The sequence below is a fragment of the Lathyrus oleraceus genome, chromosome 3 (assembly GCF_024323335.1).
Source record: "Lathyrus oleraceus cultivar Zhongwan6 chromosome 3, CAAS_Psat_ZW6_1.0, whole genome shotgun sequence".
Taxonomy (NCBI): domain Eukaryota; kingdom Viridiplantae; phylum Streptophyta; class Magnoliopsida; order Fabales; family Fabaceae; genus Lathyrus; species Lathyrus oleraceus.
In genome coordinates this window covers 305,016,611-305,088,699 of record NC_066581.1, presented here as the reverse complement: position 1 = coordinate 305,088,699, position 72,089 = coordinate 305,016,611, and the positions used below count along the sequence as shown (strand labels likewise).

The following is a 72,089-nucleotide window of genomic DNA, read 5'->3' as shown; positions in this document are numbered from 1 at the left end:
CAGCACATTTCACAAAATATAACAGTGTTAACCGGTTAACGCCCTGGGTTAACCGGTTAACGCAGACAAAACAGCAGTACCTGCGCTAACACACGGCAGAATGCAGAGTTTTCCGCATTTTCCGCCGTCGGAGGACTTCCGGACCTCCGATTCAACTTCCGTAACAGGCTACGCGTTCGGGAAAACGCGACTCACACAACTACGGATTCAATTTCAGCTTAATTCGACTTATTCATCATAGTACTAAACGACGGTAAACCCCAACTTCCCCAATCTTCCTAATTCCCCAAAATCCATCAACAATCCTACATAAATCAGGAAATGCTCGCATATTATCATTTAATAAGGTTCAGACCCCTTACCTGAGATAATCCGGCAAATCTTTGAGCTTCAATCCTTTCCGTTCTTCAACCTCTGCTCTTGCTCTTCCCTTTTGCCTCTTTTCCACTTTCACGATGCTTCTGCTCTTTCACGTAACACTTTTCTGTTCCCAACAATGAGACTCTTTCTCTTACTTCCCACTTATATATTTTCCAAAATAATAATAATAATAATCCAATAATATTTCCAATTAATTAATTAAATTAATAAATATTATATTAATTCAAATAAAATAATTAGCCTTATTTTATCGGGGTGTTACAACTCTCCCCCACTTTAGAAGTTTTCGTCCTCGAAAACATACCTCAAGCAAATAGATCCGGGTACGACTCCTTCATCTGATCTTCACGCTCCCAAGTCAAGCTCTCACCAGCTGGACCTCCCCAAACAACTTTCACTAGAGCAATCTTCTTACCTCTCAGGGTCTTCTCTTCTCGGTCATCTATCCGAATTGGCAACACCTCAACGGTCAAATTATCCCTCACCTGGATATCATCCACCTGAACAACATGCGAAGGATCCGCAATATATTTTCTCAACTGAGATACATGAAACACATCATGCAGATTAGAAAGCGACGGCGGTAAAGCTATCCGATACGCCACTTCCCCAACTCTCTTCAAAATCTGATACGGACCCACAAACCTCGGAGTAAGCTTTTTAGACTTTAAAGCTCTACCCACACCTGTCGTCGGAGTAACTCTCAAGAACACATGATCTCCCTCTTGGAACTCAAGTGCCTTTCTCCTATTATCATGATAACTCTTCTGACGACTCTGAGAAATCCTCATTTTCTCCTGAATCATCTTAACCTTTTCAGTCGTCTGCTGCACAATCTCAGGTCCGAGTACAACACTCTCACCTGACTCATACCAACACAATGGAGTTCTACACCTCCTACCATACAATGCTTCATATGGAGCCATACCGATACTAGCATGAAAACTATTATTATAAGTAAACTCCACCAACGGCAAATAACTATCCCAAGAACCACTCTGCTCCAACACACAAGCTCTCAACAAATCCTCTAAGGATTGGATAGTTCTTTCAGTCTGACCATCAGTCTGAGGATGATAAGCTGAACTCAACCTCAACTTAGTCCCCAACGCTTTCTGCAAACTTTCCCAAAATCTAGAAGTAAATCTGGGATCTCTATCAGACACAATACTGGATGGAATACCATGCAGCCTCACTATCTCCTCAATATACAACTCTGCCAACTTCTCTAAAGAGTGATTAATCTTCATCGGCAAGAAATGCGCCGACTTAGTCAATCGATCCACAATCACCCAAATAGAATCATTACCTTTCACCGTCTTCGGCAATCCCGTCACAAAATCCATGGAAATGCTATCCCACTTCCATTCAGGAATCTTCAAAGGTTGCATCATACCTGCCGGTTTCTGATGTTCAATCTTTGACTTCTGACAAGTCAAACAGGCATACACAAACTTAGCAACATCTCTTTTCATACCAGCCCACCAAAACAACTTCTTCAAATCCTGATACATTTTAGTTGCACCTGGATGGATACTCAATCCACTCCTATGGCCCTCTTCAAGAATACTCTTTCTCAATTCAGACACCTCAGGAACACAAACTCTACCTCTAAATCGCAGGATGCCATTCTCATCAATCTCAAAATTACCACCATTACCCTGGTTAACCATAGTAATATGATCAACTAGAGCGACATCAACTTGCTGACCATTCCGAATATCTTCCAGAATTCCACTATTCAACTTCATCATACCCAACTTTACACTATCAGCGGAAACTTCACAACCCAAACTCATATCACGGAACTGTTCAATTAACTCAAGTTCCCGAACCATCATCATAGACATATGTAGAGACTTTCTACTCAGCGCATCTGCAACTACATTAGCCTTACCGGGATGATAACTCAATTCAAAGTCAAAATCCTTCAGTAATTCTAACCACCTTCTCTGCCTCATATTTAACTCTTTCTGATCAAACAGATACTTCAGACTCTTGTGATCACTGAACACTTCGAATCTGGAACCATACAGATAATGCCTCCACATTTTCAACACAAATACAACAGCTGCAAGTTCTAGATCATGCGTAGGATAATTCCTCTCATGAACTCTCAACTGTCTAGAAGCATAAGCTACAACTTTACCATTCTGCATCAAAACACCACCAAGACCCATCAAAGAAGCATCACAATAAACAACGAAGGACTTACCAGGATTAGGCAAGATCAACACTGGAGCACTGGTCAACCGCCTCTTCAACTCAACAAAACTGGCTTCACAAGCTGCATCCCACACATACACTTGACCCTTCTTAGTCAACTGCGTCAACGGCAATGCCAACTTAGAGAAGCCCTCAATAAATCTGCGATAATAACCAGCTAACCCCAGAAAACTGCGTATCTCAGTAGCAGACCTCGGAGTCTCCCACTGTAATACAGCATCAACTTTAGCAGGATCAACAGAAATCCCACCACTCGAAATCACATGGCCAAGGAAACTCACTTCCTTCAACCAGAACTCACATTTAGATAACTTTGCATATAATTTCTTTTCCCTTAACACCTGCAAAACAATTCTCAGATGTCCCGCATGCTCTTCTCCCGTCTTAGAATATATCAATATGTCATCTATGAACACCACAACAAAATTATCAAGGTACGGATGAAATATACGATTCATATATTCCATAAACACACCTGGAGCATTAGACACACCGAACGGCATCACAGTGTATTCATAATGACCATACCTCGTACGGAAAGCAGTCTTCGCAATATCATCTGACTTCACTCGGATCTGATGATAACCCGATCGCAAATCGATCTTACTGAAAACATGAGCTCCAATCAACTGGTCCATCAAATCATCAATCCTCGGCAATGGATACCGATTCTTGATAGTCACCTTATTCAACTGCCGATAATCGACACACAACCTCATCGTACCTTCTTTCTTCTTCACTAACAATACTGGTGCACCCCAAGGAGAAACACTTGGACGCACAAACTTCTTCTCAAGCAATTCTTCAAGTTGTTTCTTCAATTCAACTAATTCAGTTGCCGACATTCTATAAGGAAACATCGACACTGGACTCGTACCTGGCACTAAGTCAATGGCAAATTCGACTTCACGTTCTGGAGGTAAATCACTTACATCCCCCGGAAACACATCCTGAAATTCACAAACAACGGGCAAATCTACACTCACCACTTTCTTATCCGCTTGCAGAGACGCAAATAAAGCGAATATCTGAGCTTCATCTTTCACAAAATCCCCCACCTGCCTAGCAGATAGAAATCTTGCCTCATCATTCTCACCAACTTCAGAAAACCGCACCGTCTTCCTGTAGCAGTTGATAAACACGCCATAGAATTCTAGCCAATTCATTCCCAGAATAATATCAACTTGGTGCAAGGGTAAGCACACCAAATCAACCACGAACTCTCTTTCAAAGATCGTCAAATGACAACCTCGACAGACAACAGAAGTCTTCACAGAACCATTAGCAGGAGTATCTATCACCATACTTCCGCCTAGGGACGACATAATCATACCAATCCTAGTTGCACACTCATATGAAATAAACGAATGAGTAGCACCAGTGTCAACAATAGCAAGCAATTCAACATTATTAATCAAGCAAGTACCTTTAATCAGATTATCTTCTTTAGGAGCTTCAACCCCACTCAGAGCAAACACCCTACCAGTAGTATGAGCTGCAGTAGCCGCCTTCTTCGGTTTCGAGCACTGCGAACTGATATGGCCTTTCTCGCCACAATTAAAACATGTCGGACCAGCATCCTTACATTCCGTAACTCTGTGACCAGTCTGACCGCATCGGAAACATCTCAGCACTTTCTTGGTACAGCTATCAGCACGGTGGCCTGGCTCGCCACACTTGAAACATTTACCAGCTATGGAAGATCCTCCCCCACTTGGCTTCTTCTCATCTACCACTTTCTGCTTACCTTTACCATTCGGAGATGCATAAGGACTACCACGGTCCTTATTCTTCTTCTCACTAAGACTCTTGTAATGAGCAGTCCTAGCCTTGCTATCTTCCTCAAATATCCTGCACTTATTAACCAATGTAGGAAACCTACGAATCTCCTGGTAACCAATGCCTTGTTTGATCTCGGGACGCAACCCGTTCTCAAACTTGACACACTTGGATCCCTCGGCATCAGCATTATTATAGTGAGGACAATACTGCACCAGCTCCTCAAACTTCGAAGCGTAGTCAGCAACAGACAGGTTACCCTGCTTCAGTTCTAGAAATTCCATCTCCTTCTTACATCGCACATCAGCAGGAAAATATTTCTCCAGAAAGGCCGTCTTGAACCTTTCCCAAGTCATCTCAGCGCCTGGTACTTCAATTCTCTGGCGAGTGTTATCCCACCAGTTTTCAGCCTCTTCAGATAACATATGCGTACCAAACTGCACCTTCTGTGCTTCAGTACACGTCATCACCCGGAAAATCTTCTCAATCTCCTTCAGCCAAATCTGAGCACCATCTGGATCATAGCGCCCTTTGAATGTAGGAGGGTTATTCTTCAGAAACCTTCCCAAATTCTTAAACTCGTCGACCGGCGGATTCTGCTGCGCCTGCATAGCCTGCGCCATAGCAGCCAAAGCCTCAGCAATCGCACGGTCATTTTCTCCGGCCATACTCTGCACAACACAACCACAACCGTTAAACATTGACAGTGTCGTTTACACTAATCTCCAACAGGGAAACCTTATAATATGACTCGACTGGACTGACCATGCTCTGATACCACTATTGTAACACCCTTCTACCCAAACGACATATTTAATTAATTTATCAGAGTACAACATGTAGAAGAGTTTACATTTCTTACAACATAACAATTATCGCATCACCACATAAAACATATTATTAATTTTATTAAAACTTCGCAGCGGACAACAACATAATTATTAATTTCCATCATATAATAATTCATAAAAATGTATCAACATCATCTCAACAAAACATCTCAACATTTTAATCCTCATAAACAACGTAAATAAAATGTAATTATCTATCGAATCCCATAACCCCGGTGTCACATGACCAGAGCATTCGACTCGACTCCGTAGAATAACTCTACACTTATTCTTCAAACCTCAACAGTAGCTACTCCGCTTTATCTGCACATTGCTCATCATAGATGAACATAAACACATGCAGAAGGGGTGAGAATTACATTATTAAATAATAATATAACGACAGAAATATAAACATAATTATATATTTCACATATGCCAACACAGCTTATAATCATCATCATAATCAACAACTCATGAACATCAACAAAACAACACATCAAATGCAATGCACACACCCATGCATGACTCAACACGACTCGGTATACCCATTTGGTGACCAACTACAGGATCACCACTCCCAGATTCATCACCATAGAATCCGAGTTCCCCGTAAGGAACCAAGGCTCTCAACAAGCCCGGAGTCAACAACATCATTGGAACTCAGTCCGTTCATCACTAGGCATCGGCCTTTCATGAATGCATGCACACCAAACATGCCTCATAATCAACATAGCAACAACAACATCATATAGTCATGGTATTGTCATCATTAATAGCACGACATACAACTCAACAAAATTACTCATCATAATTAACTACAATAGGCCACTCACAATTGGGTTCACAACGTAAAATCTAACAATTTTTACACACTGCAACAGTGTTAACCGGTTAACGCTATAGGTTAACCGGTTAACGCAGGAAAAATACCTCTTCTGGCAAAACGCAACAGCGTTAACCGGTTAACACCCTGGGTTAACCGGTTAACGCAGGCAAAACAGCACATTTCACAAAATATAACAGTGTTAACCGGTTAACGCCCTGGGTTAACCGGTTAACGCAGACAAAACAGCAGTACCTGCGCTAACACACGGCAGAATGCAGAGTTTTCCGCATTTTCCGCCGTCGGAGGACTTCCGGACCTCCGATTCAACTTCCGTAACAGGCTACGCGTTCGGGAAAACGCGACTCACACAACTACGGATTCAATTTCAGCTTAATTCGACTTATTCATCATAGTACTAAACGACGGTAAACCCCAACTTCCCCAATCTTCCTAATTCCCCAAAATCCATCAACAATCCTACATAAATCAGGAAATGCTCGCATATTATCATTTAATAAGGTTCAGACCCCTTACCTGAGATAATCCGGCAAATCTTTGAGCTTCAATCCTTTCCGTTCTTCAACCTCTGCTCTTGCTCTTCCCTTTTGCCTCTTTTCCACTTTCACGATGCTTCTGCTCTTTCACGTAACACTTTTCTGTTCCCAACAATGAGACTCTTTCTCTTACTTCCCACTTATATATTTTCCAAAATAATAATAATAATAATCCAATAATATTTCCAATTAATTAATTAAATTAATAAATATTATATTAATTCAAATAAAATAATTAGCCTTATTTTATCGGGGTGTTACATCAGCCATGTTAGTTATTTCGGCTTCGAGAGCCGCTTTTCTTTTGTTCTCATCCATGTAGGCCGAAATCTTTTTGAAAAAAGAAGACTCAGGCATAATCCAGGTCTTCATCCCAGCCTGTTGGCCGTACTTCAAATGATTCTCCTTCTTCTGGGTCCCCCATAATTTCCCTATCCCAGTGAAAGCCATTGGGATGTAGAGTCAAGAAATACAAAGCACTTTTATTTGGGGAGTAGATGTCTTCAGCTGGGTGGCATGGTCCTATATGAGCCAAGTTCCTGTCGAAGTTCTTCTTATCTACATGGTTCACTTCCACCATGAAGTAACTTTGGCCAGCTTCAACATTTTCTACTACACCATCTTCTCTCCAGATGGATACCCTCTGATGCATGGTCGAAGGAACTGCCCATATTCCATGGATTCATTCCCTTCCTAGCAGCAAGTTGTAATTCGCCTTCGCAGGTATCACCATGAACATTGTTGGTCTTGTGATTGATCCAACAGTCAGATCTACTTGTATGACACCCAGAGTCTGTGCTATCTTACCCTCATAGTTCGACAACACCATATTGTGAGGTTTAACATCAGTATCGAACATACTTATCTTTTTTAACATGAACTGAGGCATCAGATTGACTGCTGCTCCTCCGTCCACCAGAACTTTGTTCACCCCCACATGTTCAACTTTAGCTCTAATGTATAGGGGCTTGAGATGGTTCTGCATCCCTTGGTGAGGCCTTTCAAAAAGAGCATTCTGCTCTTTGACAGCACCGTTGTTGAGAACATAGTAACACACAGGTTTATGCTTCGCCATCTCCATAGCATCTGCTTCCTCATTGTCTTCAATCTCCGTCTCCTGATTATATTCGTATGGCAGAACTGATACCACATTGCAATTTATATTAACAAATGACACTCCGTCGGACTCAAAGTCGTCAGTGAGCATTTCTTCCTCCCTTATTTGCTCCTCCTGAACTTTCTGATTTGTGTTTTTGTTTTCAGATGAAAATAACTTCCTTCCTACAGGGGGTTTGGTCGAATCTGTAACATTTAAGGGGACCTTGCTGTTGTTGGATTCTCCAATCTCCCTCAAAGTCATCTCTCTTTCAGCCTTCCTCAACCTCTGATGTCTTCTCCACTAGGACCTTGATATAGGATTCTTTCCTTTGTAGTTCTCCAATCTGATAGTCTCTCTCTTAGATGTCTGGAACTGTTTTCGATAAGCTCAAGAGGTTCTTCCTCCATCCTCAAAACTTTTCCACTTTCCCTTCTTCGACCCCACCTGAGTCCATTTGTCCTCAGGGACTTCTGCCGAAAGCTTAAACGTAACTCTTTTCGTCCTTGGGTGAGGGTTGTCTTGCCTCCTAGGAACTCCCCTCTTGTCGAATATGTACATATTCGGGTTACCTCCGTGTTCATCCCAACCTTGGTTAGATGGAAAACCTGCAAGCAAAATCTAATAAATAAAATGAAATAAAAAGAGTCTGAAACATTAAAATTGAGAAAAGCTAGAAAATGAAGTTTAAATAAAGCTCGTTTATAAGCCCAATGTGTGGGAAAAAATAATCAATTACAAACAATATATGACTCAATCAATTCATCAAACACTTAGCGGGCAGAATAAAATCAATAGAAGTAATTAATGTGTAATGCGTTTGGTATAACTTTTGAAGAAGATATGAGACTAATTATAGAGAAATAGTGTCTATGGTAAAATGAAATGTATTGGATAAGAATGTAACAAACCTCTTTCGAGTTCATTGGAGCCAGTGAAGAGTGAAAAAGTGTTATCGTCTTGTTCATCATGTTGAGGGAGAGAAGAGTTCCATGGAAGCGATTCGAGGCGGTCGAGCTCAGGATCCTGAGTTTTTAGGTTACGGTTATTCCTTTTGGCTTTTCTCGTCGAAGAAGTTGCTGCTTCTGCCATGGCAAATAGGAATAGTTGAAAATACACCGAACAAACAAAAATGTATGTGATGCGGAGAGGGCTGGTCCGGCGGCATGTTAACTATAAGGCATAATAAATTTTATTTCTTTAAATTAATTTAATACTCCGTTTAGTTGTTTAAAAAAATATTACAAAAAGTAATCACTTATGTTATTTTATATTTAGTCATTTATATGATACTTTAATTCCTTTAAAGAGTATATTATTTTTTAATTTTTAATTATGTAGCGTCATTTAAATTTGTATCAAAGATATTGTTGTCACATCGATCATCAAAATTCAATATATTTTTTTAGAAATTGATAGAAAAGACTACATAAGGTATGAAAATATAATTGAAAGACTAATTTATAACGTTTTTTAATTAATGAACATGAAAATGAAGTTAAAAAATTAATTTGTAAAGTTTTTTAATTAATGGACTAAAGCAGAACATTAAATTAAGTTAAGAGACTCAGTGATTAATTATAAGTATCTATAACTATAGATAAAAGGGATATAGATTATGGGAGCCAAAAAAATTTAGGTCCCGGTGTATTAGTGGTTCTTGAAGGTTTATTGTTACTACCTTTAGACATTTTTAATTTATCAGAACTAGCGTTCAAATTGGCCCTCTGTACCCGTTTGTCTGCTTTTTTTAGTTCATTGTCGGGTCAAAATATAAACAGATATTTTTATGTAAACTTTGCTCTCTATCTATCTATCTATCTATCTATCTATCTATATATATATATATTATATATATAATATATATATATATATTATATAATATATATATTATATATATATATATATATATATATATATTATATATATATATATATATATATGTTTGTGTAATAGTGAGAAGAAGAAATCTGGGTAAATACTATCATTGTCGTACATAGATGAGAGAATCATTATATTAATAATAACCCGCATTAAAGAAAAAGTAACCATATTGTATTACCATTCTCTTTTAAAAACAAAATTATTCATGTTTATTTGTGTAACTGCGGCAATTGTTTATGCAGTTACTATTAAGTAAGAAGTGTGTGTAACTTATCAAATGGTTAAAGGGTAAAATTTGAAGAAAAAATAAGCAACCCAAAATCTCGAAAATCATTTATTGATTTCACCTAGTAAATATGGATTAATACATTACTATAAAACTGGAAGAAAAAAAATAAACAAATGCATTTAGTAGAAGAAGAAAAATATATAAATAGCATGACACAATAATACTATTTAGCTTTGGCTTTAGTTAAAAGTTGCCCTTTTTCCCATTACAAAATTGTAGTTGCGCTTCATTAAAAAATGTAGCTGTCAAAAGTTATAAAAACTTTTGCCGCCGTGTCGATATCGATGTCGCTATTTACCGTTTTTGGTTGTTATTTTATGCAGAAATAACCGTAATCAGTGTTGCGATAGATATATTCACCGAAATTGCAATAAGTGTTGCAATCTTTTTTATTTTTTCCTTGTCTTTTTCTACTCCATTTTCCTGTTGTTTTTTTGTTTGATGGAGGTTCTGTTTGGTCTTTGCTTATTACTGTCCTGGGTTAGCAACCTTTTTGCTACTTTAATTCTATTTGCTTATCCTAAAAAAAGATAGAATTTTATGGTTCTCGCCGAACATTCTAATGTCACCACCATGGAAACCATTTGGAATCACCCCAAATTTCCTTTTCCATGTAGTTGTCTATTTTGATTAACTAATAAAAAATTAAGATTAGCCGACAATACAAATATATACACAAATAAAAAAAAAGTAACAAAATAAATAAGAAAATGAAAGAGAGAAAATAGGTCAGCCCAAAAACTGAATGAAAGAGAGAAGTTAGAGATGACATGCATAGATATTGTTAGCCATTAAATGTTTTATGATATTTAAAATTTTGAATGAAAGTTAAGGGTAATTAAGGAAAGAAAATAGGTCAGTCCAAAAACCTATATCCCTTTTATCTATAGTTATAGATAAAATGGCTTTAAGTGGTCTAATCTATTACAATGTGAGCATTTGTAAATGAGTCGATTCATTTACTTCCTATTTATCTTCTTACTATGTGTTCTATCGGATTTAAAATCTAATACACTTTAGTTTAAGGAAGGCCTTTGATTTAATAAGATAAAGTCCAAGTTTTCTTTCCCCTTAATAAATTTACTTAGGGTTTCATGTAAATTTCTCACTTCCTTGTTCAACGAGACATTAGTGTCACATGTCCCAGCTCATTTTCTAATATTAGCAATTTCTAACTTAAGTGTTGTACTTGTCAAAAAGTACAAGAGTGTGTGGTATCCCTACAGAGGTATAAGATACTCATAAACATTTGTAGTTAAAGGTGGTTATAGCATACTCACGATGGTGAGCGACCCTATTTGGTGATGTTTATAGTGGTTAGAAAGGGTCGGCTCATGTGAGTTAATAGGCCATGTATTATGTGTGTGTAATCCTGGTATTATGATTGTATATTCTCTCGTTATGGAGGAGGTATTTATATAGGCCACTTGGGCCTAGGGTTCAATAAACCCTAAGAGATTGTAATTTATCCTTCTTAATTAGGGGAAATTATTGATTGCCTACTTTCTAGGGGGTCAGGGTATGACTTTGTCCATGTGGTTAATGCTTGGATAACAGTATTGTACACATATTTCTTGAAGGCGGGTCTCCTTTACCACAAAAAGGTCTTGCCTAGGCGATGCTCCGTGGGGAGGGAACCTGTGAGTTTCACTTATTAGGAGCTCTCACAAATATATCATTACACGGTCTTTTAAGCATGGGGACTTATAAAGTGTGAAGTGTTTACAAAGGGGTGAGTACCTCAATTGAAGGTGTCTTTATTAATGGAGGTGACTCTTTCAGCAAAGGGGTGAGTCCCTTAGATGAAAGTGTTCCTTTTTTTAATGGAGGTGAGTCCTTCAGCAATGGGGGTGACTCCCTCAACTAAAGGCGTCATTTTTAATGGAGGTTAGTTATTCGGAAAAAAGGGTGAGTACCTCAGTTGAATGCATCCTTCTTAATGGATGTGAGTCCCTCAGCAAAGAGAGTGAGTTCTATAGCTAAAGGCATCCTTTTTAATGGAGGAGAGTCCCTCAGGAAAGGGGTGAGTGTTGCAATAGAAAGATATTAATATTCCTCACGTCTGTTGTACTCAACAGGAACCTTTTAGTTAAATTTGCGATTAAATGTTAGCGTGATGTTATTTGTTTTATACAAATTATTGAGAGAGAAAAGAAAGAAAGAATTTTTAGGGTTTTTTATTAATATGTCTGACAAGATTTCAATGTGCAATGGAGAACTCAATGCTATGTAGTTCTTTGTAGCAAAGAATTATTTGTTGGTTGCTTTTAAGAAGTGATCCTTTAGACATATTGAGTGGTTAAACTTTTGCTTGTTGCTCGCTCTTGGAGGCTGAAACCTTTGTTTGTTTCACGTCGATATAGATAAAGCATACTCGTTTCTGAAAACGGTTTTCGAAGTCGCGCAATGGTGGAAAACAAATTTTATTTGTTGGTTTGTTTTATTGAACAGGTGTTTAGATCACACTCTAACGGTTAAACTTTGGTTTGCATGATCGTGGAGGAAACTTAAGCACTAGTTTGTGTACCTGTTAGGACGGACTAGACAATGTCATATCTGAAAAGGTTTTCAGTCACACGAAGGCGAGGAAATGAGTTTGATGTGTTATGTGTCTTTTAGGCGAAAGACGAGTGCTTGGTGAGAACGAGACGTGGGCCTTGGAACCAATTACTCGGGGTTTCACTAGAATTCTAGACTCCATTGATCCTTTTTCATTCAATATACTTATGAAATTTGTTTGATGGACAACGAACATTTAAGAAGAACGAGACGTGTTTCTCGGAATCAACTGTTCAAAGGTTCTACTGGAATGCTATACTCCAATGATCTCTCCTTTGTCCAAGTTTTATTAAGTGTTTTAGAAACGAAAGAAAGAATAAATGTTTAGCCCAAGACATGTGCCTCAAGACCGACCATTCCAGGATTCAGGGAATGCGAGACCCTAAGGATCCTTTCCTTTCGTGTTTGTTAAGAAAATATTTTAATGTTACACTTATTTAAGCACTAGTTTGTGTACGTGTTAGGACATACTAGATAATGTCCTATCTGAAAAGGTTTTCGGTCGCACGAAGGCGAGGAAATGAGTTTGATGTGTTAGGTGTCTTTTAGGCGAATGACGAGTGCTTGGTGAGAATGAGACATGAGCCTTGGAACCAATTACTTGGGGTTTCACTAGAATTCTAGACTCCAATGATCCTTTTTCATTCAATATACTTATGAAATTTGTTTGATGGACAACGAACATTTAATAAGAACGATACGTGTTTCTCATAATCAACTGTTCAAAGGTTCTACTGGAATGCTATACTCCAACGGTCCCTCCTTTGTCCAAGTTTTATTAAGTGTTTTAGAAACGAAAGAAAGAATAAATGGCTATCCCAAGACATGTGCCTCAAGACTGACCATTCGAGGATTCAGGGAATGCGAGACCCTAAGGATCCTCTCCTTTCGTGTTTGTTAAGAAAATATTTTAATGTTACACTTATTCAAGAAAATATTTGAAAGACTAATAATCATTTAAAATCTGGTGTGCTCCGAATGCTCAATTATTAAGAGGTCTAAAGAGATGTGCATCTTCCGGTCCTTCGTATATCAATTTTTATTATGAAAAAGGTTTTTGCGCATCAACGACTTGATTTTAGATCAAGTGTTTCAAATTGATTGTGAAAAATAGTTTGATGTTAAGAGAGAGAGATACTTGACATTGAATTAAGCACTCGCGTTGGCGATCATGGTTTGATTTGGGAAAATTGTTCGACGTTGGATCGAGCATTATTCTTGTTCTTTTTGAAAGTGGTTGATTTTACATAATAAGAACAAAATAAAGAAAAGAGGTACAATTATTACACATCACAGGAATGTTGGTACATTTTGCCGGATGGGGATATAATAGAACGATTAAAATACAAGCCCATTAAACAAGTAAACAAGTAGGAGCTCATTGTAAGAAGGCCCAAGAGAAAGCCAATGGACCAAAAATAAACTGAAATCTAGAGTACCAAATTCATCTCTAAGCTAACTTAAAATGGATTCATATAGGAATCACTCTATAAAAAACCAAGCAAAAATTATATTACAAAGTCAAATTTACAACGCAATTAGAAATCTAGCAAATCGATAAAGTATATACAATATTTAGAATGGAAAAATAAACCGAGACTTAAAGTATTGAATTTAGCTATAATATAACTTAAGGTAGATTCATGTAGGAACCACTCTATAAGAAACCAATCAACCGAATATATGCGTCCAAACAATTTTCAAAATCTAAATTGGATTTACACTTCGAAATCGCAACGCAAGTGATCAGTCACCATTTATGCTAGACATTCCACTATTTAACCGTAAATAAGTCAGGTAAACTGTGTAAACTGAAGCATTTTTAGTTGGATATAAGCTCAATTCTATAATATTAAGTGTGTTGTTACTTATGAGTTTCTTGAGGATATTTTACACTTTTTGGTATGTTAGCAGGTAAAAAACTAGTTTGGAAGCTCAGGGAATCAAACGTCAGATGCGAAATTGAGCCCGAGCAAGAAAACGGAAGAAAAAATCATTTTTTGGAGAACCTGCTGTCCATACGCGTATGGCCTTACATGATACGCGTATGGACCTGCCCAGTACGCGTATCATACGCATATGACCAGAGGGATGGAAAATCAAGCAAAATAACAAGCCTCTGGTGATACGCGTATGGGACTGGGCAGTACGCGTACCAGCTTGGGCAATACGCGTACCAGCCTGGGCAATACGCGTATCAGAGGCTGTCTTACGTGCAGTACGCGTATGGGACAGCTCAGTACGCGTATGGAGCACAAAATCAGGAAAAGTCCAACTGAATAGCTATTAAGAGGGCAGAACACGATTTCCCGGGGGTTGGACGATTTGGAGAGAAAAAAGACGCGTTTTGAGAGCTGGAGACTCTACGATTATCAAAGGATTCATATGTTCAAGAGTTTTCCGACGATTGAAGATTGATTCCTCACGAAATTCTGTAATGACAACAATGTTAATCTTTGTTTTTATTTCGATTATGAGTAGCTAAACCCCCCATTGCTAGGGGGGTGACCCTGATTCTGAATGTGACAGATTTGATGTTTATGAATGCATTGATTATTTCTTCTTTTCCATTGATTTGTTCTTATTATTGTTCTTTATGCTTTATTCGTCGGACCAACGAATGATGATTAATATGAATAGTTTAAGCGGGACAGCGATTATTCATTGATCTGGATAAGAACTTTAGATAGTAAAAATAACCTAGGACTAGGGATTTTCTATCTGACCGGAAATTCTTGATATTCGAAATGCTTGGGTATGAACTTGATTATTTATGGACATAGTAATTAGGTTACATAATCAAAGGTCTTTTCACTAAGGACTTAGGAATAGATACCCTTGAGGACCGGAATTAATTGGACAGGAATATTGTCTAAGCCTTCATAAATTATATCTGTTACAGGAAGTTTCATTCACCGAACCCTAGCAATCTTCTCTCATTTGTATCTCGTTCAACCTTTTTACTTATTTTATTTCTTTGCAATTGGTAATATAATTACTCACAACACAAAAACCAAAGGCTTTTGTCTAATTGAAACAATCTATAAACTCTGTATCGTCAAGCAGTCCTTGAGATCGACAAACGGGGAATTTCCCTTTTATTACTACAGTGAGAAAAATAGTACACTTGATATTTTCCCATCAGCAAGCAAAAGCAACCAATAACACCAAACACACATATATGTATTTACATCATTCTAAGGTATTTACATCTAAATTAATTTTCTATAACAATAACAATATAATAATTATAAAATTAATTTAAAAAAATAAATTAAAAAAAATAGTAAACATATTAAATATAAAAAAAGGAAAATACCTCAAGTCTCTTGTCTCTCTATTTCACGCTTCATTTGTCCATTCCTCTCACCCTCTAAACAGCGGAAAACGGTGATGGTGGGGGAGTACGGCGTCGGATGGCCGAATTAAGTATAGCTACGGGACTGAGAAAGACGATAAGGATGAAAAACCATTGAGAACATGGAGTGCTTAACTAAGTTACTCGGTACTCATCTCCCTCTCTTGCAGAAATTTTGTGAAACTGTCATTGTTATAGTTTTTTCCTTAAACCTGAGAGCTCTAGTTTATTTTTCTTTTAGCCGCCAATTGACACTAATAAGTTGTTTTATGGAAAAATTGAAAGTAGCAGCGTTGCTTGGTGGTGATAGAAGCTTATCGAAGAAGAAGAAGATGATGAAGTTAAGTGAAAATGTGATTGGAAATTATGTCGTGGATGTTGGGTGAGGGAGCAAGAGTGAGTGGTTTGTATGGTTGTTGGGTGGCGGAGAGGATGTGTTGAGAGGTCAAAATAATGGTGGTTTAATGGTTGTGAGTGAGGCTTAGGTGTGGGGAAGAAAAAGTGTTTGATTCACCGTCGACGGAGGGATGATGTAGTTATGGATCATATGGTGTTATAGTAAGTTGATCGACAGTTTGGTGGAGGATATGAGCGATGCTCACAGTGGTTTATTGGTGAAGTTTGTGATCTGAATGCAAGTTTTTGAAGGTAGTGGAAAATGGTGAGGTTGCTTGCACGATGGTTGTTGTGTAGTTTCAGAGAGAGAAGAGGTCAAAGGAAAAGGTATAGAGTTTTTAGTGGTTTATTATTGTTGTAAGATGAAGGAGGAAGTGTTTGGTGTATGTGTAAAACAAAATGGCGAAGGTTGTTGCGGTGATGTTGAATCTCTGGATGGTTGAGAGTGAAGAAAAGTGAGAGAGACTGTACTAAAAAATGTGAGTGTTTTCCTTGTGAGTTGGTTATTTGAAATTGAGAGAAAAATGAAAACAACCTTTTGAGTTTTCCTTTCACGTTATTGGATCCCCTTTTCAAATCAAAAGATTACCCTCTTTTTCCTCAATGGTGCACCGCGTGTACATGTATTAGTGGTCCCGCTTCATTTTCATTATTATCCCTTTATTCAAAATGGAGAGAGTTGATTGGATGATTGGTACCAGTTTTGTTTGTTTTTTCCCCAATATTCCTCCATATACTAGTTTTCACCATGTGGAGTTGATTGTGTGGATCTCTCCCTCAATTTCACATCATAAAATACATATATGAGGATTATTAGGTTTTCTATCTTTTCACACTGCCAACAATGTCTTCGTTGTTTATTTTAGAGACAATAATCAATATAACTAATTAAAACTAAATAAAAATAAACACCTAAAAATAATCATAATAAAATCGACATAAAAACACATTTAATCCTATTTAATTATTTCGAACATATTGACACAAAAACAAAACTAAAAAGACTCAAAATGAATTAAAAAACTAGCACAAAATGCTCAGAAAATTAAACTGAATGAACCAAAATGATCAGCGCAAAATAAACTTCTAAAAAACAGACAGATTTTGATCAATTTTTGAAGTAAAAATGTCTGGTTGGAAAGGCACATGCTGATCAAAATGCCACGGCAAAAGGAGTCAAAAAATTAAAACGAGCACGTCAGGTTAAACTACTCGAATCGTAGATCAATAAAAATGAGGCATGTAAGCTCGATCTCGAAATTTTCCGTTCGCTAATCTTACGTACATTTGCGAATTGATTCAACCAGTCTGTCTGTAGATCCGAAAATTTATTTTGATTAACATTTTAAGCATTATGCAAGATGAAATGCATGTTATGATATGCAGATGATGTGGATGTCTTGTTAATGCATTGAGAAAATTGGGGTATGACAGTTTTCCCTATTTAAACATCGTTAATTGGAGGATATAAAGAACTCTTGTTTTCAAATTATCATGGTAAGATAGTTTAAATACCAAACAGACCCAAATTTTTTCCTCTTATGTAATGAGATGATATGTTTATGGTTATGAATGAGGCGTCTGAGATTAAGAAATACTCTTGATTTCTTAATCCTCAGATGTTATGCAACTTTATTGGGGATAGATTTATTATAAAGTATCATGTTTGATTGTTCTTTAAACGTTATTCATTGAAGTTAGACTATTATGGGGAAGAAATGATCATATTCAACGGCTTTTGGTTGAAGACATCATATTTAGCTACTCTTGGTTGAGAACCTCGTATTCAGTTGCTCTTGGTCAAAAATATCGCATCCAACTACTCTTGGTTAAAGGTCGTGTATCCAACTGCTCTAAGCTGAAAGTAAATCTCTCAAGGGATATAAATGATTATTCGGGGAATAACCGTGTAGGGGACTCGTTGGAGATTAATTGAGAATTCTTTGTGAGACTTGTCTATTGGGGAACTCTTATCGCCAAGACTCACTAGGGAATTGTTAATCCTGAAATACCCTTGTGAAGAAAAGATTATCACACGGACTTAATGAGGATAACATTGTTAGGGATATAATGCTAGGAATCCTGCTAAGTTTAAGCTTGCCCGAGGAGCTCATGAAGCATTCACTTGAGAATTTTCCAAATGAAAACTTTGTGGGAAACATTTCCTGGGGAAACCATGATAGGATTTAATTTTGAAAGGCTCTTGCAACTTACCCTAAGTCTTCTCTGAGAATAGCTCTTGAATCTTGATTCTGTTGAGGATTAAATCAGACTTTCTTGAGAGATGGTTGAATTCAGGTTAAGGCTTATGCATGATATGTTGTTGGTGGGTTGATCGACCAGTGATGCATATTCATTGTGAAAAATCTTCTAAAGAAGTTATGCTGGAAAATACTATTTATCGAGGTTTGCTGGAAAATCTACTGCCGAGGTTTACCATGGAATCTACTACTGAGATTCTGTTGAGAAAACATGCCTTCTGCGAGGTCTATTGGAAAATCTACAACCGAGATTAACCAGGGAATCTACTGTCGAGATTCACTTTGAGAGAAATACCTAATGTCGAGGTCTTCTGGGAAATCTAATTACCAAGATTAGCCATGGAATTTACTACTGAGATTCTGCTGAAAAGATACATACTGTTGAGGTCTACTAGAAAATATTATGTTGAGACTTACCATGGAATCTATTATCAAGATTCGCTGAGGGTCATATACCTTATGCTAATGTCCACTGAAAAATCTTCTGCCGAGATTAACCATGGAATTTACTTTCGAGATTCTGTTTGAGAGAAATACCTACTGTCGAGGTCTACTTGGAAACTTACTGTCGAGATTAGCCAAGGAATCTGCTGCCGAGATATTACTGAAAAGATATACTTACTATCGATATCTTCTGGGAAATCTACTGTCAATATTAATTAGGGAATCTACTATAGAGATTCACTTTGATAGAAATACCTATTGCGGAGGTTTGCTGAGAAATCTACTTTCGAGATTTACCAGGGATCTGTTGTCGATGTTTATTAGGAAGTCTTCTGTCGAGATTAACCAGGGAATCCATTATCAAGATTCACTTTGGGTAATATAACTTATACTAAGGTCTACTGGGAAATCTACTCCGAGATTAACCAGGGAATCAGTTGCCGAGATTTACTTTGAGAGAAATACCTACTGCCGAGGTCTATTGTAAAATCTACTATCGAGATTAAACATGGAATCTACTATTGAGATTCACTTTGAGAAATACCTTATGTCGAGGTCTAATGGAAAATCTACCGCCAAGATTAACCAGGGAATCTACGGTTGAGATTCACTCTGAGAGAAATACCTTATATTGAGGTTTACTGGAAAATCTACTACCAATATTAACTAGAGAATTTACTGTTGAGATTCACTTTATTGAGCATAAAGTAGTTGGTTGTAGTGATAATGATTGTCTTCATAAGCAGATGAAACATGGTTCATGTTATGCTTTATGATTGAATATGCTTTGTTGTGCATTTTGTTTGATGCATGAAATGTTATAGTTACTTAACGTAATGTTCCACACTTATGGGTATACTACACATGCAATAACGCATGAAATGTAACTATTTATGAATGCATGTATGTGTGCCAATAAGAAATGGACTTAGAGAGGTTTCAAGCGAGGTTATACACTTATTTTTAATGTCCGTTCTATAAGGATTCATGCTATGAGAATATACCATATGAATGCGATGATATGCATGGCCTGATGCTAGAGATAAGCGACATGATCAATGCATGGGGATCATTTATGAAATGATTTGAGGGAAAAGGTTATTTAATGTGAGGTAACTTCCAACATGATTTCCCAACACTCGTTTCAAACATGACGATTGTTGCTGCATTGCATGACTTTTGCTTGAGCAACTTGAAAGTTTGGAAAGGACTTGCCCTTTTACCCCAATCTGTTGGATCTTTGAAGAAATTTGCCTCAATACGAGCTTGGAAGTAGCTTTCCATAACCTAATATTGATATGGTTTTCTCTATAATTCTAAACTTTGAAGTGGTCTGCCCCTGATTAACCAATTCTTGGAATGGTTTTGATGACTGACCTCTTAAGGGTTGGATTCCTTGTACTCATTGGGTGGTTTGCCCCAGTCCGAGTCTTGAAGAGTTTTGTCCTTAACTAAACGGCTCTTTAAGGGATTTTCTGAGCCTTGAAGTGATTTCCCGAGATTGAATGAATCTTGAAATGATTCGCCCCAGGCTGACTGATCTTTTGAGAGATTTGGTCCCGACCACAATGTCTTTTAACTACTTGCCACTGGTCAATTGGGTCCTTAGATGCCTTGCCCCAGCTTGGTTCCTCTACGAAAGATCGAAGTCCTCGTTAATTATTCATTGTTGGAACTTCCTTGATGTTAAACGCTGAATCGCGGATAAAATTGTTTATTCAAATATGGTAATTTAAATGCAATGTTTACGCAAGTTTTGAAATCAACGTCATTATTGAAATGATGTGATGTATAGTGAATGAATCAATGGTTTTTTCATAGTGTGAAAGGTAATATGATCAATACAAATAATTAGCAAAGATCTAAGAGTTAGGTTAATGCAACCTTGTTGTGTATACTTTCAAAAGAAACCTTGCTTCAATTAGGTCTTTTGGATGTTGTAACATGGTGTTGTTCACAGTGTTTGAACAAAAGGATATGAGACTCAAAATTTTAATTTTAACCCACTCATTCTCCTTGATGATCTTCAATCCTACTTTCATTTAATTTGACCCACGCATTCAAGCTCCAAAAATATATTGAAGGTGGAGAAGTTATGGTGCGGGAACCAATGATGCTTTTTTTAAGGTGTGAGTCACCTTTTTTTTTTGTAGTCATACAAGTTTGTTCTTGTTCTTTCTTTTGTTTAAGGATTTTTTGGCGATCCTTCTTCTCGATTTTCTTCTTATCCTTAATTTTTGCATGGACTGTTTCTTTTGGGTTGTCAGTCTTTTGGGTTGTCAGTCTTTTGACTTAGCAGACTTTCTTTTTTTATATATTTTTTCTTTTCATTTTTTTGTATTTTTGGGAACAACTTGTATGACATTTTTTTCATTTAATTTTTGTTGGAAGGGTTGTGACTGCCATGTTTTGATGGTTCAATAGAAATAGTCAATGTAAGATTTTGAATGTTCACTACTTCTTTGACACTGTGTGATGTGCGTGAATAGAGGATGTGGTTGATCCTCAGATGGGATGCTTTTTCCTTGGAATTTGAATGCATAGTCAGATTAACCGAACAACTACCCTGCCTCAGGTTCAGATTAAGGGTTTTTTCATTCAGAAAGAAACAATAACTTTTAGGCTCAAATGGGTTGACGGAGGATTATCTTCCTTATGTTTTCGGTGTTTAGGAAGTGAAAATATGTCTTACATCATCAGCAAAGTTTTATTCAAAAGAATACTTCAATAATGTCAGGTTTTTCATTTTCGTCATTCTCCATCCAATCTTTTGTTAAAACAACAGTTTGATAAAGAAAATGAACGGGAGAAATACTTTTTTATATAAATGGAAAAATGACTGAATACGACATGATTGATTCATAAAATGAATGATCACTTCATTAATATTACCATTGAAAGAAAATAGCAATGCTTAAAAGCAAACAAACTTTCAACATGCAAAGTGTAACGCCCCGATTTCGTTTAAATTATTTTTCGTAATTTAATTATGTGATATTTGTGGTTGTATGGTGTTGATTGGTGTTTTGTTGTATTGTGTATCCTTGGTGTGGGGTAGTTGCCTTATAATTATATAAATTAAAATATTGGGGGGGGGGGGGGAGCAAAAGTGTAGAAATAGTGGTGTGGTGAGTAAAACTAATTAACTATTTTAGTTATTATTTAATTTAATTAGTAATTGAGTGGAATATTATTATTAATATATTACTATTACTATTATTATTGTTATTAAGAAATTAGTGCTAATATAATAAGTCAATATAATAATAATAATTATAATAGAAATAGAAAAAGGGATTTGGGATAGAAACAGAGAAACATAACATTTGGGAGAAAGGATAAGAAACAGAGAAAGAGAGAAGAAGAGGTTAGGGATCAAAGGGAGATTCACCATTGTTGAAGGTTAAATAAGCTATTGCTAGGAACTCTAAGGTAAGGGTGGAGTTCTGATTATCTAAATATTAACATGATGATGGTGGGTAGATTATGCCATGTAGGTTTTGTGTTTTCCTTCTTTATGTTCATGATCATTGTGATATTTGTCAATTGTTGAATTGTGTGTTTAATGATGTTAGGACTGATGTAGAATGATGAATTGTTGTTGTTAGAATCATGAAATTTGATTGGAATGTATGTTGTTAATGTTGTCTGATTTAGGTTATTTCAAGTCAGAGTCGGAACTGAGTTATGATTGTTTTTGGGATAAATAAGTTGGGATTCTGAACGTTGGAAAAGTGTTTTTTCGTGTTAAAATATAGTACAAATGTTTTGTAAGAAAAATGAGGTTTTGGGATGGGTTTTAAGTCATTTTTATTTTGAAAAAGTTGAAGAAAAGTGCTTCTATGATAGTGTAATCGGTTATCAGAATTGGAGTAACCGGTTACACTGTTTAAAAACAAAGTTTCTGGGTAAATTTTGAGGGGTGTAACCAATTACTGGTTTTTGAGTAACCGGTTATCCTGTGTAACAAAGGCCACGTAGGGGCTGGAATCAGAGGGTGTAACCGGTTACCAACTTTTGGATAACCGGTTAACGTGTGTGTGTGTTGATAGTGGGTTGCGCTACTGGATGTAGTGTAACCGATTACTGGTTTGGGGGTAACCGGTTACACTGGAAGTAATTTCTGAAAAACTTTAAGAAATTCATAACTTTTATTTCGAGTGTTCAATTCGAGTGTCGTTCGAAGCGTCGAAAAGCTGAGAGTGTGTATTGTCATTTAAATTTGGTTTAAGTACTTGAAATTGAATATTTTTCTAAGTTATGGTGTTGATATGCATTGTATTGTTTATGCGGTGGCGTGACATAACCTTAAATTCATTTTTGTTAGTTATTATGTTGTATGTGGATGTTGTTGAGTTGTATAACATGTATTTGATGCATGATGGCCATTATTGGCGGTGTACGTTGACTATGGAGGTGGGTCTTTGTACATGATATTGTTGTTGCATGTATTGTATGTTGTATGCATTCATATTGTTGGATAGATGGTTGATTGTTGGTGAGCCTCAAATCCCATTGGATGGATTGGGCCAATAGTTGATTTCAGAAGTGATGGAGTCAGAGAGACATTATCGGAGGTGATGGTAATGAATTGATGACTTTGATCCTATGAGGTGAGGATCGAAGTGGTGAACCTGAGTGTTCACGTATTGGTACCACATGCATTGAGTTGAGTTGTCAAGTCTCATTGCATTGTACATTGGTTGCATTTGATATTGTATGGATGATTGATCATGTTGATATGGTATTGGATGGTTGTTATGTTTCTATTATGTCGTGAATGGATGTTGTGTGGATTTATGTGGAATTGTGTTGTGGAATGGGTGATGTCCATGTGATAATTTGATGTTTACTTATTATAATGCTTTCCTTTTATATAATTATGATATCCCACCCCTTTTGTTTGAATGTTGCCTCCATGTGGATAACATGCAGATAATCCACAGTAGAAGCTCAGATGTGAGTGGAAGATGAAGTCTTTCATTTTATTTTATTCTGGCGTCTGCTCCGATGTGTAACACTGGGGAATTGGGAACGTCGTGTCTTTCTTTATGTTTTCATATTTATTATATGACATGTTATTGTTTTTCCCTTGCGATTTAATAAAAGTTAACATTTAGACATGTGGTTATTACTACTATTTTCATAAATGTAAAGTGTTATATGTCTTTATAATTGAGCAGATTGATTGTATGTTGTAGTGTAGCATCCTAAATTGCACGTTGAATTATTTTATTCTGATAAATGTTATAAATTTACGCGGGGGAAATTTAGGGTGTTACATAGTGGTATTAGAGCATGTCGATTTGTCCAAACAATTTTTTAGTCGATATGGTGTGATAGTTAAATATTGTCGATGTTGTCTCTTTAACCATTGTTGGTGGTGATGGTGTGAAACGGTAAATGGATGGAAGAAACGATGTGGCTATTGTTGCTGCTTTGCAGGCTGTGTAGAATCAGCCTAATGCTGGTGGGGATGATAAGTTCCGACATTTGAGGAAATTGTAGAGGAACAATACGCATACTTTCAAGGGTAGGTACGATCCTGATGGAGCGTAGACTTGGCTCAGGGAGATTGAGAGGACTTTCAGAGTGATGGATTGCTCTTAAGCACATAAGGTTCGGTTCGGTATGCATATGTTAGTTGAGGAAGCTGATGACTGGTGTATGAACACTCGTTGGGTGTTAGATGTTGCAATTGAAGTTGTAACTTGGGTTGTGTTCCGCAGGGAATTTCTGAGAAAGTACTTTCCTGAGGATGTTCGTGGGAAGAAGGAGATTGAGTTTCTGGAGCTGAAGCAGGGTAACTTGTCAGTTACTGAGTATGCTACCAGATTTGTGGAACTTGTTAAGTTCTACCATCATTATAGTGAGGCAACTGCTGAGTTCTCGAAGTGTATCAAATTCGAGAATGATCTGCGTATTGAAATTAAGTAGGAGATTGGATACCAACTGATCATGAGGTTTCAAGAGTTGGTGAACAACTGTATAATATATGAGGATGATAGTAAGGCTCGGTTGGCTCACTACAAGGGGCTAAGCGAGAGAAGAGGGAAACAGAATCTGAACCATGGGAAGCCGTATAGTGCTCCAGCTGATAAAGATAAATAGAGAGCTACTGATGGTAAGAGGCCAAGTGGGGGAGGTGCTCCTACTCCTCTTAAGTTCTATAGGTTCGGTGAGTTAGGTCATCGTGTCAATGAATTCAATAGTGATGTGAAAAAGTGTTACAAGTGTGGGAAGTCATGACATATGGTTGTTGATTGCAAAGAGAATGTGGTGACTTGCTACAACCGTGGTGAACCAGGACATATCAACACCCATTGTGCAAAGCCTAAGAAAGCTTCAACTGGAGGAAAGATGTTCGCTCTGATGGGGACTCAGACTTCCAGTGATGACAGGTTGATCAGATGTATATGTTATATTAATAATACACCTTTGATTGGTATTATTGATAATGGTGCTACTCATTCTTTTATTATTTGTGAAAAGGATAGGACTTATTGTGTCTTCTATGAGTGGAGAAATGATTGTCAAAACTTATGCTAAAGGTTCAGTGACTACTACTTCAGTTTGTTTGAATTGTTCTCTGTTAATATTTGATAAAGTTTTTAGCATTGATCTTATTTGCTTGTCATTGGAGAATCTCGATGTATCTTGGGGATGAACTGGTTGGAGTCCAATCATGTTTATATCAATTTTTATAACAAGGTAGTGTGGTTTCTTACTCCTGGTGAGGAGGAAAAAGTTGGTTTCTTGTCTACTAGATAGTTGAAGGAGCTTTTGGATGAGGAAGTTCATATGTTTGTGTTGTTTGCGACATTATCTGCTAAAAGTCAGGCGATAATTGATGAATTGCAAGTAGTCGGGATTTTCCAGAGGTGTTTCCAAATGAACTTTCAAATGTACCTCCAGAGAGAGAGTTGGAGTTTTCTATCAATCTTGTCTCTGGTACCAGACCTGTTTCTATGGCACCATACAGGATGTCTACATCAAAGTTAGCAGAGTTGAAGAAACAATTAGAAGATTTGATAGAGAAGAGATTTGTGAGATCAAGGGTGTCGCCTTGGGGAGCTCTGGTATTGTTGGTAAAGAATAAATATGGTAGCATGAGGTTGTGCGTGAATTACCGACAATTGAATAAAGTGACGATTAAGAACAAGTATCCAATTCTGGGAATATATGACTTTATGGATTAGTTGGTGGGTGCACGTGTGTTTAGCAAAATTTATTTAAGGTCAGGTTACCATCATATCAGAGTGAAGGATGAAGATGTACAGAATATGGCGTTTAGAACTCGGTATGGACACTATGAGTATTTGTTGATGTCGTTCAGTGTTTCTAATGCACCTAGAGTATTTATGGAGTACATGAATTGTATCTTTCATACTTATTTGGATAGTTTTGTTGTGGTATTTATTAATGACATTATGATCTATTCTAAATCAGAAGAAGGACATGCTGAGCATTTCTGAGTTGTATTGAAAGTGTTGAAGGAGAAGAAGCTTTATGCTAAGTTTTTGAAGTGTGAATTCTGGTTGAAAGAGCTTAGCTTTCTTGGTCATGTTATTTCATGTGGTGGAATTTGTATGGATCCATCCAAGGTAGATGCAGTTCTACAATCGGAGGCTCTGAAGTCAGTGATAGAGATTAGAAACTTTTTGGGCTTGGCTGGTTATTACTGCAGGTTTATTGAAGTCTTTTCCAAGTTAGCATTTTTGTTAACTCATCTGACCTGCAAAGGTAAAGTGTTTGTGTGGGACGTTTGTTATGAGAACAGTTTCGTAAAGCTGAAGAAAAGGTTGACTATAACTCCGGTTTTGATTTTACCTGAACTGAATGAACCGATTGTGGTGTATTGCGATGTGTCGTTGATGGGTTTAGGTGGTGTGCTAATGCAAGATAGCAAGGTTGTGGTTTATGCTTCATGACAGTCGAGGATTCATGAGAGAAACTATCCTACTCATGATTTGGAGTTGGTTGGGGTGGTATCCGTGTTGAAAATTTAGAGGCATTATCTTTATGGTTCCAGATTTGAAGTGTTTAGTGATTATAAGAGTTTGAAATACTTGTTTGATCAGAAGGAATTGAATATGGAACATCTCAGATGGTTGGAATTCTTAAAGGATTATAACTTTGGCTTGAATTATCATCCCGGTAAGGCGAATGTTGTGGCTGATGGTTTAAGTCATAAGTCTTTGCATATGTCTACTATGATGGTTAGAGAGTTGGAAATGATTGAACAATTCAGAGACTTGAGTTTGGCATGTGAGCTAACACACAGACTGTGATGTTGGATATGCTGAAGATCAACAATGATTTTCTTAATAAATATTAAAGGGAGTCAGAGGTTGGATGTGAAGTTGGTGGATTTGATGGTTGTAAGTAATCATACTAATGGTAGTGATTTCAAAATGGATGAACAAGGTGTGTTGAGGTTCAGAGACAAAATTTGTATTCCTGACAAAACTGAGTTGAAGAAGATGATTTTAGAAGAAAGTCCTCGAAGCAGCTTGAGTATTCATCTAGGAGCTACTAAAATGTATCAGGATTTGAAGAAGATCTTTTGGTGGTCTTGAATGAAGCGAGATGTGGCTCATTTAGTTTATGCTTGTTTGACTTGTCAGAAGTCAAAGGTTGAACATCAGAAACCTGCATGATTAATGCAACTATTGGATATTCCATAATGGAAATGGGATGGCATTTCTAGGGATTTTGTGACGGGGTTGCCGCATACATCGAGAGGGCATAATGCCATTTGGGTCATTGTTGATAGACTAACAAAGTCAACTAATTTTATTCCGATTAACATCAATTTTTCTATGCAGAAGTTGGAAGAGATATATATTTGTGTGATTATGAAGTTGCATGGAGTTCCGTTGAGTATTGTGTCGGATAAAGATCTGAGGTTCACTTCTAGACTTTGGGAGAGTTTGAAGAAAGCTTTGGGTTTGAAGCTAAGGATGATTTCAGCTTATCATCCGCAGACAGATGGTCAGGCATAGAGGATTATTCAGTTATTAGAGGACTTGTTGAGAGCTCGTGTCCTAGAGCAATGAGACACTTGGGATATTCATTTGTCGTTGATAGAGTTCATGTATAATTACAGTTTCCATTCTAATATTGGAATGACGCCTTTTGAAGCCTTGTCTAGTCAAAGGTGCATGACACCTTTGTGTTGGCATGAATCTGGTGAGAGTGTAGTGCTTGGGCTTGAGATTGTCCAACATACTACTGAGAAGGTGAAGTTGATTTGGGAGAAGATGAAAGCTTCACAGAGTAGGCAGAAAAGCTACCATGATAAGAGGAGAAAGGATATTGAGTTTCAAGAGGGAGACCATGTATTCTTGAGATTCACTCAGGTAATCAGTGTAGGACGTGCTTTGAAGTCGAAAAAGCTTACTCCTCAGCTTATTGGTCCATACCATATATCCGGGTGAGTTGGACTTGTTTCTTATAGAGTGGTGTTGCCACCGAATTTGTCAAATCTACATGGTGTGTTCCATGTTTCACAACTTCGGAAGTATATTTTGGATCCGTCGCACGTGATTCCGATGGATGATGTTCAGGTGAGGGATAACCTTATAGTTGAGACTTTGCCTATAAGGATTGATGATCGAGAGTTGGAAGAGTTGAGAGATAAAGAGATTGCTCTCTTGAAGGTAGTGTAGGGAGGTGCTGCCAAAGGAAATATGACTTAGGAGTTGGAAAGTAGGATGCAAGAGTCGTATCCAGAGTTGTTCGCATCAGATAATTTCCGAGGACGAAAATGTTCTAAGTGGGGGAGAGTTGTAACACCCCGATTTTATTTAAATTATTTTTCGTAATTTAATTATGCGATAGTTGTGGTTGTGTGGTGTTGATTGGTGTTTTGTTATGTTGTGTACCCTTGGTTTGAGGTAGTTGCCTTAGATATTGAGTGTGTGTGAGCAAAAGTGTAGAAATAATGGTGTGGTGAGTAAAACTAATTAACTATTTTAGTTATTATTTAATTTAATTAGTAATGGAGTGGAATATTATTATTAATATATTATTACTATTATTATTAAGAAATTAGTGATAATATAATAAGTTAATATAATAATAATAATTAGAAAAGAAATAGAAAAAGGGATTTGGGATAGAAACTGAGAAACGTAACATTTGGGAGAAAGGAGAAGAAATAAAGAAAGAGAGAAGAAGAGGTTAGGGCTCAAGGGGAGATTCACCATTGTTGAAGGTTAAAGAAGTTATTGCTAGGAACTCTAAGGTAAGGGTAAGGTTCTGATTATCTAAGAGTCAACATGATGATGATGGGTAGATTATGCCATATAGGTTTTGTGTTTTTCCTTCTCTATGTTCATGATCATTGTGATATTTGTCAATCATTGAATTGTATGTTTGATGATGTTGGGACTGATGTAGAATGATGAATTACTGTTGTTAGAATCATGAAATTTGATTGGAACGTATGTTATCAATGTTGTGTGATTAAGGTTGTTTCGGGTCAGAGTCGGAACTCAATTATGATTGGTTTCAGAGTAAATAAGTTTGAATTTTGAATGTTGGAAAAATGTTTTTTCGTGTTAAGATATAGTACAAATGTTTTATAAGAAAAATTGGGTTTTGAGATGGGTTTCAAGTAATTTTTGTTTTGAAAAAGTTGCAGAAAAATGCTTATGCAACAGTGTAATCGGTTACCAGAATTGGAGTAACCGGTTACACTGCTTAAAAACAACGTTTCTGGGCAAAATTTGAGGGGTTTAACTGGTTACTGGTTTTTGAGTAACCGATTACTCTGTGTAACAAAGGCGACGCAGGGGTTGTAATCAGGGGGTGTAACCGGTTACTAGTTTTTGGGTAACCGATTACCGTGTGTATGTTGGCAGTGGGTTGTGCTATTGGATGTAGTGTAACCGGTTATTGGTTTTGGGGTAATCGGTTACACTGGACGCAATTTCTGAAAAACTTTAAAAAATTCATAACTTTTGTTCCTAGTGTTCGATTCGAGGGCCGTTTGAAGCTTCGGAAAGCTGAGAGTGTGTACTGTCATTTAAATTTGGTTTTAGTACCTGAAATTGAATATTTTTATAAGTGATGGTGTTAATATGCATTGTATTGTTTATGTGGTGGCGTGACATAACCTTAAATGCATTTTTGTTGGTTATTATGTTGTACGTTGATGTTGTTGAGCTATATAACATGTATTTGATGCATGATGGCCATTATTGACCGTGTACATTGACCATGGAGGTGGGTCTTTGTACATGATATTATTGTTGCATGTATTGTATGTTACATGCATTCATGTTGTTGGATAGATGACCAGTTATCAGTGAGCCTCAAATCCCATTGCATGGATTGTGTCGTAGCTGATTTTGGAGGTGATGAAGTCAGTGAGACGTTATCGAAGGTGATAGTAACGAATTGACGAATTTGATCCTAGGAGGTGAAGATAGAAGTGGTGAACATGAGTATTCATGTATTGGTACCATATGCATTGAGTTGAGTTGTCGAGTCTCATTGCATTGTACATTAGTTGCATTTGATATTGTGTGGATGATTGATCATGTTGATATGGTGTTGGATGGTTGTTATGTTGCTATTTTGTCGTGAATAGTTATTGTGTGAACTTATGTGGAATTGTGTTGTAGAATGGGTGATGTGCATGTGATAATCTGATGCTTACTTATTATCATGCTTTTAATTATATAATTATGATATCTCACCCCTTCTGTTTGAATGTTGCCTCCATGTGGGTAACGTGCAGATAATCTGTAGTAGAAGTTCAGATGTGAGTGGAAGATGAAGTATTCCATTTTATTTTGTGCCATCGTCTGCTCTGATGTGTAACACTGGGGAATTGGGAATGTAATGTCTTTCTTTATATTTTCACATTTTTTATATGACATGTTATGTTGATGTTGGATATGTTGAGTTAACTGTTTGTTATTGTTGTTCCGCTGTGATTTAATAAAAGTTAACATTCAGGCATGTTGTTATTACTTCTATTTTCATAAATGTAAAGTGTTACATGTCTTTATAATTGAGCAAGTTGATTGTAACATATAGTGTAGCATCCTAAATTGCATGTTGAATTATTTTACTCTGATAAATGTTTTAAATTTACGCGGGGAAAATTTAGGGTGTTACACAAAAGAAATTACAAATAAAAATGAAACAGCCAAATGAATGCCATTATTGAGAATGAGCTTCCTTGCTTTATTCATTACCTACCGACCTTTCCCGATCCACGGGTTGAGGTCATGATGCTTTCCAAAACCGATGTGATAATCCTCTGAGTCTTCTCTCTCAAATTCTCCACATGGTGCAACCTTTTCGGATCTATTCCACATTTCTTTTGTGCTTCCACTGGCATGGATGGTGATGTTGTAAATCAATGGTGTTATTTCATCATTTTCATAGTGAAATATCGTATCTAACTGGCAGGTTGTCTGATGTTTTCCTTGTGGTACATGATCTCAAGGGGTTTCAGAGATCCCTTACCTTCCTCACTACATGGCTTATGAATCAAAGCATATGCATTCGAGTTTTCTTTCTTAAGGGTTGTTGACTTGGTATAAATTAACCTTTGTATTTTAATATTGAAACCCATGCATGCTTTAATAAAATTCCCCACTGTTCCCGTGTGGTACTTACACTTGAATTTTGGATAGTCCTCATTAAAGACTAGGCTTTTGTCGTCAATCAACTCTTGAACGTTGGCCTTGAATGCCACACAATCTTCCACTGAGTGCTCCATTGATCTGGTGTGATATCCATATTTAACATTAGGGTCATGCTCAAGCAAGAACGACGATGGTATAGGCTTAGTAGATTTGGGATCCACCAACGAGTTTTGAATCAAATACATCAAAACTTGAACATATGGTATATGAATTGGGTCAAGAGGGTCATACCTTATTTCCATATTATTATGGGGTCTGGTCTCACTATGAATTTGGCATGGGTACTCTTGATTACGAACTGGAGAAGGAATAGACAGTGACTACTGATCTGGATACTTAGAAGATGCTGACTTATGATAGTGAACTGGTGTTGCGGGTGGTTGCCCCTTTCTAGAATCTGGAATATCTTTTCTACTTGAGGACCCCAATTCTTACTTGAGTTGTCTTGTAGTGACCACTTGATCATTCTGAGCTAAGCTAATGATTTCCCCAACATCACTAATGTTAGCCTTTAGAGTTTCGAAACCTTTCTGGTAGGTAGAGATTTCAAGGGTCTTTGGGGATCCCTTGACATCGTCATTATCTGACCTTATAATCAAGATGACTATGTTTGGGTCATTCCTTTTGAAAGTCAAAACCTTGTCATTAATAAATTCTTGCACCATCTTTTGGAAGACTCTGCAATTCTTAATGGTATATCCTTTTAACGCGTCGTGAAACTCAGACTTAGCATTTACGTCATACCAAGGCATGTGTGGCTTTGGCATGGGTGGAAAAAAATATAGGACTACCATACCATTTTGAATTGAATGAGGTAGCAGCTGGCTGTATGTAACAGGGATCAAGTCAATATTTGGGCGCTTTCTTTCTGGATCAACTCGAGTTCCGATTGGTGCATGATTCTGTTTTGAACCCGATTCTTCTAATTTGGTCGGGTAATAGGCAATGACTGGTGGCGAGGAGACCTTGTAAGCAAGGGCCAATGATGGAATCCAAGAGGAATGTCTTAAATTGGAAAGTTCACCTCTTGTGACTGCCTTTGATCAGCGGTGACATCAGACAGACATAAAGAAGTAACCATTTATGCTACAATAAATGGTGTAAGGTTGCCCTCTTTCCTTAACAAAGCTTGCAGGATATCCATGGCCAGGCTCATCTGACTTTTCAACCGGTTGACTTCCTCTCTTAACAATTTATGACCTCGTTAGAGTTCGTCCATAGCTCTTCGAGACATCTTCAAGTTCTGAGCATGTGTCGGTTATCAGCTAGTTGGTTATGAATGGAAGGCAGAATAAGTTTTTGTTTTGTAAAATGATATGCATGTATGTTGATGAAATATGGATGCATGGAATTTTTTCCCGATATGCAAAGAAAATGCAATGCACATACAGTTAGGATATAGGGTATCATGAGTATCACAGAACACCCGATTAGGTAGGTTCCTCTATAACGAGTAGTTCTAGGCTTTCTACTCGTAAACCATTCAAAGGATAGTCATGGACCCAGAGTCATGAAGCTTAATCGTATCAACGTCTTGCAACAGGCTAGCCATTTAATGACAAGAGTGACGAAAAGGTATATTATGGGCGGGGTCTTCGTGTTAGGAACACAAGGAGTGGTCCTCGGGGACTAACAATACATAACAATTAAAGAAGAAGCAGGTTCTAAGAGAGGTTCCTATAGTCATGGACCCTTCATGAATCAACGTTATACGACAATCTAGCTATCTTATAACGAGATCTACAAAAATGTCTACTCTAGGGGGAATCTTCATGCTAGGCACACAAGGAGTGGTCCTTGAGGACTAACACTACCCGACTTCCATTCTAACCTAATTGTTATCTCTTATTTTTGCAAAGCTCGGGTGTAGAGCTTTACTCATGACATCATCCCAAGATCTATAGATAAGCATAATAATGAACATAGATAAAAGAGAAAACATAAAAATAAATAAGCAAACAAGTATAAAGGAAACAAATAAGCAAAACCAACATTTATCGCAAGGTTAACTAAGTTAGGCTTAACTCTCTCTTGCTTGGAGCATATTCCCTAGCAGAGTCGTCAATTGTCGCATCTCGAAAAATACGATCCTTCACAAAGCTTTCTTACGCCCGCGGAAAATGATTCGAACAGAGTCGCCACCAAAATTTATTTATTCTAAATAAGAAAAGGAAAAATATCGATAAAACCCTTAAGAAATAAAAGAAAATGGTCGTCGCAACCAAATTCGGATTCATGAGTCGATTACATAAGTGGGAGGTATTAGCACCCCTTACGTATGTTGTACTCAACGGAAACCTTTTAGTTAAACTTACAATTGAATACTAGCGTGATGTTATTTGTTTTCTTTGACTTATTGAGCAAGAAAAGAAAGAAAAGATTTTTAGGTTTTTTTATTAATGTACCTGACAAGATTTCAAAATCATGCTCCTACGCATCTCCAAGTGCGATGGAGAACTCAAGGCTACGTAATTCTTTGTAGAAAAGAATTGTTTGTTGGTTGATTTTAAGGAGTGATTCTTTAGACATATTGAGTTGTTAAGCATTTTCTTATTGCTCTCTCTTGGAGCTTGAAGCCTTTGTATGTTTCATGTCGATATAGATAAAGCATACTCGTTTTTTAAAACGGTTTTCAAAGTCGCGCAAGGAAGGAAAACAATTTTGATTTGTTGGTTTGTTTTATTAAACAAGTGTTTAGATCATATTCTATTGGTTAACCGTTGGCTTGAATGCTTGCGGAGGAGACTTAAGTGCTAGTTTGTATATGCGTTAGGACGAACTAGACAATGTCATTTCTGAAAAAGTTTTCGGTCGCATGAAGGCGAGAAAATGAATTTGATTCGTTAGGTGTTTTTTAGGCAAATGACGAGTGCTTGGTGAGAATGAGTTGTGAGCCTTGAGACCAATTACTCGGGATTTCACTTGAATGTTAAACTCCAATGATCCTTTTTCATTCAATATACTTATGAAATTTGTTTATTGGACAATAAACATTTAATAAGAACGAGGGCCTCTGAATTGATTGTTCAAATGTTCTACTGGAATGCTAGACTTTAATGGTCCCTCTTTTATCCAAGTTTGTATTAAGTGTTTTAGAAACGAAAGAAATAATAAACGGCTAGCTCAAGACGTGTTCCTCGGGACCGATCATTTGAGGATTTAAAGAATGCGAGACCCCAAGGATCCTCTCCTTTCGGTTTGTTAAGAAAATATTTTAATAATACGCTTATTAGAGAAAAGAGTTGAAAGACTAACAGTCGTTTGGAATCTGGTATGCTCTAAAAGCTCGACAATTAAGGGGTCTAAAGAGATGTGCATCTCTCGGTCCTTCATCTTTCATTTTTTATAAGAAAAAGGATTTTGCGCATCAATGACTTAACATTGGACCAAGCATTTTGAATTGATTATGAAAAAGAGTTTGATGTTAAGCGGAAGAGATACTTGACATTGGATCAAGCACTCGTGTTGGTGATCATGGTTTGATTTGGGAAAATTGCTCGACGTTATTTTTATTCTTTTTGAAAGTGGTTGATTTCACGTAATAAGAACAAAATAAAGAAAAGCCTAAAAATTATTACATGTCACGGGAATCGGGGTATATTTTATCTAATATGGATATAATAAAGTGATTAAAATACAGTCTCATTAAACAAGTAAACAAGTATGAGCTCATTGTAAGAAGTTCCAAGAGAAAACCAAGGGACCGAAAATAAACCGAAATCTAGAGTACCAAATTTATCTCTAAGCTAATTTAAAATGGATTCATGTAGAAATCACTCTATAAGAAATCGATCAAAAATGATATTACAAAGTCAAATTTACAATGCAATGAGAAATCTGACAACTCGATAGATTATATACAATATTTACAATGAAACCGAGCAAAGTATTGAATTTAGATCTAAAGTAACTTATGGTGGATTCATGTGAGAATCACTTTATAAGAAACCGAGCAAACGAATCTATGCATCCAAATGATTTTGGAAAGTTAAATTGAATTTATATTACAAAATCGCAATACAAGCAAAAGCAACCAACAACAACAAACACAACAAACACATATATATGTATTTATATCTACATCTAAATTCATTTTCTATAACAATAACAATATAATCTATAATTAAAGATAAAGAGAATATAGATTTTTGGACTGATCTATTTTATTTCTTTAATTACTGTTAACTTTCATTCAAAAGTGTGTCTCATCTCTAACTTCTCTCTTTCCTTCAATTTTTCATTTTCCATGACACTCAGTTATAAAATAAACTTTTATTTTCTCTTCTAAATATAAGGTTTAAAAAACACATGTATTACCAACCGTTTACTTTTTCATTTAAATAAAGACAACAATTTATTTTTCTTTGAGTAGTAGGTAAGTAGTGATCAGAAAACCCATGTTTAACTAGGTCGATCTATATCCCATCACTTTCTAATTTTTCTCCTTTTGATTTTGGTTATATTTTTTCATTATTATTATTATTATTATTATTATTATTATTATTATTATTATTATTATTATTATTATTATTATTATTATTATTATTATGTGTTTTCATTCGTAAAGTGTATATCTTGAACACTTGGTCAGTTACGCACGCTTTTTTCTTAATAGTAACTGCATAAAAAATTGCCCCAGTTACACAAATAAACATGACTAGTTTTATTTTTTAATTTTAAAAGAGAATGGTGATACAATATAGGTAATTTCTATTCAATGCGGTTTACTATTAATATTTAATACACAATAAAGTGATGGAAAAAAAGGACTTCTGCAGAAAAATAGAGGAAAATTAAGTTAGAGAAAGAAAATAATTATCTCTACTATGTACGACAATGATAACATGTTCGAGGCTCTCTTATTCTCACTACAACACATATAAACTATTTATTTAGTTTTTGCCCAATTCAAAATTTTAAATTGTTTTTTTTTCTATTTCTTTTCAATTTGTCTTATTTATCATGTTATTATAAAAATTCAACATTGTTAGATACATTTCAATTTTTTTCTAACACTAAGAATTGGGAATTTAATATCATATATATATATTCAAGAGACATAAGAGGAGAGGGTGACGAGTTGAACTTATATCTTTATATTGGGGCTGGTTTTAATCTACTAAATATTTAATTAGATTAATTTATTTTTAATAAACATACACATTCAATCTTTTGAAGTGGTTATGGTGTTGGTTTTTTTTTCTTTCTCGCATGCATTTGTTTATATATATATATATATATATATATATATATATATATATATATATATATATATATATATATATATATATAGATAGATAGATAGATAGATAGATAGATAGATAGAGAGAGAGAGAGAGAGAGAGAGAGAGAGAGAGAGAGAGAGAGAGAGAGAGAGAGAGAGAGAGAGAGAGAGTAATGATTACTTAGGTGTACACGCTAAAAAACGGACAAACAAGCACAAGAGTGCATATCACAAAGTTTACACAAAAAAGTGGACTAAACTAAAAAAAGTGAATAAACGGGCACGGGAGTGCTCGTTTGAATGCTATTAATTATAAAATGAATTTAAAAAATTAAAATTAAAATAAATAAATAAATAAAATTAGTAAACATATTAAATAAAAGAAGGAAAAGACCTTCAATCTCTTATCTATCTATTTTACGCTTCATTTGTCCCTTTCTCTCACTCTCTCAGTGGCGGGAAACGAAGATGGTGGGAGAGTACGACGTCAGATGGCCGAAATGAGTTTTTCTATGAAAGTGAGAACGGTGATAAAGATGAAAAACCATTGAGAATATAGAGTGCTTAACTGAGTTTCTCAGTACTCATCTCCCTCCCTTATAGAAAATTTGTGAAACCATCATTGTTAGAGTTTTTTTCCCTTAAACCTCAGAGCTCCAATTTTCTTTTCTTTTAGCAACCAATTGACACTAATAAGTTATTCCGTGGAAAAACTGAAAGTAGGAGCAGTGGTTGCTAGTGATGAAAGCTTATCGAAGAAAAAGATGAAGCTGAGCGAAAATGTGTTTGAAGATTATGTCGTGGATGTTTGGTGATAGAAGAAAAGTGAGTGGTTTGTATGATTTTTGAGTGGCAGATAAAGTGTGTTGGGAGTGAAACTTAGGTGTGGGGAAAAAGAAGTGTTTGATTTTCAGCGACAGAGGGAAGGTGTAGTTATGGATTGAATGGTGTTATAGTGATTTGACCGACAATTTGGTGGAGGATATGAGCAGCGCTCACAATGGTTTATAGGTGATGTTTGTGAGCTGAGTGACAGTTTTTGAAGGTAGTGTAAAATGGTGAGGTTGCTTTCACGCAGTTATTGTGTAGTTTCAGAGAGAGAAGAGGTTAAAGGAAAAGGTATAGAGTTTTTAGTGGTTTGTTGTTGTTGTAAGATAAAGGAGGGAGTTTTTGGTGTATGTATAAAACAAAATTATAAAGGTTGTTGTGGTTTGATGTTGAATCTCTAGATGGTTGAGATTGAAGAAAAATGAAGGAGACTTTATTCAAACATGTGAGTGTTTTCCTTGTGAGTTAGTTATTTGAAAGTGGGAGCAAATGAAAACCACCTTTTTCGTCAATGGTGCACCACGTGTACACGTATTAGTGACCCCTCTTCATTTTTCTTCTTATCCCTTTATTCAAAATGGAGAGAGTTGATTGGATGAATTGTACCAATCTTGTTTGTTTTTTCCAATTTTCCTCCATATACTAGTTGTCACCGCGTGGAGGAAATTGTGTGGATCCCTCCCTCAATTTCATAACATGAAATACATATATGAGAATTATTAGGTTTTCTATCTTTTCACATTGCCAACAATGTCTTTGTTGTTTATTTTAGAGACAATAATCAATATAACTAATTAAAACTAAATAAAAACAAACACCTAAAAATAATCATAATAAAATTGAAACAAAATCACACTTAATCCTATTTAATTATTTTGAACATATTGACATAAAAACAAAAATAAAAAGACTTAGAGCAAATAAACAAATGGACGCAAAATGCTCGAAAAATTAAACTCAATTCACCAAAATGATCAGCACGAAATAAACTTTTGAAAAACATACAGGTTTTGATCGAATTTGAAGTAAAATAATGTCTGATTGGAAAGACTCAGGTTGATCAAAATGTGATTACAAAATGAGTCAAAAAATTAAAACTAGCACGCCAGGTTAAACTACGTGAATCGTAGATCAATAAAACTGACATCTGCAAGCTCGGTCTCAAAAATGTTTGCTCGATAATCTTACGTACATCTGGGAATTGATTAAACTGGTGTGTCCGTAGATCCGAAAATTTATTATGCTCAACATTTTAAGCATTATGCAAGATGAAATACATGTTATGATATGAAGATGATGTGAATGTCTTAATTATGCATTGATTTATTTAATGAGCGACAAAATTGGGGTATGACAACGAGTCCCTCAGGTGAAGGTGTCCTTTTTAATGGAGGAGAGTTCCTCAACTCTAGGGTGAGTGAACATTGTTGGTGTAATCCCTAGAGGCCAATACCTTCGGTACTTGTATCGAATTATTTATTAATAATAAAAGGTTTTTTCTTTATTATGTTTGTTTAATAAAGTCCCTATAATAGCTAGTCCGTTTAATGTATCAAGTGTGACTTAATCATGAGATCCCATTAAACATAAGGACATTATTCTTAAAGTATCTGTAGTCGAGCTTTGTTGTGAAGTCGAGCTTTGCATATAGACTGATGATCACATCTCATGGATCATGGATAATGAGTTATCAAGTCTTAAACATAGGTATGAATTTTACAAGTAATATTTATACTGGATTGACCCGCTATGAGAATACTACATATAATGTTATGCAAAGTGTCATAAGTTATTCTCATGGTGATAGTGATGTATACCACCCTTCGACCTGAAACCATTATGGACCCTAGATGTACATTTGAGTGCTTTATTGTTGACCAAACATTGTCCGTAACTGGATGACCATAAATACAGTTGATGGGTACTCCATGAAGCATGATGAGAGACTTGAGTGACCTAGATGGAGTTTTTCCATCATGCGTAACAAGATAAATGTCTAAGGGCCCAATATTGAACTGGACAGGGATGACACGGTCTATGTCTTGTGTTCAATATAGACATAAGGGCAAAAAGAGTAATTGTACACACAAGTATTATCACAAAATGGATTTGTCATACCACATGGCATTTTTATGTCTTGGGTAGCAGTGATGTGTTTCTAGATACCGCTCACTGTTTATTATGTTAAATACGTGATTTAATATAATTGTCAATGTCACGAAAACCGACAGGGTCATATACAAAAGGACAAATTGACAAGAGAAAGAGTAAATAAGGAACATCGTAAGGTACGGTGCACTTAAGTGAATTGTAGAACATCGTAAGGTACGGTGCACTTAAGTAAAATACGAAATATGGTAAGGTACCACGCGCTTAAGTGATTTTCGGTATACCATAAGATATGGGCATCATACACTTAAGTGGGCTTTTTAGCTTGTAGCCCACACAAGTGGTTCTATAAATAGAACCCTTGTGCAAAAGCATTTGACTTGATGAAATTTCGTTTCTCTCTCTCCCTCTCTCTCTCTCTCTCATACACACACATACTCTCTCTCTCTCTCACACACACACACACATACACACATAAAGTCTTCATTTGTAGCAGCTAGCACTGAGACTGAAGGAATTTGTTCGTGTGGACTGAGTAGAGGCGTCGTCACCATTCATCGCTCGTGATCACTCCTTAGATCTGCATCAAGGATTTCAATCGCCATAAGAGGTAACATTTTCTATCACTGATCACGCCAATTCGTAAGGTTCACTAAAGGATTTTTTTTAATTTCCGCTGCGTTTTGGATCGTAATTTTCCTTCAAACATTTCTTTTTGAGATGTTTCATGGGTAGCGAAAGCGTTAGTGGGAGACGTCAACTTTACTTGATTGACCTAGAGACGTAAAAACATCAGTCAATTATGAAAGCTTAATTGCTTAGTGGAAAGAGAGTGTGGTTAGCATATAATGCAACTCATGACGGTTTTCCTGGGGAAAGACAACCTAACCCTTTTTCTTACATGTTTTCTCTATGTGTAAGAACGTTTCCATTCCTTGCGGCAGTCACTCCATTGAGTGGATGCATTGTTTGTACCATTAGACTTCTAATACATTTCTCAAGGAAATCTTATCTTTTTTATTCTTCTTTTGAACTCTTGATTTTTACTTCCTCATACAAAAAAATATATAAGCTTGGGAAAGCTTTAGAGAAAGAAAAAGAAGAAAAAAGAGTTGTGATACTTGTTCCTTCTCCTAGGGCATAAATGTTGTTATTTTTCCTCTTTCTCCTTCCCTTTACCATAAGCTAATGACGAGGAATAAGATTAGATGTGTTTGCATTTGAGATATTGTGTCCCTATACTCCAAGTATGACATGATCAGTAGGTTTCATTAGGGTATTTGGTTTTCTAGTACATAACGCGAAGATGACGTAATATTGGAACCTTGTTCATAAACAAAGAGAGCCAACCTAAACATCGTTGGCGAACCATCTGCTCCATATTTTTATTTTCACCTTCCCTTTATCCACAAGCTAGGAGTTTTGGTTCCTTTTACTTCCTTTGAGGCAGACTTTTTAATGAATGTTAACGCCACCCCTTCCCAGATCACCTATAATGTATAAAGTATCCTTAGGGATTTCCAAATAATTTGTTTTCACCTAGCCCCCCCCCCCCCCCCCCCCCTCTCGTTGTTTGGGTAACATTGTGTGGCCTTCCAGGTAAACATTTATTGGAACCCTATGTGGATCATTATGAGGATTGGAAATATAGGTTTGTGTGGGTGATGGGGAGAGGTGATGCCTCTCTGGTGACCACAGGGGCAACGGGTGCCCATTTCTTTCCTTTATCGTAGACGCCAGATCCTCAGCTTATCAATGGGATACTTTCGAACGCCCTTCCCCCTATTGAGCAAGAAATGATCTAAATTTTATGTTGCTTTCAGACTCTGGGCTCTTGTACTTTAATTACCCATGATCGGGAAGATGGTGATGGGGTGGAGAAGTACTTGGGTGAGCTTTATGGTATGAAAAGAATCTTCTAAATTGACCGCATGTCTATAGTTTTATATGTATTAATAGAACTTCCCCCTTTTTGTAGAGGATATGATTGAGATTTTGCTTGGTAAGAGGATAGAGCGTTTGATTTGGATGCAAGCTCCATATCAACTGGCGGTCTTGTCAGCGTCTTTCCCCATGGATTTAACTATTATTTTTATTTGAAATAAAATTATTATATATTTATTTTTGTTTTCACTTTTAATTTGTCGACATTGATAAATATAAAATTAAAAGAAGAAGTTTAATTTACATTACTTTTGTATCCCTTTATATATAAAATATTAATAGTAATACAAATTTAATTAAGAATGAAATTTCATATATTTTCTTTAGACATAAGATAAAATTGTAATACGCAATTGATATTCATGCATCAAATTATAAACTTATTTTGACAACTATAAACTTGTTTTATGGTAGCGTATGAATGACTAAACACAAAATTATGTTGTCTTTTATATGTGTATGTAGCTCAATAAAATCTTTTTAAAAAATCAAACCAATCCAAAACGCATTAATTTGGTTTGGTTTAGTTCAATTTTATTTCTAAAACCCAACCGAACCAAACTGAACCGCGCATTTTTCTCTTGCGGTTTGGATGACTTTTAACGTCAAAATCACCCAAAGTCCACCGCGAACACCCCTTGGCAAGTCCCCACCCCAATTGACAAAATTGCATGAGGTCCAACTATTGCGGTAGTAGGGGGCCAAAGGGAGAAACATTCTCGTACTATCCATGAGTTACAGTCCATGATAGACCTTTTTATAAGAAGCATTCAAGAACGCCGAGAGGCGGTGAGGCTGATGAGACATGATAAGTATACTTTAAGGGTGCAGGTCAATGAGGTGGCTACCGGGGCTCTTGCTCAATTTTATGAGGTGAAGTTTCTGAAGCTATCACTCGAGGAAGCTCTTAGCTCCATGAAAATTTTGGAGGTTAAGGCCTCATCACTCAAGTATGTGGTTATGGCAACCTCTACCTAGCATTTTGAAAGGGCGAAAAAACAGGTGGCCTTCTTTTACCCGAACTTATAATTGAGTCATATGGACTTGTTCTAGGTGATTTGAGATGGTCGGTTGGTAAATGATGAATAGTCCCCTGTATTTTGATCCTTTTATGAGTCCCTTTTTTTAGATATTAAAGTTATTTATTACCATTTTGTATGTTATTATTATTCGTACACCCCCTTTCTATGCTTGTATCTTGAATGATATTTTGCTAACGTGTCTTACTGCCAGGGGATCTGGGTCATCTACCGCCAAAGGGGGTGGTCTTGGTTCTCTATTAGGGTTTCAGCATGTTGATTGCCTTTAAGGGCGGCAAGGATCCTTCACGAGGATCTAGTGCTTGATTGCCTCTATGGACGACAAAGATCCCTCGTGAGAATCTAGCATTTGGTTGCCTTTATGGGAGACAATGATCCAGTGTTTGATTGCCTCTATGGGCGTAAAGGATCCCTTGTGAGGATCCAACATTTGATTGCCTTTATGGGCGACAAGGATCCCTCGTGAGGATCTAGCGTTTGATTGCCTCGATGGGCGGCAATGATCCTTTGTGAGGATCCAACAATTGATTTTCTCTATGGGTGGCAAGGATCCATCGTTTCACTATCTATATGGACGACAAGAATCATTCGTGAGGATCCAACATTTGATTGCCTTTAAGGGTAACCTTCTTCTGGACCTTTAAGCTTCCTAGAAAATGAATGAATAACAATGCAAATTCTTAAGAATAATAGGGTGAGGTGTCTCATTAAAAACCTTTTCCCCGAGTCAGGTGCAAAGAGAAAATAGTGCACCCCCATAAAAAACATGTCTTTACAAGCGGCAAAGACATAATGCTCGCCTAATTAGAAATAAGGACAAAGCAAATAAATAGTGGTAAAGAAAATAAACGAATATTGGTAAAGTAAATGGAACCATCTGCATTCTCTCTGGGCTTTTAATTTTCAATTTCCTCGCCAGTCTAAGGGGGGATTTTTCGCCTTCGTGAGCCTCTTCTGGTGGCTTTATTCGCGAATCATCCTTCATGGTATTTCAGATCTTTTTTGAGCTTAAGACTCTACGTAACACTTCTTGTAATTTTCCTGATCCCCTTGGATAACTCCCACTCGTCCATCAGAGAACAAGTATTTCATGCACAAATACAATTTTACAAGGCGACACCCAACTCATTAAAAGTCAATCTCCCTATAATCATATTGTAAGAATATCGGGCGTTAATAACCAGATACCCGACTTTTATCTATTTGGCTTGCTCTTGTGCTCCAAAGGTGGTCTTTAATATTATGTAGCCTTTCACTTACACAAGCTCCTCGAATAATCTAATTAGCGATCCATCGAAGGGCTTTAGGTCATATGGGTCTTGGCAAAGCCTCTCAAATGCATCCCATTATAGGATATACATGGAGCTTCATTGGTGTGCAAGAACTCCTCTGATCTTCCATACATCTCACATAAGAGTGATGGCCATGGAGTCATCATTGGGTGGGTGGATATAGGTTTCATCCTTCTCGGAGAAGGCGGTTTTGGTCACTGGCGTCTTCACTTTGCCTTCATCCACCTCATTGGATAGGTCTCTATATTCAATATTTGGCGGGCATACCTTTTGTGTGCGGGGTTGTAGAACCTTGTTTTGCAAGTGATATGCCTTTAACAAGAACAATATTTTGTTAGAGTATTGATGATGACAATTTATTCATGATGACAACTTATTTAACAAGTCAGGCATAAGTACTTAAACGGATAAATATGCAAACCTAAGTATGAAGGGTTTGACGTAATTGACTATCCAATGATGGAAACCAAGTGAAATATAAGATCAAGCCTCATATCAAGAGAACTCAAGCAAGTGTCTTCAAAAAGAAAGCATTTGAAAAAGTCTTGAAGTGCAAGCAAGTCCTGCCTTAGTTTGAGTGAATATTGTGTAAAGCAAAATGACACTGCAGCATGTTTATATGCTTTCCAAGACGTTTCCATGCATCTCATTGCGTTGTTTCCATGTCATTACGGCATGTTCATATGATTGCCAAGACGTTTCCATGCATCTGTCTGATGTTTACAAAGTCGTAAATATTTTCAATATGTACAATAATAACTTTTCGGTCGTAGCATTGGAAGATTATTGACCTGCATATCAAGGGGACATAATTTGGCACAACAAAAACATACGACGAAAGAAAAAGGATCGTCCTAACAACACACGAATTAGAACAGAAATGAATACAACTAATAAAATGGTAAATTATGTGGTTTATGTCGTTAGCCCGGACACAATCGAACAAAATGCCCCAATGTTGGAGCAAGTTTTACATGAACATTTATTTGTTTTCTTTAAGTTATTTATAATATGGTGAGATTTTGTAACCTTGTAATTTATAATATATTTTGGTTACAACATAAAGTTTTCACACACGAATAACACAAGACATAGTAAGAGACTACAACAACAAATAAAAAAACTTAATAGAAATAACAGATAAAAGTTCGTAACACCACAACATGTCTAAGAGATTACAACAATCAAAACAATGTTATTTGCTGCAAACATCATATCCCTAACATCGTTGTCATCTCTAACTCGCACCCACATATATTGCGTAACATTATTGTCATCTACAATTGAGATGTACGAAACAAGTCTCTCGATACTTTTAATTCATTCCCCATCCTTAATATCTTTGTCTAACCAACTTTTCAAACTCCTCTCAAGATGCTCAAAGTTTTGGATGTTCCAGAAAAACATTTTCATCTGAGATTTCGTTGTGGAATAACAAACATGCTCATATCTTTTAACAAGCATGATAGAGCTAGTGATGAAAATGAAAGAAGAATTTGAAATGAGGTGTGAATTATAACAAATGATAAGAGACACCTCTATTTATACTAAAAAAATTATGCTTGCACAATAGTGTCATAACAATTGGCGCGCCTCCTTTTTAAAATTATACACTAACGCTAATTGAATTAGCAACACCATATTGAGTCGTCAATCCAATTGGTGTCTCCTCTTAAGAAAGTAGAGTTATCGTCAATTCATCTACAATAGTATTTATTCTATTTAATCCAATTCTAAAAGTGGGATATTTTAGAGAGAGAAATTAAAAGATGGTTTATTTTAAAAATTAATTTTAAAAAATGGATTATTCGAATAAAAATATTCAGATATTACAAAACTGAATCCTTTTCTAATAAGGAAGGAGTTTTATATGTACCTACTCCTTCGGCATGAAATACAACTCTAACATGAATATCATTTATAATTTGATGAATGGAATATCAAAAGGATTAACGTGATGACATTCTAAGCATCTCTACGGAATCAACTTATGACTTACTGTTTAAATTATACAGATAGATCATAATTAATTTAGTTAGATTCGAAAAGAATCGAAGCTAAAGCTAATCAATAGAGGAACTAATTAATTACTGAAGCAAACTTCAAGCCTGATATAAAAAAGAGAGAACGTAAATTCATATATTTCAGTCGGCAGTTAGCAAGGAAATCCAACTTTGTGTCTTTTGTAACTTTCTATCAAAGAAGAACAACAATTAAGGTGTATTTTATATTGCACCACTTTGATTAATGATAGTAAATCAATTTTTAAAAGTCACTTTCAAATACCCAACAATCTCATCCTAGTTTTTTCAAATTTATCTAAGAATAAACATCACAATCTCGGCAAACATTACCTATTTACCAAGTTGTCTGTGAAATAACAGCCTGATTAGAAAAGATCACTGTCTGTGATATCTAATTAATCTGAAAACGAAATCACAATCTTGGAAAACATTTGCATATTACCAATTGTCTATGAAAAATTAAACAAATCATTATAGATGATTTGACAGAAGAGGTGTCATCATAACAAGCAAAGTTGATATGCGACACTCACTAATTCTACATTGCTTCATAGAGAAAGTTACAACAAGAGATAGCATCTTGTTCATGACTTTCCATTATGACGAACACATCACTTGCTTGAAAATAAAGTTATACTTTTCTTATCAAAGTACAACACCACCTTTTCTTTCCCACACAACAAACAGAATCTCACCCAAGAAAACAGGAAGAAACATAAGCAAACCAGAAACAGTTTTCATAAATGTAATTTATACATGGTCTAAAACTCCAAATCAGCCCATGGCATACTTCTGAGTCCAGCTGCGTGCAGTTGCTTCATACTTGGTCCTGTCGGTTTTGTACATGTGAGCAATCTCTGGTACAAGCGGGTCATCAGGATTTGGATCAGTCAGCAATGAGCAGATAGAAAGCAGTACCTGGTATGCCAAGCAAAGCACAATGATAATTATAGAACTTATTTTAAAATTCATCTTAATATAACGGCGCATAGAGGAATGAATTCCACATTAAATAAATGATAGTGATCAATTCAATTGTATAAAGAAGTTTGGAGACTGATGGCAATGTTGGAATAAGAATAAGATTTTCAATTCTTACACAACATACAAGACAAAATAAAATTACCAATAGCAGAAACACAATCCATGCAAAATTATGCCATGTTTGCATGCCTGCTCCAATAAAAAATACTTGACACTGCCATGTAGCATCGGGCACAAAGAAATACAAAACCAGTCTATATAATTAGTTTGACACTTAGGCTGTAGATAGATCAACCAACCACAGCTAATAGCCAATCTTCTTGATATACAGGGGAATGGATGGAAATAGTGAAACCTTGTAAGCCATACCAGTGAAGGAGACAATGGTAGAGGACTAAAGGCTGGGTAGAGCTGTGATTCCATCCAATGTTCTAACATTGTGAGCAAGGGCACAGAAAGGGAGGTGGCCAAGTAGTTACTGCCTAGAGATACAAGAGGTAGAACACCACCATAACTATATTTTTAGGGATGTATGCATTTTGGGTTAGAGGGGTGTTTGGAAGAGTTTTTATGAGCTTAACTTATTTCATTAATACTTAAGTATTTGAAAGAGCATCAGAAAATAATTTATGGCATGCCGCAAGGATGTCAATAGCTGCCAATAGCAGGGAGCAGGAGCAGATGGCCACAAGTCTCCAGATGTGGAGTCGGATATTAGAGTTGTGATTACTGCAGCACCAAATCAAGACAAATAAAAGTCCCAATAGTGGCCAACTGGCAGTCACTAACAAGGTTGTCAAGATCAAACGTGAGATTAAGATGATATGATTTTCTTCTTCAACCCCAAAATACAGACCGAAGAAACTGAGATGATAAAATCTTGTGATACTTACATGACACATTCTTTAAAAAAAAACTAGAAGCATAGTCAATGAATCACATGTATAATGTATTCAAGAAAATAATAAAATATAAGCCAAGAAATTTTTGTGAAAAAATCCAATCCAATAGAAGACCTAAACAATCAGTTCAGCCCAGTCAGAATATAGGATCTATATCCAATCTGTGTGTGCCTAGAAATCAGCACAAATTCAGAAAATATTGATCATCTAGACTAGCAGATTAAGAAAATAATGTGGGAGGGAGACATCAAAATGAAGGACTAGAAGAAACAAAGAACACAACAAAGATGGAAAAAATGAAAAAGGGAGGTCAGGCATATATAATATATTTAAATACAACTTCAAAAGACAGGAAAATAATATGTAGCCCAAATGAAGGATGAGTGCAATTTTTCAATCCGAACAAAAAAGAAGGATGAGAGAAAAATGAGGAGGCTGGGCAGCAGCTCCAAGTTTTCATAAAACAATTTTAGGGTTGCAAGTGGACTAGGCCAAAGATATAAAATCAAAAAAAAAACTACTACACAATTCGTAGCACCTGATATATTCAAGCTTTGGACAAAAAGCGTATACATACATAGATGCACACAAAAGGCAAACCACACCATCAAACGTGATTATTTAACTAATAATGATTCTACCACCGTCCAACACTAGAACGTTGAACCAATGCCTTCGCCGGTTTAATGTCTGATCTTGTTTTGATTACCTCAGCCCAACCAAAACATATCTAACTTAAATGGAAACATCTAACAATATGAGAAATAACTTATATGTAGTCCAAATTATGCCATAATAATAACATTGCAAGCCCAATGAAAAAATATGAGCCATAAATGTTTTACAAAGCGTTTCCTTCTTTTGGTATTTTTCCCATAAAATTATTGTTCCTCTTTAGTCAATGAAGTTAAGAATGTTGATACTTTCTGTAAATATCCATATCAAATTTAACATGCTATTCAAACATAAATATCCATACTCGGAAAACGTCAAACTTAAAAGGAAAGAAAGGCAAAACAAAACCTTAGAGATGGTCAGTGCAGGGCTCCATTGCTCCTTCAGGATATCAAGACAAATACTCCCGTTGCTATTGATGTTCGGATGAAAGACCTTAGTCCTGAATGCAACCTGGTATAATAAAATAAACACCATCAACATACAATAAACAACACAAACAAAACCCCAATAATATTCACATCCATTACCTTAGGAGGCTTGAAAGGATAATCTGGAGGAAAATGAATGGTAACCAAAAAAACACCTCCAGCATACGGACTATCAGCCGGACCCATAATTGTTGCTTGCCAATGGAACATGTCTTCGGCAACCGGACCTATAAATGAACAAAAACACAACCAAATCCAAACTCAAACATTAATCACACACTTAAATAAAACAACGTCTAGCACCACCACAACAACAAAAAAACCCAATTCACTATGTTTCGTTTTCTTCATTTAATTTCACCCTTGCAAGGGCAGCATCAGTATAGCATAAAATCACAAATTCATATCAACAAAAAGCTACCTGCGCTGCAGGACGTAGGTGGATCTTTCTGCAAGTCCTTGAGCTCCTTGAGGATGCGCTTGGAAGCCATGGAAGCGACTTAGGAGTTTCAGATCTGAATGAAAAACGAGATCAGAACGGAACCCTAGAAATGAAAAATGAGAGAAACAAAAGAAAAGAGAAAGAACTAATAATGGTTAACCTTAAGGTGAGGCTATGGGAGGATACGGAATGAGAGATCCAACAAGAACAGACGCAGCGTGAATCCCTCACTCGCCTTCCCAATCCCAACCCCTTCTTTTTTATATTTCACCTTTTCTTCACAAAACAGAACAAAGGCTGCTCGATATTACCCACAAATCAACATTTTCTCATCCATTTATACTCTCTCCAAATTACTATATTGTCCATTTCTTCCTTTTTTTATCCATCTTTTGTCCCTTATGCAAATATGATTTTCTTTTTCCTTCATGGGAATCATTATCCATATATGGACCCTTCCATTAAAGTTTTTCAAGGCAATTAAGTAAACTACTTATTTTTAAATTTGGCTTAAATATATCAATTGTCCTTGTAAGTTATCGAATTTTTTATTTTTGTATCTGTATCATTTTTTTTAAATCTCCCAATGTTAAAATTCATTTGGTATTCGTCCTTAACTTTAAAATCCACAACAAAACTCACATGTAAAAAGGATTAAAATCTTTTTTTACCCGCAAGATTTTGTTGTGGATTTTAACATTAACAAATTATTCTTTAAAAAAATATACAGAGACGAAAATCAAAAATTCGTTAACTTATTAAGACAATTTACGTATTTAAGTCTTTACAAATTTATTTACCACTAATACTGAGTGTTTGTTTGTTGGAATACTTCAATCTTAGTGCTAGTTGCTACATATGAAGACTTCGAGTGAGAGAGAAAGAGAAAAATTACGACCAGAATTTCATCAAGTGAAAAAGCTTATGCACAAGGGTTGTATTTATAGAACTACTTGTATGGGTTGCGTGTAAAAAAGGCTCAACTTAAGTGCATCGTATAATAATAATAATAATAATAATAATAATAATAATAACTATTATTATAATACATCTATTTTATTATTATTATATATAACAACTATTATTATAATAATAATAATAATAAAAATAATAATAATATTATTATTAACTGTTATTATTATTATATTATATGGTATTTTATATTCCACTTAAGCATATTGTACCTTATAGTGTTCCATAGTTCTCTCAAGTACATTGTACTTTATGGTGTTTCTTATTTATTATATTTATCATCAATTTGTCCTTATGAGTGTGATTAGGGCTCGACAACGGGCCGGGTTGGGCGGTTTCGGGCCTAAAAGCCTCACCCATCCCAACCCGCGGTTAAACCATATAACCCCATTTTCGCCCATTTTTGTAATCGGTTTGGACGGGTTGGGTTAGGACGGGTTGCGGGTTATGCAATCGGTTTAATCGGTTTTATTGGGTTGATATTATTTTGAGCCCAATAATACATTTTGATAATATTTTGAGCTACAAATTACTACAATTTAGATTCAAAATAAATTCAAAGTATCAAAAACTTCAATCCAAAATAACAACTGTTATGCTACTTCCACACAGTGAGAGGTTCATGTGTTCTACAAGATTGTCTTGGAGACAACAGATCCCTGACATGGCCCATGTAAACTTCCAACATACTCATTGAAAAAGTAAAAGAGGACGAAGCATCCATTGAAGCATCCATTGACGCTTGACGAAAGAGTTCTTCAATAGCTCGAGGAATAATCCCTAACTGCTCATTTGTACCATCCTAAAATTAATCATATACAATCAGAAACCACAACATACATTGGATAACATTAAGAAGAAAGAAGAAAGGAGGATACCATAAAAGATCCATTAAAATAATAGATCCTGCATCCATTGTTATGGGTCTTTCAATCTTCTCTATCTGTTCTACTGAATGGATAGATCTTTCAATGCCACCATGCATACATATAATTTTCTTTTCAATAAGAGCAGCGAGTGGAAGATGGTTAAAAAGTTTATTGAATCTTGTCCATGCCCATATGCCGTCATTTTCACCCTACAAGCACCTAGTTAGCTGCAGAATTGAATCTAAAAACACAATCAAAACAAGTATGTCTTCGCCTTTACCATTCGTTCAATGCACTCTATACGAAAACCAAATAATGCATTTATGTCAGCAGCTTCATAATTTCCACGTATCAAGTGAACATTGTCAGGATATTCAATATGTACAATCACAAGAACAACAATAAAAGTCAATTATAACGACAATGGATGCTTAAACGTTAACGTTAACTAGAAAATGAGTTATTTACACGACAAACTGAAACAAACCAAGGCTGCATTTGGATTGGCTTATGAACAACGTATTTTAACTTATCTATTGACATAGGCACTTGTTCGATAGTAGTTTATGAAAATAGGAGGTTGTGACATGTCCATAAGATGTTTACATTTTATTTCAATAAGCACACCATTATAGGTTATAGGAAAACAATTTAATTATGTTTTCTCTTGGATTATAGAAATGGCTTATACATAAGCGTTAATCCAATCAACAATTAATTAAGTTGTTTATCCAAATTCACCTCAAGGGATGAATTAAACTATTGTGTTAAGAAACAAACTGCACATATTAACTTAACACACAACATCACCCTGCATGTTTTACTGCAAATCACAATAAAAGTAAACATTTCTACAAATGGTTTTTGGATGGAAACATTTTTTTACATGTTGTAGAGTGCAGATGCAACAAACCATTCAGAAGAAGTGCATGTTGAAATCCACATTTCAAAGGAAAGGAATATTTTTATAGCCAATCAAATAGGGCCTCAAGTGCACAATAACTGTATTTTAAAGGTTGAAATTGAAACCCTGATACTAAGTGCACAATAACATCCACCAGGGCCTCAAGTGTATCTAACGTAAAATTTCTTGATGTATCTATAAGATGTACCAACAAATACTCTTAATAAGAATATGATGATCTGCTTTCCAAGGAGTTGTTAATTGAAAAAAAGATGTATGGTTGACATTTTATAATATGATAGTTTAAGACTCGAATGTTCGATCTAAATTCTAATTGACGCACAGGAATAAAAATATCCATGATTAGATAGTGTAACAGAGATAGAGAAGGGCTGACTAGTACTATAAGCTATTTTGGCAAAGGAATGTTAATCTACCCTTTATACATGTAATAGACTTACGTGATGTCTCCTGCGGTTGAAGGAAATCCATATTCATCAAATAGTCGCATCAAATCACCAAACTGACCATGAAGATCACCAAATACTTTGACAGGAGCTTTCAGCTGAAGAACAGTTGGTTCGTGCATAAATATTTGCTCAGCAGCATAGCAAAGCTCACCCACTTCATAAGAATCCAAGAAGAACCGCCTATTTGCAGGCGCTTTCCAGTTGCGAGGCCTGAGCAAATTTGAAATTATCTGGCAAGAAGAGAATGACAAAAGTGATTATCTAGTATACTATATGATAATTAAATGGGTAGCCGTGTTAGGTTCAAACAATATAAAGGAAGAAGAATGTGCATCAGATAATGCTTGCCTTTTTATGTAAACCCTGAGGGGATTTCTGCCTGGTGAACTTTTTTGTAGGATATGGTGAATCACTGTTTATGGGAAGCATGCGTCTGCTTTCATTTTCAAATTGATCGAGTGACAATTGTCTCACCATTCCACCTAGGTTACCTATAGCCTCTTTAGCAACTACAACCTGCAATAAAATTATATTAATTTGCATCCTTGAGAGATATTCCATCAGTTATAAGCAAGGATTCCAAGCACATACAACTCTAGGATGAAGGTGAACATCTCCCTCTGTGTCACTTCCATCTGCAACTGTGTCTGCAGCATGTGAGTTGTCATCTGACACAGATGTTTCATCAGCGGGACTACTTGATATAGCTTGCACAGATTGCCAAACAGCACTAGCTGCCTCAGCTTCAGCAGCTGATGCCTCCTTCAGTTTCTCCAGAGAATATTTGTCCAAGCTGGTAAAATCAACACATATCAAATTGTCATAAAATTTAAATAGTTTGTGCACAAGAATGATAAGCTAGAAGTGTTTAGCTTCTAAAAAAGAAAAACAAATAACATACCCTGGGCCACCAAATGACGGGGTTTCTGGTCCATCATCCAAACTTGGTGTGTCTCCATTATAATTTAAAAATTGGCTATTTGAAAAAAGTCATTAACAGATAAAATAACATGAAAATAGATGATAGCTATTTGAGTTGAAAATGAAATGCACTGAATTTCTACAACGACTTAAGAATGTTTGGATAACTTACTTCAGCTTATTAACCAACATAATTTACTTTTAATTATAAGTTCAACAAGATAATTTGTAAAAACAATTTGAAAGGTCCTAAGAAAAGCACTTAAAGTATGAAAAAAAGCAATAAATGGTGCAAGCTCTTACTTGTTTTCTGCTTTAGTCAAGTCATAATCAGAAACAACACCAACCTGCAGAGAATAAAGAACAATTCAGAAATAATTTTGATGACAATCCTGCAATTCAGTTTATAGCACACATTACCTAACTGGAGTGTATAGCAATCCTGCAACAAGACAATCCTGCAATCCTGCAATTCAGAAATAATAAAGAACAATTTAGACAAGTCATAATCAGAAACAACACCAACCTAACTGGAGTGTATAGCACACATTAACCGAATTAACCTTAACATCATACACTCCATGTCTAACCATATCACTTCTATGTCATCACTCATTCTTTTCCATCCCTTGCTGAACCATGTCTCACACGCCAATTCAGTTTCATAACATAGGTCAACAATTTGGTTATCTTCAGTTCGGTTCAAGTGCATTTCACAATGGGAAGCAAATAAATAACTCAAAGTCTCAACAATCAATCAATATAATTACCAAATATGAAGACAGTTAAAGGAGTTGCAACTTGCAAGGTGCAGCATTTCAACCATTTTGGCACAAACACTTTACATCCTCAATAAACAACAATATAATAAAGTTTCTTTAATTTCACAATTTTTCTAGAAATTGCTCAGCATAAAACTGTTGAAGACTAAATCCAATCAAAATAATGCGTATAAAACTCCAAAAATCATCAACCACATGAAATTCATAGGTACGTTACGGTGCGTTTCCGAGCATCATCCGAAAAACCTCATACTCCACCGTATATAAAAACCTAGGTGGTGAACGGTGATTGAATACATACCGGAACGGAATTAGCGGTGAGTGTGTTGGCGGAAAAGAGCGGCGAGCCACGAAACGTTGGAAGATGAGCTGAGGTGTGGAAGCAGCGGAAACCGAAAGCGGCGCGTGGATTGAAAATTGGGCGGTGAGTGGTGAGAGTTGAAGGTGGTGGGTGGTGAATGATGGTGGTGGAACGATGTTGAGAATTGAAGCTAGAATATTTTCATGGAGGTGCGGCTGTGAGTGAGAGAACAAAAAATGCTTTGGCTGTGAGTGAGAGAACAGGAAATACAGAATGAAATTTCTGCTGGAAAACCCTAGGTAGGAGGTATCTCAATTGGGCGGGTTAGGGTATCCGCGGTTCAGAATTTTGAACCCGACCCGCCCATATAAACCCAATTGAAACTGCTATATTTTAATCACTGGCCCGATAGACCGTTTGAACCTGCCCATTTCGGTTTTCTTTTTCGGTTACCGGCGGATTTGGCCGGGTGAACGGTTCTTGTCCACCCCTAAGTGTGATCATGTAGGTTCGCGTGACGTTGACAATTATATTAAATCATATATTTAATATAATAAATAATGAGCGATATCTAGCAACACATCACTGTTACCCAAGTCACGAAAATGTCATGTGATCTGACAAAATATTTTTGTGATAATATTATTGTGTATAATTACCTTTTTGTCCTCGTGTTTATATCGAACATAAGGCATATGTCGTGTCACCCTTGTCTAATTCAATATTGGACCCTTAGACATTTATCTTGTTACGCATAATTGGCAGATTCCATCTAAGTCACTTGTGTCCCTTAACATATTTTGTGGAGTACCCATCAACTATCTTTATGGTCATTCAGTTACAAACAATGTTTGATCAGTAATAAAGTACTTGACTCTACATTTAGGGTCCATAGGGGTTTCACATCGAAGGGTGGTGTACACCACTATCACCATGAGAATAACTTATAACATTTTGCATAACTTTCTATGTAGTATTCTCATAGCGGGTCAATCCAGTATAAATATTACTCATAATATTCATACATATGTGAAGACTTGATAATTTTTTATCCATGAGATGTGATCATCGGTCTATCCACATAATACTCTCAATGTTTTAATGTCATCCCACTTCACATAAAGCTCGACTACAGATACTTTAAGAATAATATCCTTATGTTTAATGGGGTCTCATGATTAAGTCACACTTATCATTTCATTAAACGGACTGACTATTCTAGGGACTTTATCATTTTGAAAAGAAAAAAAAAACATAATAAATAATTATCTTTTTAATTATTAATAAATAATTCGATACAAGTACCGAAACTATTGGCCTATAGGGCTTACACCAACAATCTTCCACTAGCACTATATCCAATCAGATATACCTCTAATACCCATAAGATCTAGTATGGTCATCATGTTTCTGATGCGCATGAGGTTTTGTCAGTGGGTCAACGACATTGTCAAGTGTTTGTACTTTGTATATCTTCACATTTCCTCTATTTATTATCTCTCGAATAAGATGATATCGCCTAAGTATGTTTTTAGATCATTGGTGAGATCCAGGCTCATTCGCTTGTGCGATAACACCATTCTTATCACAAAAGAGATCAATGGGAACCACAATGCTAGAGACTAAGCCAAGTTCACTAATGAACTTCTTGATCCAAACAGTTTCCTTTGTTGTATTTGAGGCAGCAATGTACTTGGCCTTAGTTGTAGAATCAGCAATTGTATCTTGCTTTGAATTTTTCCAGCTCACAACTCCACCATTTAAGCAAAACACATAACCAGATTGCGATCTAAAGTCATTATTACCTGTCTAAAAGCTAGAATTGGTGTTTCCAATTACAGCGAGCTCTTTATGAACTCCATATATCAAGAATGAGTCTTTAGTCCTTCTTAAGTACTTAAGGATATTCTTGAAAGCAATCCAATAAGTATCATCGGGATCAGATCGATACCTACTTTTTGCACTTAAAGCATACGAGACATATGGTTGAGTACATAACATGTCATACATGATAGATCATATTGTAGATGCATATGGAACCTTATTCATGTGATCCCTTTCTTCCTTGGGATCCTATTTAAGGGGATTGTGTTTTTGATAGACACGTGCTATGTTGCATAAGTATGAATCCTTTCTTGGAATCATGCATATTAAAGCATCTCAACACTTTGTCTATGTATCTACTATGACTTAGGCCAAGTAGTTTTTGTGATCTATCTCTATAGATCTTAATTTCTAGTATATAGGTTGCTTCATCTAGATCCTTCATAGAAAAGCATTTCCCTAGCCAAGTTTTCACTTGTTGCAAGGTAGGGACATCATTTCCAATGAGTAACATGTCATCTACATATAATATCATGAAGACGATCACACTTCCACTAACCTTCTTATAGACACAAAGTTCATCTTTGTTTTTTTATGAATCCATATTGTTTTACTGTTTCATCAAAACTAAGATTCCAGCTTCTGGAAGCTTTCTTCAATCCATAGATTGGTCAGTGTAACTTGCATACTTTTTGGGCTTTTTTTGGTATGTCAAATCCTTCAGGTTGTGTCATGTACACATTCTCAAGAAGATTCTCATTAAGGAAAGCAGTCTTGACATCCATCTGTCATATTTCATAATCATGATATGCAGCGATAGCAAGTAAAATTTGAACATATTTAAGCATTACAACTAGTGAAAAGGTTTCATCACAGTCTACACCATGAATTTTCTTATAGCCCTTAGCAACCAGTCTTGCTTTATAGGTATGTACCTTATCATCCATGCAGTCTTATTTTTGAAGACCCATTTACATCCTATAAAATTAACTTCTACAGGAGGCTCTACCAAGGTCCAAACCTAGTTTGTGTACATGGAATTCATTCCAGATTTCATGGCTTCTAGCCACTTCTCAAACTCGGGACTAGTGATAGCCTCTTGGTAGGTCACATGCTTATCTCGATTCATAAGTAATACATCACATTGATCAGTTACAAGATAACCATGTCTCTCAGGTTAGTAATGTATCATGTTTGACCTACATTGGTCTTGTTCTACTTGAGTGGGTTGCTCTTTCACAACTACTTGTGTTTCTTGCTCGAGTTCCTCCATAGGTGTATAAATGCTTTCTGAGTCTTGAATTTCTTCAAGCTCTACTTTCCTCCCACTGATTCCTTTGGAAATAAAGTCCTTTTCCATGAATACTCTCGTTCAAGCGACAAACACTTTGCTCTCATAAGGATTGTAGAAGTAATACCTTTTTGCTTCTACTACATACCCCACAAATAAGTATTTGTCAGATATGGGCTCAAGCTTAGTTGAAATTTGTCGTTTCACATAAACTTCGCAACCCCAAATATTCATGTAAGACACGTGTGGTTTCTTACCACTCCATATCTCATATGGTGTATTCTAAACCTTTTTGGATGGAATATGGTTAAATGTGTAAGTTGTTATCAATAGAGCATGTCCCAAAAAGGAGTTTGGAAGATCAAAATGACTCATCATGGATCAGACCATGTCTAACAAGGTTCGGTTTCTTCTCTTAGATACATCATTCAACTATGGTGTTCCAGAAGGAGCAAGTTGGGATAGAATCCCATCCTATTTTAGATGGTCATCAAACTTTAGGCTTAAATATTCATTGTCTCGATCTGATCGAAGAGTTTTAATATCCTTACCTAGTTGGTTTTGTACTTCATTCTTGAGTTCCTTGAACTTTTCCAAGGATTCAAATGTGTGTTTCATTAAATACACATAACCATATATACTAAAATCATCAGTAAATATGATGAAGTATTGAAAACCTCTCATGAAAGGTATGTTCAGTGGTTAATATACATCAGTACGTATGAAGTCTAAAAGGTCGTTAGCTCTTTCACCTTTTCCTATGAATGGGGACTTTGTCATCTTTCCAATTAAACAAGATCTGCATGTATCATACGATTTGTAATCAAAAGAGTCCAAGAGGTCGTCTTTATGGAGTTTGGAAATGCATTTCTCATTTATGTATCCTAAGCGACAATGTCAAAGGTAACTTGGATTTAACTCGTTAGGTTTCACCATTTTAGTATTAATGTTATAAATTGGCATTTATAGATCAAAGACATACAATCCATTCTTCATTTGTGCAGCAGTATATAACACATCATTCAAATAAATATAGCAACAATTATTCTTTATTATGAATGAAAAACCAAACTTGTACAAACAACAACCGAAAATAATATTCATATTAATTGCAGGTACATAATAACAATTCTCTAACTGAATCATTAAACCACTAGGTAAAGTCAATACATAAGTTCCTGCGGCTAAAGCATCAACATTTGCTTTGCCAACTCGTAGATCAATTTCACTATTTATTAATTCTCTACTCCTTTTTAGCCCATGTACATCAGTACAAACGTGAGAACCACATCCACTATCCAATCCTCGTGAGGCAATAGTAGATAAATTTATTTCTATAACAAAAATATCTGAAGTTGAAGTCTCAACTCAATTCTTCTTATCTTCCAAATGCTTTGGGTAGTTTCTCTTCTAGTGTCCGGTCTTACCGCAATAGAATCAAGTACCCGCCTTTGTTATACCTCTATTAGGCTTCAAAGCATAAGTAGTAGGTTTGGGTCTAACAACTTCCTTACATTTTCCTTTACCACACTGCTTGGTGGACCTTTTGTTATGCTTATTTCCATGACTAACCATTAGAATGGACTTCACTTTTGACTTTAAATTCTGCTCAGTAGTTCTTAACATGCATAGCAACTCTGGAAGACTCTTGTCCATATCATTCGTGTTAAAATTAAGGAAAAAATGACTGAAGCTCTCTGGCAATGATTGCAGGAGCAAATCATTCGCAAACTCCTTTTTAAGGGGAAAACCCAATCTTTCAAGGTTCTCCACATACCCAATCATCTTGAGTATGTGGGGATCTGTTGGGGCTCCCTTAGTTAGCTTGTCTTAAAAAAAGGCTTTTAAAATTTCAAATCTTCCATGCCTTGCATACTCTTGATAGAGCATCTTCAGGTGTTTGATCATATCGAACATTGTCAGGTTTTCATGTTGCTTTTGCAATTCAAAATTCATGGTAGCCAACATGAGACAAGCAGTTTCATTGGCATCATTGACATGCTTCGTATAAGCATTCCTTTCAGCCTTAGAAGCATAACTAGGAGGTTTTTCTTCAGGAGTAGGTGTCTCTAAGACATACAACTTTTTATCATGTTTGAGTACGATCCTCAGGTCTTGGTGCCAATCTAGAAAATTTATCCCATACAATTTTTCCTTATCAAGTATTGATCGTAAAATGATGTTACAAGTGTTTGTTGTCATGGTAAACTACATGAAAAAAGTGAAAATATAAGTATCATTAAAACCAACATATTCAATTAGGTCTTTAATTAAATATTCTCCCACTATTTTACTCAAACCAAATGATCCTCACCATTTGATTCAGAAAATCCCGTTGGAAGATTTTCTAGTGGATCGAGATCCATATTTCACTTTATTTTAAGTCAGCATTAGGATGATTACACAAAACTATGTTATTTAGGTAGGAACTCATTCCAATTGTATATAATACAATTCTCGAATACTATCAGTTTAGTGAATAACTCCTCATTCTAATCCATTGGGGCATTGTTCTCCTTTTTAATTGGCTCATTTACCACATTGGTAAAGATAGTCATGTTATCACTCGTGTTTCTTGGACAAGTGGGGCGTGGAAACTGTGTTGGATAACCCAATACCAACCTGGGAGTCTTACAATAAGTCATGGGCGTCTTAAGTGTGACACTGGTGCTCTCTCAACATTCCTTAGGGTGGTGCCACCATGGTACTTGCACACCCCTATTGAGCTTAACATTGCTTCCTCTGGACCTTATTCTTTTAGGCATGATAAACTTATTCCAGTATAAGTTTAATGTTATTTCTAAATTATGTTAATGTTTATTATAGTAGGCGAAAAATTAGGAGTTTGAAGAAATTGACTATTTCAACTTTAAAAGATTGATGCAAATGGAGGGGCGGGAAAACCATAACCTGCTCGTGAAAGGGGTTTGGGTTCGAGTAGTCATCCTTATTTGGATTTGGGTTAGGGAACGAGTAGTAAACTCAAATTCGGGTTTGAGTGTTATACCCTAATTTTTAACCCTAAGATCCCACATATCATTTGCATTCTTACATACAAACAAGGTCACATCTTGATCATCTCCCTCTCATCTTTGGGTTTGCCTTTTGCAGGGATCATTAAACACCTATTTGTTGGTGTTTTACCTTTGTGTTTATATGTTCATTGCTTATCTAGATATTAATCAAAAATAGAAAAATAATATTTTGTTTTCTTTAAGTTTAATGTGCAAGGTAGGGCTTTTCATCAAGAGTATTAAACATGGTTCCTCATTTGGGGTTTTCTTTGATTCCTCGACAAAGTGTGTTCGACCATTAATTCTTAAGGGGCTATCTCTCAAAACATGATCTCTAAAGCTCTTAAGTATCTTTCAGTCTCATTTTGATCAAGAGCATTTCAAGGTTTTGTTGCTTATTTCTCAAGAGAGGTCAAATGTTCATGTGTTTATTTCCATGCCTTCTTCAACAAGTTACCTAAAGCTTTGAGCAATTTAATCGAGAGAAATTCAAGGACACCTTATTTTGAGTTGATATTATCATCCATGTACCTTGAAATGTAAGAAAAGTCCAAGTACACAAGTTTATTCTAAGAGGTTTGACCAAAAAGTCAACATTTGAAGTCAAAGTTCAAAGGATCACAACTCCTTCAATTCAGAATATTTTTAATGCTTCATTTTGCATATAGCTCTTATCATTATCCTCTACAACTTCTATTTATATGACAAGAGTCAATTATTCTTGGAGGATCATCAAAAGTTTGGAGACATTATAGGTCATTTGTGAACTTAGTGAAATTTGACATATTTTCATGTGATTTTTTCTCAACTTTCAAGGATTATAACTTCTTAAATTTTCAACATTTGAGGCTGATTCTTTTTGCAAAATATCATTTGTGATGTCCTCTACAATTTTTCTTCAAGAATAAAAGTCAATTATGTTTGGAAGGCCATGGAATTCTTTGAGACATTATAGGTCATTTTTAGCCATTTTGGACTTGGAATTTTCTAAGTTACATGATCATGTTTTCGTGCCAACTTCAACATGCCATAACTTTGTGCTCAAGCATCCAAAATGAAACCTTTCTTGGTACATTGTAATATTTGACATGATGTCAACCAATTGCAAAAATAATGGAATCAAAAATCCTCCAGAGCAAGATGCCCATTGAGTTAAATATGGTGATTTGGAACTGAAGAAATCACCATGATCAAATTTTAAACTTCACTGATCCTTAATTACAAGCCAAATTACAATGCGTTTCGGACCTAAACATGTTTAAACAAGTATGCAGAAGTTAATTGACTCTAAAAATGCATGATTTAGCTGAGTTTTGATGGTTTTGCAAGTCACACTTTCCACGCATTATGAGCAAATTCGTTCTGCACGAATTAAGCATCATTTAACACGTATGAGATCACCAATTACTTCCCTATAAATAGAGTAACATGCTTGCTTCATTACCATGCTTTTGAGAGCCAAAGAACCCATGTTTCACTTTGAAATTTTTCCAGAAAGTTAAGTTATCCTGTTTTGAATTTCAGCTTGTTTCAATCCAATTGCTTGATTCCATTAGCACCTTCAGTCTTCTCTGAAGCTTTTGCAACAATTCTCATGCTTTAAGACCTTCTGAATTGTCATGACCAGATCGAGCTTCATCAACTTTTGATCATCATTTGGAAAATGTAGTTCTGAGCATCATTTGAACTTAAACAAGTTACCATGATGTAGTCCTTCATTCTCTGATGCTTTCCTCTAACTTATCTAGTGTTGATTGATCATGTTCATCATTTAATTTTATTTTTCGTGGCCGCTTGTTTCTGAAACTTCTCTGGAATTCTCCATGCTCAGTTTAGATAAATGAATTTTGAGCATGAGGTTTAATTCGTAATGAGGAGGCGATCACATTGGTGGTAGTCTCGTGTTCTGAATTTATCAAATAATTAAACTCTGGTAAGGGACCATCGGGGAAGATGACCGAAGTTATCTCAGGTCATCTCAGTTTGGCTGGACACATTGGCCATTTGCAATATTTTGATTGATCCAATTTGAATTAGATCTCGTGTTTCATTTTTGCTAAATTCTATCGTGTGCCTTAGCTTGAGGATTGTTGGATCTGCCACATCAATTAATGAGGTCAGATCCAACGCTCCGTGTTTTTTCTGATTTTATTTATTTTTCTTTTTTCTTTTATTTTAAATTGCATTTTCTTTGGAAATTCATAATAAATTCATTTTTCATCCACAAAATCCCAAAATAATTTCTAAAATTTTATCTTATTTTTCTTCATTTGATTTTTATTTTTCAACATTTTATTTTCTTGAATTTCTATTTTTCTTGAACTTTCTCTTTTCTCCTTTGTTTTAATTGGTAAATACCCTTAGGTATTTAAAATTTTTGAAAAATTTATTTTATGTCTCTTATTTTATTTCCAACCTTCCATAATTTTCTTGGCCATTTATTTTGTTTTGAAGGACTTTATGGATTTTCTCTTTTATTTCCCTTTTAAAATTAATTTTAAAAATGTTTTTGATGCATTTAATTTTATGTTATTGCATTTTATATTTGTTTGACCTTTGTTGACTTTTGTTGGCCTTAGATCTTAGTTGATTTGATCATTGGTCTCATATAACTCAATGGATCTTAGGTGTTGATGGGGTGAAAATCTTAATCCACCAAAATGGATGATTGATTTTTATTATGACATGATCAATCATTTGATCCAATTTGGGTTTGATCTCTCTTGTCTTATTCTCCATCTCTTTCTCTTCCTTTTTCTTTTGATCAATTTGATGGTTAGTGTCCATCTTGTTCATGATGTATGGATTGGTACTTGATGAACTTTCATCATTTCAAATATACCTCCTAATTGATCATGAATCAGTTAATGTACTTTAGATTGATGCATAAGTTTGTCCTGAGTAATATGAAGTGTGGATTGATATAATGAATCACTTCCTTAGCCTCTGTGCTTGATCAATCCTTTTTTGTGTGACATAGCTTTAGGAGAATGATTTATATATCATTTCTCTAGCATATATTAACACAAATATTATTATCGTTTGACCTCAGATAGTTACGACTTATACATAAGTCCAATTAAGATTGCTTAACACAATGCTAAATGTGTTCCCAATCAGAAAGTAAGTCATTTTCACAAGTGAGATTATAAGTCTTCTACTCCCCATGATATTGTATGAAAAATAATGTTTCCTTTCCACCTAAGAGATCTAATGGCATACTTATTGATTTTATTCAAGTTTGAGCCATTCTCATGATGATATAGAGGTCCATATTTTCATACTTGTGGGTGAATATTTAAGTATTATCCAAAAAATGACAAATCATCTTTCTATTTTTGACTACTAACACAACTTACTAACATTTTATTGCATTAACTTTACTTTAATGTCATTTATCTTATGTTATTTACTTTATACTTTTATTTTAGCACCCCATCTCATATTTTATCTTTGTCCTTGGACCTTTGTTTATGTTTATATTCTTTTTCCTTTGTCCATTTGGTCTTCTCTTTCTTTTAAAGACATTAATAAAGGAAAAAACTATAAAAAATTGATTCTTTTGATTCATGGACTTGAGGTTACTATCCTTAGAATTGTTGTGGAGTTATGGACTTAGAATTAGTACCTTGACCATTTACTTTGAGATTTTATGATTTTGAGACCTTGGGATTCATATGATACCCTTGACTCTGGATTTCTTTTGAAGACTTGGCTTGGTTATTTTGGTTTCATCTGATACATGGATTATTCTTTGCTTATTTGACTTGCTTGATGCTTGATCTAAATGAGAGAATTCTTGCTTGACTTATGTCATAAAGCTTGTTATCTCTTGGTTAGATATTCCTCCCTAGCTTTTACTATATATTTTAGGATAGTCTCTCCATCTTCTCCCCTTCTTTAATTTTAAAATCTTCTCCATTTTTCAAAAAGTTTATTGTTTTTAAACTTGAACCATTTTATCAATAGACCTTGACTTTTGTCAAGGGATTTTCAAAATATTTTCTTAAATAAATGCTAACACATCTTAAGTATATTTAAACAAATTTCAAAAGACTAAAAAATACATAACTCATTCAAATTATTTTTGTGCCCTTTATGCATTTTTTCTTTTAAAACTTTTCTCAGAGTTTAGACATGAGTAATTTTCATAGTTGAGATGTAATTCTCCTATCACCATAGTATTGATGATAATTATTTTCCATCCAAGAGAGTTAATGGCATACTTGTTGATCTTTATCTAAGTTGGAGTCCTTCTTTGTGGTGATGCAAAGTTATCATACTTGTGGGTGACTAGTTGAGTATTCTCCTTAAAATGACAAAATGTATTTTCATTAAAAATGAATCAAAACAAACATGTTTGTTATTTTTACCATGAACTACGGGGTTTTGATCCTTCATTGCACTTTTTTGGTACGTAGGCATGAGACTCAGGAAGTCTTGGCAAATACAAAATTATAAAAAAAAAACTTTTCTTTTCTCATCTCCCCAATCTTTTACAACAACACAATTTTAAAGCCAAAATGTACAGATTTTCAAAGAGGTTCATATAGAGTACTATAGATGTTTATGGTGCTAGTATATTCTCTTTGCATAACCAATCCCCAGACCCTTGTTTTTTTATTAGTTTTGTTTTAAAACCTCTTTGGGTTTTGTTTATATTTTTCCCTTTCCTTTTGGAAATAATAAAAGCGTGATGACGACTATTGCTTTACGATTTAAGTTAATCAATAGTTTAATCTCAAACTTTTTACCGCTACATTGAGCACATAGAAGGTAAAACTTGTTCGTGTCATGCCCTGTTATCATGCATGTATGTCATAAGTACATAATGCATACACTTATGGCCAAATTATTATCCATCCATATCGATGTAGATTATAATTTAATGTAACTCATGTTAGTGAAGTACAATATTTTCTTAAATTTTGAGAATAAAATTTTCTCAAAAGGAAATTTGTAACATAATTTCCTTTTTTTTTTATAATTTAAAGTTTATTAATGACCTAATATATTGGATACCCAATGTTTGAAGGAAAAACTTAAATAAATATCCTAACTCGTTTACATATAAAATCTATGTTGAATTTATTAAGAAATTGCATTTAAAATTACACAAATTGAAATCATATGAAAACATTTATGAATAATATCATAAATACAAAGGTATCTATATATCCACGTGATATTGTAATTTGTGTGGTACACGTGAAACAGAATATTCAAATACAATCATTTATTAAATTACTCAAACGATATGAATACAAAAGAAACTATGGTTATCCCAAACAATAAAAATATCGCCATCAAACTATATTGACACCTCTAATTCTAGTTGAACATGGAGTGGAACGACACAGGATGCATTCAAATTTAAACTCTTGTTCTGAAAAGTCGTCCACGAAATTTAAAACAACATGAATATGCAATTACTTAGAAAACAAAGGGACTAAAATTACACTTGCAACAAAAATGGGATAAGTATCTATAACACATAAATAATATATTGAATACATTGAGACACATTGAATTAAACAACCTCAATATCATATATCTCATATAAATCCTAACTCACCCAATATCGTTCACTTAATCCATGTAAAAACTTGGTTAATGCATGATGCCACAATGCCAATTCCTTTTTGTCATACGGTGAACTGACTTTATGTGTTTTGCTTTGGAAAGCAAATGTCGCGGTTAGCAAGAGTCGCCACCGACTTTTCTTTTATCCCATAAGGAAAGGTGGAAAAGAACAGGAAAGACCTTAATCAGATTTTGGGTTCGGGAGGTACATTATACAAAGGGAAGGTGTTAGCACCCTTTGTATCCATGGTTATCCATGGGCTCTTAATTGCTTAATCACTTATGTTTTTCTTGTTTGAAAAAGTGTTTGAGAAGTGTTTAGGAAATGTTTTGAAAAGGAGAATTTAACTTTGTAATGATTCTTGTATGAATGTATACAAAGTGGTTATCTCGTTTAGTTTTGAAAGGTGTGAGGTATGAGAAGTATTTTAAGTTGTGAGTAAGCAATTAAGGGTTATACCTACCCAAGGTCTTTATGGGCGTTTCCTATCCTTATGAGGGTAAAACTGTCCTTACTATTGAGAAGTAAGTAGTTTTATCCTTTGGATGTAAAAGGGTCGTCGTAGGGTCATCGATTGGTCATTGAAGGCAACATTTGTAAGGATACCTTAGCATTCGAAGGGACGATCATCATTAACCGTAGGCTACAACGACGGGACATCGAGGGACAAAATCATATATTCGTAGGCAACATCCGAGGGACTATGATTTATCTTATAGGGACATGATGATTTAACCGAAGGGTCTTGGCTAAGTGTATCCCCACATTCGCGGGACATGATCATAATACAGTAAGATCGTAAGGCAACAAAGAGAGGTCCAAGATCACAAAATCAAAGGCAATATTTTACAATCAATTAGGTAGTTGTAATCAATTAAGTAATTAGGTCCACGTTAAGATTAATTAAGTAATCAGGATGAATCTCCATATTAAAATCAATTAAGTAATCAGGATGAATCTCCACAAGGGTATCCCACAAATAAAGTGGAATACCTAGCAAGCTACCCTATTCGGGAGTATGTGAGTCCTTACAACATTCAGCAAACAAGTCAGAACACCAAATCAGGGTGCAATCGAGGATTACACTGCAAAAGAAACACAGCAGTATGAATGTCAGGCAAAATAACGCATGATTAACATAGAACAGATTAGATAAGCATATGACATAACAACCAAAATATTAGCGACTGTCACGTTCGCCTCTGCCTCGCTTAGCGAAGGCTTAGCGAATACTCGCTACATGCTCGCTTAGCGATGTGCTAGCGAGCGGCTGCGGGTTTTGAATTTCAGAACAATACAGTCTCAGCATGCTGCACGCCCTATGGCATCCAATACAGAAGTTACATGGTTCAACATTCAAGATATTCAGGCACACTTAAACTCACATGCAAAACCTCAAATATGTTTACGAATTCAATTATAATATCACATGCAGATTACGAACATAAAACGGTAATAGTAATGCAAACCTGTTTGCAATGGAATTGCGACCTTGAATTGGCAAGTCGGATTGAGTTGGGCGGAGGTAACCTTGATGTAGATGAGTTTCCTTCAGGGTTTCCTTTAGGGTTGCTCTGAATTCTCTGGGTTAGCCTCCAGGGTTTGCTGTGCCTTCTCTCGATCTCCCGTCTTCCTTCTGTTTTCGTTCTCCCCTTTTCTGACTGGAGCGTTGGTATTTATAATGCTTTTTCGTGACCTAATGGGCTCAGAATGAAGCCCAGAATTTTCTGGTATTCGCAAGCTTCGCTAGGCGAAGGTTTTGCTCGCCTAGCGAGCAAGCCAGTTTGGGCCATTTTCTGGATTTGGCCATCTGTGTGTTGGGCCTTTGTTCTTTTGGGATCAATGCCTTGAAAAATAAGTTGGAGTGTCCTGAAAAATGCCTTGTAATATTAACGGGCAAATTTTGGGGTATGACAGCTGCCCCTGTTCAATTTTCTTGAACCGAGAGAATTAGAATGGTATGTACGCCATTCGTGGTCTGGAGGTGGAAGATTATTGAACACTTAGAATGCCCTAAAATTTTCACTTGTTAATCAACCGTTAGTCTTGATGAAGATGGGCTTAAAGATACCATCCAGGAAGTTTGATGATGAGAACTTCAGAGTGCGTCGTACATTAGACGATATCTGAAGACATGGGTGTCATACCGGGTCATACGCTAGACCGTATGGTGAGTCATCCATTAGGCTGTCGACTTCGCCGGGGAGTCAGAGTGTCATATGCTGCTGGGGATAAGGGATCAGAATGGATCATACGCCAGACCGTATCTGAATCGCATAAGAAGTTATTCATTAGGCGGGTGATTTCATGGGTGACTCCACTGGGGATGAAAGATCAGAATGGATCGTACGTCAGATCGTATCTGAGTTGCAGAATGAGCCGTCCATTAGGCTGTATCTGAGGATGAAAGGGTAGTCGTATGCTAGACCGCGTTTCAGAATGTACCGCACGCTAGGTAGTATCTGAGGAATAAAGATCAGAATGGATCATACGCGAGATCGTATCTGAGGGGATGAATATCCAAATGGGTTGTACGCTAGACCGTTTTGGAACAGTTGGAGGAACCGTACGTTAGGCTGAATCAGAATGAACCGTACGTTAGGCTATGTCTGACAATATTTGTATATGTTGTATTTACAATAAATGTCTGGGATGGGCTTAGCGATGCCATCATTAGGAGGATGTCAGAATGAATGTTGACATGGAGCATATCTGAAAGATGTATCTGAACCTTGGATGTGATTGATAAAGATCTGTCCGAATGAATCTTTATTTTGACTGTATCAGGAGGATAATTAACCTGAAAAATAAGGTTATCCTCATGCCATGTCATGATGCATGAGATGTTTTATGCGAACAATGTATGCATGCGTATGCTGTGAAATAATGTAATGAATGAATTATGCGTCTGAAAAGTTCTTCCAGGGGAAAATAAATCCCAATATTCTGGTTGGAGATACTTGTATTGATGACCTTTTCTTAGCTGGGGGTATTTGATTTCTGTCTGATGGTGGAAATATCTAACCGAGCCTGGCTGGGGATAGAAGAGATGACCAGTCTGTCTGGTGATGCCGACCTCTTCTGGGAAATAGCTGGTTTTTGCTGGGGAAAGGATTTGTAACCGGACTTGTTAGAAAGCATGGTTAGACCTTATCCTCGACCCTAAAGTCTTTTAGTAACTGCTATTGCTATTTTATGCATGTATTTTTGATAAACATCGATCATATTCAAATGCATATATTAATTCGAACTAAATCAATGGACGTTTACGCAAACAAAACAGAGAAAGTAAAACAACAGCATTTTTTTCGAAATAAAATTGTATTGATTTTGAAAGAGGGCCTATAAACAGGCAATTTGTGTACAAGGAGACAGAAATCCTAGTAAGAGGAAATTGTCAAGAAAGCAAAGAAAAAGCTATGCAGAAAAAGTCCTATTAATTTTAATCCCACTACTGTCATTATGTCTTCAAGCGTCTCATCTCTTGCTGTCGGATAGAAGTGATTAGCTTGTTCAATCCTTGGAACTTGGGTGAAGCTGATAGAGAACGGGACATAGTCATACGCTTTAATCCCTAATTTTTGCCTGGACCGTCTTTTCAGGTTTTCAGTCCACCAGGATACCCTTTTTTTTGCCCAAGCCGCCTTTTCAGGTTTTCGACTTGTCGGGTGTACATTTTTATATGTTTATCCCTAATTTTTGCCCGAACCTTTTTGGTTCGCCGGGATGCCCTTACTTTTGCCTAGATACGTCGACCTAGCAGGTCTCTTTTATGCGTAGTATTTCTTAACTATGTCCGCGTTCACAGGATGTGGGAAATCTTCGCCATCCATTGTAGCAAGCATCATGGCTCCACCAGAGAATACTTTCTTAACTACAAATGGCCCTTCGTATGTGGGAGTCCACTTGCCTCTGGGATCACCTTGTGGTAGAATGATACGCTTGATCACCAAGTCGCCAATTTGATACACCTGTCTTTTGACTCTTTTATTAAATGCCTGGGCCATGCGCTTCTGATATATCTGCCCATGACAAACAGCCGCAAGTCTCTTTTCATCAATCAACTTTATCTGATCGAGCTGAGTTTGAATCCATTCATCTTCATCTAAGCCCGCGTCTTTCATGATTCTTAGAGAGGGAATCTGAACTTCCACTGGTAAAACGGCTTCCATTCCGTAGACTAAAGAGAACGGAGTTGCCCCTGTCGAAGTGCGCACTGAAGTGCGATAACCATGGAGAGCAAACGGTAACATCTCATGCCAGTCTTTGTACGTTACTGTCATCTTTTGTATGATCTTCTTGATATTCTTATTAGCAGCTTCCACGGCGCCGTTCATCTTTGGCCGATACGGGGAAGAGTTATGGTGTTTTATTTTGAACTACGTGCAGAGTTCGGTAATCATCTTGTTGTTCAAATTAGTACCATTATCAGTAATAATCCTTTCAGGGATGCCATATCGACAAATAAGACTATTCTTGATGAACCGTGCCACCACATTCTTGGTAACAGAAGCAAACGAGGCTGCCTCTACCCACTTTGTAAAGTAATCAATAGCAACAAGAATGAAACGATGTCCGTTAGAAGCAGTAGGTTTAATCTCTCCAATCATATCCATGCCCCACATTGCAAAGGGCCAAGGGGCTGTCAACACGTTTAATGGAGCAGGAGGCACATGTACTTTATCCGCATAGATCTGGCACTTGTGACACGTTCTGGAGTGATGGTGGCAATCAGGTTCCATGGTAGACCAATAATATCCTGACCTCAGAATCTTCTTGGCCATCGTATGTCCACTAGAATGAGTCCCAAAAATACCATCATGCATGTCTTCCATAATCTTTTCTGCTTCCTTTTTGTCCACACAACGAAGCAAAGTTGAATCATGATTACGTTTGTATAATACTCCATTACTCAAAAAGAATTTAGCGGAGAACTTCCTCAGAAATTTTCTGTCATTGATGGACGCCCCTTCAGGGTATTCCTGAGTTTCTAAATATTTTTTCACTTCGTGGAACCAAGGTTTCTCCTCTACTCCCTCAGTATTAAGTTCATAACAATATGCTGGTTCATCTAATCGTTCAATGGTGATCTTGGGAGCTTCACTGTCCCATCTGACTCTGAACATAGATGACATGGTAGCCAATGCGTCCGCCAACTGATTCTCTTCTCGTGGAATATGTTCGAATGTAATCTCTTCAAAGTACGGGATTAATGTTAACACCCGCTCTCGATAAGGGATGAGATTCGGATGTTTAGTATCCCATTCTCCTTTGATCTGACTGATTACTAATGCTGAATCTCCGTACACACTCAAAAACTTGATTCGCAGGTCTATAGCAGCTCTAAGTCCCAAAATACACGCTTCATACTCAGCCATATTATTGGTACAATCAAAACATAGTCTAGCCGTGAAAGGCGTATGGCAACCCCTGGGAGAAATGATTACCACACCAACACCATTGCCCAATGCATTAGAAGATCCATCAAAAACCATAGTCCATCGGGATCCCCGTTCGGGTCCTTCATCCGGTCCAGATTCTCCATAATCAGTAACAAACATGACATCCTCATCTGGGAACTCAAAATTCATAGACTGGTAATCATCCACCGCTTGATGAGCCAAATGATCAGCTAGCACGCTTCCTTTGATTGCCTTTTGGGTAGTATACTGGATATCATATTCTGTTAAAATCATCTGCCATCTTGC

General features: G+C 36.1%; 2 protein-coding genes across 2 annotated transcripts; both read right to left on the bottom strand.

The window, feature by feature from the left end:
- Positions 1–46,496: 46,496 nt before the first annotated feature.
- Positions 46,497–49,780, bottom strand: LOC127127276 (ubiquitin-conjugating enzyme E2 28). Its single transcript, XM_051056427.1, has 5 exons — positions 49,610–49,780; positions 49,429–49,522; positions 49,107–49,234; positions 48,925–49,029; positions 46,497–46,933 (listed from the first exon to the last, which is right to left on the bottom strand). Exons 2-5 carry the CDS (start codon positions 49,496–49,498, stop codon positions 46,790–46,792), a joined length of 447 nt encoding a protein of 148 aa, XP_050912384.1. The 5' UTR covers positions 49,499–49,522; positions 49,610–49,780; the 3' UTR covers positions 46,497–46,789.
- Positions 49,781–52,355: 2,575 nt separating this feature from the next.
- LOC127130989 (serine/threonine-protein phosphatase BSL1) lies at positions 52,356–57,439 on the bottom strand. Its single transcript, XM_051059940.1, has 10 exons — positions 57,428–57,439; positions 57,182–57,277; positions 54,614–54,913; positions 54,001–54,051; positions 53,889–53,932; positions 53,566–53,640; positions 53,256–53,457; positions 53,013–53,180; positions 52,656–52,894; positions 52,356–52,389 (listed from the first exon to the last, which is right to left on the bottom strand). The coding sequence occupies exons 1-10, from the start codon at positions 57,437–57,439 to the stop codon at positions 52,356–52,358; spliced, it is 1,221 nt and encodes a 406-aa protein (XP_050915897.1).
- Between the last annotated feature and the right edge of the window lie 14,650 nt (positions 57,440–72,089).

Coding starts and splice junctions, on each gene's coding strand:
- LOC127127276 (XM_051056427.1), bottom strand. CDS start 49,498: ATGGCTTCCAAGCGCATCCTCAAGGAGCTCAAGGACTTGCAGAAAGAT. Junction 49,030..49,106: donor ATCCTTTCAAGCCTCCTAAG/GTAATGGATGTG, acceptor TTATTATACCAG/GTTGCATTCAGGACTAAGGT. Junction 46,934..48,924: donor CTGCACTGACCATCTCTAAG/GTTTTGTTTTGC, acceptor TTGGCATACCAG/GTACTGCTTTCTATCTGCTC.
- LOC127130989 (XM_051059940.1), bottom strand. Junction 53,641..53,888: donor TTGACTAAAGCAGAAAACAA/GTAAGAGCTTGC, acceptor TTTTTCAAATAG/CCAATTTTTAAATTATAATG. Junction 52,895..53,012: donor CTCAGGGTTTACATAAAAAG/GCAAGCATTATC, acceptor TCTTCTTGCCAG/ATAATTTCAAATTTGCTCAG.